This window comes from Cannabis sativa, chromosome X, assembly GCF_029168945.1.
Source record: "Cannabis sativa cultivar Pink pepper isolate KNU-18-1 chromosome X, ASM2916894v1, whole genome shotgun sequence".
Lineage (NCBI taxonomy): Eukaryota > Viridiplantae > Streptophyta > Magnoliopsida > Rosales > Cannabaceae > Cannabis > Cannabis sativa.
Genome location: NC_083610.1, coordinates 80,563,417 through 80,635,505, shown reverse-complemented (window position 1 = coordinate 80,635,505; position 72,089 = coordinate 80,563,417). Strand labels below are relative to the sequence as shown.

The 72,089-nt window shown below is 34.1% G+C and overlaps 3 protein-coding genes and 1 long non-coding RNA gene across 4 annotated transcripts; 2 read left to right on the top strand and 2 right to left on the bottom strand.

Annotated features, from left to right (window-relative positions):
• Positions 1-2,324: 2,324 nt before the first annotated feature.
• LOC133031777 (stromal cell-derived factor 2-like protein) lies at positions 2,325-5,160 on the bottom strand. Its single transcript, XM_061105440.1, has 6 exons — positions 4,749-5,160; positions 4,432-4,572; positions 3,525-3,665; positions 3,336-3,385; positions 3,118-3,247; positions 2,325-2,774 (listed from the first exon to the last, which is right to left on the bottom strand). Exons 1-6 carry the CDS (start codon positions 4,851-4,853, stop codon positions 2,691-2,693), a joined length of 651 nt encoding a protein of 216 aa, XP_060961423.1. The 5' UTR covers positions 4,854-5,160; the 3' UTR covers positions 2,325-2,690.
• An 8,466-nt stretch (positions 5,161-13,626) lies between these two features.
• On the top strand, positions 13,627-22,129 carry LOC115724917 (sister chromatid cohesion protein PDS5 homolog C-like). Its single transcript, XM_061105439.1, has 14 exons — positions 13,627-14,182; positions 14,877-15,080; positions 15,181-15,362; positions 16,201-16,327; positions 16,417-16,614; positions 17,095-17,142; positions 17,606-18,826; positions 18,960-19,070; positions 19,242-19,315; positions 19,569-19,620; positions 19,714-19,800; positions 19,882-19,925; positions 20,823-20,897; positions 20,973-22,129. Exons 1-14 carry the CDS (start codon positions 14,081-14,083, stop codon positions 21,532-21,534), a joined length of 3,087 nt encoding a protein of 1,028 aa, XP_060961422.1. The 5' UTR covers positions 13,627-14,080; the 3' UTR covers positions 21,535-22,129.
• Positions 22,130-51,967: 29,838 nt separating this feature from the next.
• On the bottom strand, positions 51,968-55,639 carry LOC133032394 (uncharacterized). The gene is made up of 5 exons (XM_061106323.1): positions 55,557-55,639; positions 54,888-55,398; positions 53,418-54,560; positions 52,504-53,095; positions 51,968-52,386 (listed from the first exon to the last, which is right to left on the bottom strand). Exons 1-5 carry the CDS (start codon positions 55,637-55,639, stop codon positions 51,968-51,970), a joined length of 2,748 nt encoding a protein of 915 aa, XP_060962306.1.
• Positions 55,640-68,547: 12,908 nt separating this feature from the next.
• Positions 68,548-71,831, top strand: LOC133031683 (uncharacterized). Its single transcript, XR_009684769.1, has 2 exons — positions 68,548-69,518; positions 69,601-71,831. It is a non-coding gene; the product is annotated as an uncharacterized LOC133031683 (long non-coding RNA).
• Positions 71,832-72,089: the final 258 nt, after the last annotated feature.

The window sequence follows — 72,089 nt, the reverse complement described above, 5'->3', positions numbered from 1 at the left end:
TACATCCTTCCCAGGAAGGAACTATTTCTTCTCGGGTCGTTTCTAGAGAGAAACCAGTTAGAGAGACTTTCTAATTGGCTATATACCCTAATTGATTTTAGTATAGGCTAATTAGCAATCCCCCCCACCGAACTTTAACATATACTAAATTATGCCTCCTGAACTTTTTTTGCCGTTAAAAATTCCCCCTGGACTATTGAGATTGTTAAATTTAAGGACTTTTGTCTATTTTCATTCAATTTTATTGTTTCAATGATTGTTTATGTACTAAATCATGCTCCCCAGACTTTGATATCTACCAAATCATTCTCCTCAAACTTTAATATGTACTAAATCATGCCTCCTGAACTTTCATCCATATTAGAATTTTTTTTATTAAAATTAGATAAAAATCCTTAAATCTAACAATCTTAATAGTTCAGGGGGAATTTTTAATGGCCAAAAAATTCAGGGGGCGTGATTTAGTACATGTCAAAGTTTGAGAGGAAAAATTGTTAATTACCCATTAGAATAATAGTTTAGGTCATTTGTAAAAAATGAAAATTCTTATGTAAATTAGTAATATGTGTAAATATTTTTTTTTTTATGTATAAGTGTAAATGTTAGTTAAAATTATATGTTAGAAAGTTCCACATGGGATACGGAGCTATCTTTTTAAAAAGCTATAAGAAGTGATGGCAGAATCTTATAAATATTATGCTCTTGATTAGTAGTCATTGTTAAACGAGATATGAAATGTAATTATATCATTGAAAGTTCAGTGCTAAATAGTTTATATTAAATTTCATGGAATTAATAAAATTGGCTAGATTTGTCGAGATTTTTACCACCACAATCAGTGAATAGATTGCAATAACTCATCTTAAAACAACTTTGTTTTCTTCCTAGACTTGTATGTTCATCGAAATATACAAATGTATTTTTCTTTTTAAAGGAAAAAAATTGCTTACATATAAGGTAAATGTGATGACTTTTCTATATTTTAAATTTTGTCATTATTTCCTTACATATAGAGGAGCTCCAGGCGTATGCACCTAGAAGCTCGCAAGACCCACGAAGCTTTGCTATAATAACGAGTGGCTAGTTTGTTTGATATTTAGGGGATACCCGTCTACTTCGCTTCACCAAGTGGACCCCATGTACTTTAATTGTTTGTTTGCTACTACAAACCCGACCCATAGGCCCATACCTTTCTCGATTGAAGCCATAAGTAGTAGTCGGTGATAGGTGCATAATTTGATTAAAGAATATTCTCACTATTTGTGTGCTCAACCCAATTCACCCGATTGAGAGAGGAAGAGACGATTAGATAGTAAATTGGCATATGTTCAGAAACATGACAATGTCATTTATCTCTCTAGTTATAATCTTTATCGCAGTCTATAATTTTATCAAATTTACAAAGGCACGTCTGAATTTAAATTTAATTAGATACCATAAGTCGTTATCTCCTTCCCATAATACATGTACGATGCATTTGTAATAGTACTATGAAAATTTAATTTTTTAGCACAAAAACAACGATATTTAACGATGTATTTACAATAGTGTGAAAACCTAACTTTTGACGCAAAACAATGCATTTGGGGTGGTTTGCGATAGGTTGCAATAAAATATGGGTTGGTAATACATAAATTTTCACTAGAATGTTCGTTGATGCTATTGTTTTAAATTGTTTAAGTCTCAAACATTGTTATGCTTGTTCGTACACATTTTAAACGTACAGATCTCTAAAAAAAACGAATAAACAAACAAATATTTGAGTGAAAAGTTATATCCCCAATTGCATTATTTTGCATCAAAAATCAAGTTTTTAGATCACTATCGCAATTTTAAGTATTGTTTTGTGTCAAATAAATACCAAAATCAGAAAATATAAGTAAATGTTTTAATTTTTATAGCATCATCCTAAATGCGTTTAAAATTCCGGAAGAGAAAAACTCCCAAAAAAATCTTGTACAGAAGTGTTCAAAATTCATAAATTAGTATTTTAAGTAAATATTACTATCGTTTTAAATTTCGAATCATTAAAACAAAAAAATATTAGAAAAGAAAGAAAAAAAACCTTGATGGGTGTTTGGTGATGTATGTGTTATTTCAGATGAGAAGAACTTTAATAAAAAATGGTCTAGACATTTTTGTTTAAGTGAGAGAAAATGGTAGAGATTATGCAGGGGGGAAATGGGAAAACTTGGTTAGAATGCATATTGTTGTAACAATTAAGTATTAAAGTTGTTATTGGGAATAAATATAGCATATTTCATCAAGTTTTCCAATACAAATGATCAGCTAACATCTAATTAGTGACAATTACTCCCACTTCATAGCTTTAATCTCTCAAAAAATAATTATTAATATTAGTTGATAATGATAAAGGATCCAAGAGTATAGATAAGAGAAACTCTAGGTCATAGAAAATAATGCATATTTGGTACCGTACCGGGATACATCTTACATATCATATCATAAAATGTCGACTTTCCCCGTAAAAAGGGAACGACGTGTCTTTTTTCCTCATATTAGAGAGGGGCGAAACTACATAAAATACTAATTTTAATGAGGTGTCCTCTTTCATTTAGTAGTAAAGCATCTACAACTGTTACGAGACAAGGTACCATCCACCAAAACAAGCCAAAACCCATGTACCTGTTTTGTACAGAGTAGCAAATTCATGGTCACACGATCAAATTCTACTTGGTTTCAGTGACGGGGAGGTAGACGCCTTCCGCTGCCAACCAAACATTGTCTGGACGCTTTTCTGTGACAGAACAAACCTGTACAGATTCATTTAAGTTGTTAGAAGGAAACTTTATATGATATTACTCGAGCACCAAAGTTTGTCTTTAACTTATTAAAAGAAAATGACAAGCATAGACAAAAGTAAATAAGTGTAGAGAGGCTATACACAATAGCATAATATTTCCCAACTAGTGAATCGTATGCATTGGTTCTTAACGAGTGAACCTGCTACTTTCTTGTTTAATAACCAATCAAGGGAGGTACTTTGTGACAATTAAAATGAATCCATTGTCTACTTCTAAACACTAATTTCATTGTTTACTCACACGCAGAATCAATTGAGATAGCTAATGCTATTGTATGTTTTTTTGTTCTTACCTCCTGCTGTCCTCCAGCTATCCGTGTATACTTTTTGTCATGACTATGTAGAAAGGCACCTGTGTCAATGTGCTGAAGGCGAATCCTTTGGTTTTGCTTCCACGTCTTCCCACTTCCTTCGACTAGAAGCCTGTAACATATTACCCACATTTGCCATCAATAACAACAGAGAGATGACTAAACCAAACCTCCCATATATAATTAAGTTTTGGTCTCACCTCCAATGATCACCAGTGTCAGACTCATTCTCCCCACCAAAGCAGCTTACCTGTACCAAGCATGGTGTACATTTCACTTAGTCACCAATTCACAGAAGAAGAATATAGAAGCCAGAAACTATACATGACATCCACTAGTAATTGTGGATGTCATGTATAAACAATAAAAGGTGTGAAACTGAAACATACCTCTTGGTTGCCTGTAATTGGGGATGCGTGCAAATGGCTGTGTAGCCATTTCCTGGTCCGCATGTGTTGCAACCTAATGACTGTGCCACTTTCGATGGAATCACCTTGTTTAGCAGAAGTTTCAGGTATTGGCCTAACAATCTGCAATACATATTTACTGTAATGAGTATATTGTTTTACATGTTCTTTCAAAGCTCCACCTCTTACAGAATACATCATTAAAAACCATCGAGATATAACAATCAGTCCAAAAAAACAATCATGGATAAAAGCGGATGAAAGTAGACTTCTCACAAGACAAAATCAATCAAATTAGAAGTAGAAGGCATGCAGCATGCTCATTAAGAAACTTAATTCATAAAACAGGCATAGATAAAGAGCAGGAAATAAGTCAAAGATAAATTAACACGAATAATGCTTTCTCCAAATCTCAATATAAAATCAGCATTATCTCAAAGTAATCTAGTGTTTAATATCAAACTTCTGAATAATTATTATTTATTTTATTTTAATTTTTTCTCTTAGGCTATATTTGGAAGTTGGATTTTGATGAACAAAGAAAGAGATAAGAAAAATGTAGGGGAAACAAAGTGTGGAGAACAAAAAAATAAATTACTTTTTCAAGTTTGATATGAAATTTTTTGTTGAATTGAGTGTTTTTTTATACAATTTTTCATTCCATACCAAATATGGGAATTTATCATTTTATATTTTTCACATTCTCCCTACCTTTGTCTTTCCTCACCAAAATCAAAACTTCCAACCTAAATGTTGTGTAAAATCATAAGATCAGGTCATCAACTAGACCTTCCTGATAGCAGATATATAATAACCTATAACAACACTAAAACAAACGAGGGAAATTTATAACATAAGTTTAGCACAACCAGAGAAAGAAAGGAAGTACCCAATAGCTATTGGCATCATCAACGTTGGGAAAACCAGTAACCGATTGTTGCCCACTGCCAGAACCATATGGCACGTCATGCGAATGCAAGCGAAACTTGGTCTTCTCATGCATCAGCTTAAGCACCGATCCATAAGTGATCTGATCAAACCAAATCACAAACGCGTAAATCTATGTTTTACCAATTTAACACCAGCACTAATGAGCTTCAGCATTTTTTCTATGTTGCCTCTATTTGATTCTGATTAACAAATTCTATCTCCGTATAAACACAAATTTGAAGTTTTGTCCAAAATTAAAAATAAATAAAAACAAACCTCGACACCCTCAGAAGTGGCCGCAGTAGCCGAGGAAACGTAGTTGTTTTCGAGATCGAGGTTAAGGAAAAGGAAAAGAGCGAGAGCAAAGAAACCAATAGCCATGACGAATAGCAACCCAATGAACCAGTTCTGTTGCCAAAAAGGAAGATCAGACTGAGAAGTCGATCTGGATTCTCTAAGAACGACCCGAGTGGACCCAGCTGAAGGTGGAGAAGAAGATGAAGGGGAAGAAGAAGTCTTTCTTCGAGTCAACCCCGACGATCCTGAGGAGGAAGCCACGGTGAGCGAAACAAGGGAAAAGATCGAATTTTGGTATGGAGCACTGTGAATTTGGGGATCAGAGCTCTAATTAGGGATTTTGATTTTTGATGTGTGGGTTTCGATCTGGTGTGGTTGACCAAATGGGGTTTGTGAAAGGAACAGGAACGGGTTTGAAGGTGTAGAGTAAATGAGTTGACACGTAGGATGACATGGCAGTAACCAATGAAACCATTCCACGTGGAATTTGAATGACGTGGAGTTATTTTAGTGGACTGAAGTAAGTGTGCTTTACAAACTCTTTTTTATAGGAGGTGTTCATCAAACCGCTCAAACTACCCGTACTGCAAAAAAAATGTGATTTGAAATTCTTTACGGTGCGGTCGCGGTTCGAATTTTTCTTAAACCGCGCGGTGCGGTGCGGTTTGCAGTTTTGAATTATTAATATGCTGTTCAAACCGCACCGCACCCGCATATTATAAAAATACCAATTTTTATATTTATTTAGGTTCAATATGTGAATATTCAACTTAAAGTCTACTATTCTTTCAAAAAAAAAAAACTTAAAGTCTACTAATTATTGTATTGTTGACACTTAATTTTTTTTTTTCATATTTATTTTCAAATCTTATGGCATTTTGACAAGTTTTGCTCAAAGTTTGTTGTATTTGTGATAGTTTAATTATTTAGTGATAGTCGAAACCGCATAAACCACAAAAATCGCACCGCACCGCACTATTTTTTGCGGTGCGATTTTTGCGGGTTTTTAATTTCGCGGTGCGGGTGCGGTTTGGGAAATTTGAAAAACCGCATGTGCGGGTTGGTTTGAAAAAATAGTCAAAAACCGCACCACCCGCACCGCGAACACCCCTAGTGGGTAAGCATTATTATTGGACATCAGCAGTGTCTAGCACCTTCTACACGTGTCGCTTTGTGATTAGCTAGCGATACTCTTTCAAAGTTATTACATTTAATTATATGCGACTCAATACTTAGTTGGACTATAGTGATATTGACACGTAAAAGAGAGCTAGACACTACTAGTGCCTTTTAACATTTCTCATAGTGGGTGACTGACTAACCAAGTCTTCTCCTAAGTCCAGTCCTATGATTATCATGGCCAAATAAATACAGTGAGAAAAATGTGACTATAAAGATCTGTAATAACAGATTGAAACTTAGTATTAGTTTACGGGACACGACTTAAATAAGTTTAGTCTCCCTCTAAAGCTTTGCTGCAATCCTTTGTAATTTACTTTGTCAATCTGACTTTTGAGCACCATCAAACAGCGAACTCTCTTTAACTTTTGATGTGTATACGCTTACTTCCTTTAGAGTAAGGCTTGAATAAGTATTCTCTCGAAAACTTTTCTCTTGTTCAATGAAACTCCTCAACTTATTTTAGGAACGGTGTAAGAATAATAAAACTAGGGTTGTTCAAAAAAAATTTACAAACCGCCTAACTCGAATAAACTGCCCAAACCAAACCGAAAAAACGATAAAAAAATACAACCCGAATAACTTTATGAAAAATTCAAACCGCCCAATGAATATATTAGACATGTTAAATATTATTCTAACCGCCCAAATAACCTGAATAAATCGAATAAACGATTTACATACTTTTTTACTAAAATTATCAATAATATAATATAAAAATTACGTTTAATAGTTAACTATTTTACATTAAAAGTTTATATTTTATAGTATTTAATTTAAAATTTTGATTATATTTAAATATTGAAGTTAAAATTTAAAATTTAAATGTGACTATATTTTTTTTATTATTATTTGTAAAATATTAATTAATACTTTAATGTTTATTCAATTTATTTTATTAACATTAATTTAAATTATAATCATTTTAATCTTGAAAAGTATATGTTATACATTTATTTTTTAAAATTAATTATTTGAATACCAAAAACTTACAATAATGAAAAAAATAAAAAATAAAAATCGGTTTAAACGGGTTAACCTGAGCAAACCGACAAAAATCATTGGGTGGGTTACATTTTTTTTATTTTTTTATTGGACGGGTTACAATTACATATTTACAACCCGACATTTATATTGGGTTGATAAAATACATTATAACCCGACCAAACCGACCGATGTACACCCCTAAATAAAATAAAGACTAAAACCTAGTAGAACACTCTATGTTTTCACATAACAAACTCTCTTCACACAAAGATGAAAATACAAAATTATATGACTAGAAGAGATAAGAACATGTGTATGCTCTCTAGATCCTATTTATAGAATATTGAAACCCTAGAGACAGCCACAAACACGTTTTTACAACTGTACAAAACTTTTCGAAAATAATCCTGATTTGCAAGGACAAAATTACACGTTGCAGTGACAGATCAGGCCGAATCGGGAAACTTTCTAAATAAATCCAATATCATAATTTGTACTTTAATTCATGGATATAAAAATATGATATGATATATTCATAGTAAAACCGAAAATAGTAACTAACAAAAGGAAAAGTCAGTTCTTTCAAAAATAAACCAATTAATTAGGGTGGCGTTTGGTAACACTTTTTTAATCAGTTTTTTATTTTTAAAAGTAGAAAAGTGAAAATATTTTTCAAAAACATGTTCTATAAAACTGTTTTTACTTTTCAATTTTATAATTAGAAATCAAAATTTTAAAAACAAAAAAAATCACTTTCAATATTTTTTTAAACAGTTTTTTTTTTCTTAATCAATTTTTTGGATTACGACCAGACCCGGACCCAAATCCCCTTCCCACGGCCCTGGCGCTGAACTCGGCTTTTGACTTGAACCCGAATCCAACCTCAGACCTAGACCCGACTTAAATAAAATCAAAAAATAAAAATAAAAATAAACTTTACAGAACACACTTTTGTTTTCTGTTTTTAAAATTGAAAAACAAAAGTGGTTATAGAACGCATTTTTGTTTTTCAAAAATAAATTTTTTAAAAACAAAAATTTTACTTTTATTTTGTGATTAAAAAATTAAAAAACAAAAGTGTTACCAAACATCACCTAGACTTTTCATAAACAAAATTCTTTCTCTGTGAAAACTTTTCTAAAAGAAAAAAGGTAGTTGTATAACTAAATATACACACAATAAAATATCATTTAATTCACATTAAATATTCACAAATAAATTAAATAATTTTTTGACAATAAAATTGCCAAAAAAAAAACTTTACAATCTTCTTCTTTGGTTCTTTAAATAATCAAAATATGTTTAATTTTCAAAAATCTGTAAAAAAAAAAAAAGTTAGCAAGATCACAAAAATAAACTTGCTCTAAAAAGCACATCACTAACAATAAATAAAATGTTAACTTTTAACAGAATTTCAACACATAAACCAAGCTCAACTTTCCACTAGAAAACAAGTCCAAAGTTGAGTATACAATTAAAAAAAAAAAAAACATTACTCTCCCTTTTTGTTTATCGACAAGAGCAAAAAAAAACAAAGAAAGTGCGACAAGACATCAAGAAAACATAAGAAAAAGAAAAAGAATGAGAACACTAATCTTAAGGCTCATAAAATTGAATCAAATTGGATAATTTCTTGGACATCTCTTGTTGAACATCCTCCATAGCAGCCAACTGACTACTCATCAAAACTACTTCCTGCTTGACTTCGTACACATATGCAAGAGCATAGCTTGAGCTTGCAGCAGTAGCCGAGGGACTTGCACCAATAGACGCTTTTGGGTGCTTGGGAAAGACTCCATCAAAGTACTCCGATGGTTAACAAATTGTACTAGTCAAAGGAGGCTTTAGAGTCTCATTGGACTGGCAACATTTTTCTGAGAGGAAATAACCTTATAGATTAGATTTGGGAAAATAAGCTTATGAGTGGGTTTCTTACCTCGGTGAAATAAAGTAATTTGCTCCATGATGAATGAAGACAAATTAATGGAAACACCCATGGTGGTTCGATAAAGAAGAAAGGCCAAATCTTGAGACATCATTGTCTTGTTGGAGTTGGAAAACCAATTGCTAAGGATAGACTGCATTAGAGAAGCATGACCGTAAGTGAGATGAGTGATGCGAACACTATGACTAGCAGGCCATTGAACTTGTTCATCAGTTTCAGAGAGAGAAAAAATCACGATAAGAAGAAACAGTTTCACTCTCAACACCTTTCGACAATTGTAATATTTCAACTATATCATCTTTAGTAAAATAAAACCAATACCCTCGAAATAAAATAGAAAAGACACGTGAAAGTAAAAAAGATGAACACTTTCAATGTGATTTTAAAATTAAAATTTAAAAAGATAAATGTAATGACCGCTTTAGTAATTTTGATTAGTAAAAGCAAATAGCACTAATTTCTGTTATTTTTATAATTATTTATGAATTTTATTATTTGTGACCCCATTATTATTAGTGAGTATTAGAGGTATAATTTCTCAAGTCCGGAGATTTTATTAAACTCTAGGGGTATTATTTGTCCTGTATGTGAATTATGCAATTTTTATAATTTTGCTCGACGACAACGAAAAATGCGATGAATGGCTAGTTTGATCACATGGGTAAGTTTAGAACCTTATTTCTTAGTGGGAAATATTTTAGAGAAAATAAAATATCGAGGTTAAACGGGGTTATGGAAATTGACTAATTTATCCTTAGTTTTGAGAAACACCTAGGTTATGACTTAGAGGGCATTTAAGTCATTTTCTTTAGTGAAGGATAGGTGGCTGCCCTAGGAAAGTGACACCTAGCAAGCTAATTTCAGCAAGGGAAATGGATTTTCCGTAATCTTCATTTCATTTAGTGAATTAAAAGAAAATACCAAAAAAATCAAGAGAAGCTCTCTCTTTCATTCTCGCTTCTTGCAGCTGGTTTTGATGTTTGTTTTAGGTTTTGTGCAAGTTTGAGCATAGAAACCTTAACTTTGATCTCTAATGGCATATTTTTATTCAGTGGGTTTTTCTGTGGTTTATTGGTTGGATTATGTTGTGTATACCCTAATTAGGTACTCTGGAAGGTTTGGTTGCATTTGGTGGAGGATTGAGCAAGAAATGAAAAATTTGGTGTGAGCTGGTGCAAACCGGGTAATCGGTTTTGGCAAGATCCCCAAATGTTTCGTTTTCTTGATTTTTGTCCATTTCAGTGTCGTGGTTGGGTGCTTCCCTATTTCCAGAGTTTGTGTAACCCCTACGATTGTGGGTTCGGGTTTCCCGGGATTAGGGTTTTAATCATGCAACTTACTTGGTTCCATAATGTGATTAGGGCATCCATCTAGCGTGAGACTTTCCGTTCAGGTCGGCCAGCACACTTGAATTCGGAAAGAAGGTAAGAACTGTGTATGATATGTGATATCGATATTTGAGTGTATGTATATGTTATGTGTACATGCATGCTTAAAGTGTTAGTTGCACTACCAGCACTTGTACAATTATGGTATAGAATGCATTGATATAGTGAATCTTATTTGAGAGTACATTACAGTGATACCAGCACAAGTACAAGAAAGTACTGAGTGTGTGTGGTATATCACTCAGTGGTACTCAGGGTATTAAGCAAACCCTACCAACACTCGTACAGTGAGGTACGTAGTGTATGTGGTATAGTGGCTATACCCTAGTATTGAGCGTTCTTACTCATCTATTGAGCCTTGTAAATAGGTGTATGGGCGCCTAAATACAAGTCAGAAATTATATGATATGTTATATGCTTTTCTTACTGAGTCTGTCGACTCACAGTTTTGCTTTCATGTGTAGGTAAAGGAAAAGCGAAAGCTGAACAGGAATGAATCTGAGCTGGATGAGGTTGTACATGTCAAAGCAGAGCGACCTGGAGTGTTCGATCTCGGGACATCTGGGGTTATATTATGTCAAAGCAGCTGGATAATATGTATTTTGGAATATTAAGTTTAAAAAGTTTGAAAACGGGATCCCTGAACTTGTAAATAGTTTTGTATATTATAAAGTTTATTAATTAATATAAAAATTTTAATTTGACACGTTTTTCAAAAAAAATTATTTGATTAGCAAAGACAACACTATAATTGACAAAGCACTGTAACGTGCCTTAGCATTAGAGCGTTACAATACATAAAAGTGTAGAAAAACAAAATAAAAAGACCAAGCTGCGTGACAAAGTAGATAACCAACTTTTAGTATGCAACCATCTTTATAAAGATGTTATGGATGGATTATAGATCATAGATTTCTATCAAAATCTCTTACAAAAACATATATAGACCAAACCACTATTAAAATTAAATTTTTAAGAAGAATGTAATAAGTTTAAGTATTTTAAAAGAAAAATAAATAGAATTTTTACATCTTGAACTTTTTTTTTTTTTTTGATGAAAAGCGTACTTATATAATAATGAAACGTAGTCAGACCTCGCGGTCATTATAAAATAGGTGTCCTGGGATAAAGGAAATCGGGATACAACTGAACCTCTGGTGGGTAAACACTCACTTAGCCACATTATGGGTAATAAAATTACAGTTCCTACTAATTTTAGAAAAATACAACTAACAAAATAAGGAGAGGATTTAATACAAAATGAGACATAGTTCTCAATCTCTCATCGGGTAACTTCCCTATTGAGAGCATTAATCACTACCCTCGAATTACTCTCGACAATAATAAACTTAAGACCATGTTGCTTCGCGACATCCAAAGCAAGATAGCAAGCCGCTGCTTCTCCACATAAAGCATCAGCAAATTCCAGCTTAGAATTATGGATACAGATCACCCTACCCAGATGATCCCTTGCTACGACTGCAGAACACATGCTGTCTAACCCCACTTTAACATCACAATTTAGCTTCAACCAATCCTGATGGGGAGGGCACCAGGCATCCAACGAACGTGGAAGTACACAAGGGAACAAAGAAGCATGGTGAACAGCAAAAGAAGAACAAATATTGTCAATACACATAATAACATCAACTAGACCATTCTTATGTACCTTTCCGTTTCGAGTCTGCCAGATAGTGTCCACGGTTAGCGAGGCATAAAGGAACACCTCATCGGCATTAATGCCTTTATTTTTAAGGTCCTAAATGAATTTGACCCAATCCCATAATCAAATTCCAACACCACATCTTGAACTCTGACCCTTATAAAGTTATGCTCTCTGAATTTTTCTATGGTACAAATATTTTCCTTGAATTAGGTAAATTGTTGCAAATATCCCCCTTCAGTTACATTTTACTCAATTTTTTAAAACAATTTGTTTATGTATCTATGAGTTACATGTATAATTGTATTCAAATAGTCTATTTAATAACTTTAAGCTACTTGAAATCTAATTTATTGATATTAAACATACAAATTGTAGCTCTAAGAATCCACAAACATACTTTCATAATTCATCATTAAACTGTTATTTGTGCATTTTTTTTTGGAGAATTATCCTATCTATTATTTTTTATTTTATTTTTCAAATTTACTGTTTGGGTTGCTTCAGTAGTTTCCATATGTGAGTTGCTATGTGGATTTTGGTTGAGATTTAAGTTGCTTTGTTGATCGCTATATGGATTTATGTAAAATGCGAAAAAAAACTACTTTAAAGTACAAAAATAAAAAGGCCCTTTATTTTTTATTTAAACTTATTACACAGTTACACTAGATAGGAGAATGCAACTACATACAAATGGATGTTTACAATAATTTTTAGAATTCAAGGAGAACTTTAGCAATTGAGAAAAATTAAGGGGTAAAACTCTACCATTGTCAATAGTTTTAAAAATAAATAAATATTTGAATAAGTTAAAAAATATCTTTTTTTTTATTTATTAATCAAAAATATTTTTATATTGGATTTCATTAAAATATACTTATTTTTTGAGTGGATTGCCGAATATAATTTCACTCTCTACTTAAGTCTAGCACATAATTTACATCAATTTAAGTATAATTTAGACATTATCTATAAAAATAAGTATATTTTAAAAAATATAAAAATAAATTTAAATTTAAATAGATAAAATAAATTGAGTATACAATATATAATTTCTCATTGATTACATTTTGGTGATGTTAAGCCCAACATGGGTGGGTTTTGTGGTGGGAGTCCCGTTTTACTTCTCTTTTAAACAGTCAAAGTCCGGGCTTTCTTGCTCTTCGTGGTTTCGGGCTTGGGCTTGGGCTTGGGCTTGGGCTTGGTGGTGGGCTTGATGATTTGGGCTGGGAGAGGAATTCGGCCTTTTCCTGGTCTAGGAGATGGTGGGGCTGGTGGTGACAATGGTGGTAGTAGTGTTAAAGAAATTGGTAACACGTGGCAGTTTGAGAATGGTGATCATCATGGTGGAGCTGCCTTTGTTGGTGGTGATTTCTGTTCTTGGGCTGAACCAGCTATTTCAACTCCTGGAAGAAATGGTCTCAAATGAATCTTTTTCCTTTTGTAAAATTCAGTTCGAAAGAAAGGTAGCACAAACTTTGAAAAAAATAAAAAAAAAGAATATAGCCAAGTTATGAGTGAATTTCCATTTTTACCAAAATATCCCAACATGAAAAGGAAAAAAATAAAATAAAAAAAGCAGTGGGCAGCATTAAATCTAACGGTCCCAACCAACTCCACGTGGGACCCAGGAGTGAAAATCAGTGGCGGACTCGAAAGCTTAAATTGAAATTTAATTCATTGAACCCGCGAAATCCGAGCTCATCTTTACTGGATTCGCTTCTCTTTTTGATACACCCCACAAAATACAAGTTACAGATTACCAAAAAGAGTTAACCAAAGTGTTCGGAGAAAATTAAGTAAAAAACCCATTAAAAGGTTTTTTATTTATTTTTAAAGCAAGAAAAAAGTGTTTATTTTTTTATTAGCCTTTAGTGGTTATTATTTTTATTTTTTTGGACTTTAAACTTATTAATTTTCTGGAAAAAAATAGTTCGAAATCGAAACACTATCGGTTTATCTGTCTTACTCTCTTTCTCTCTCTAAAAGGAAACCCTAACTTTCTCCATCGTAGATTTTTTCTTAAATCTTCTTTCTTCCCACGATTCGTGGGTTTCTAGGGGTTTCAAGGCTGTCAATGGTCTGAATTTTGTGTCTGAGGTCTGAGATTGATAAGGATCTGTAGTTGGAGAGACGAAACAGAGCTATAATGGCTTCGTCTGATAAAGATCTTGAAGTACAACTGCTGGAATCTGGGAATAGGCTTGTGGAACCTCCGTCATCCGTTGATGAACTCCTTCCTCTTCTCGACGTAAGCCCCAATTTTTTTTTTCTCAATGAATTTTGAAGTGCGATGAAGTTTGTTTTGCTGTGTTTTCAGCTTTGTTGATGCGTTTTTCCATGGAAAAGTGTTTGTTTTTTGAGCAATTGTTTGCTTGGTCACTGTGAATGAAAGCCTCTGACTATGAGCTTTGGATAGGGTTTTTATTTATTTATTTTTTAAAATGTTTTTTGTTCGATCTGTTCTAACTATTGATTGTTTTAGCGTTGTGTTACACACTGTTTAACTTGTTTTATCTTCTCGTGTTCTTAGTTTTATTACTCTTCGTTGTTCTACGGCTTCATAATTAGTTAGGGTTTATACATGCACTTGCTAAAGCATAAGTATTAACGCCTTTTATTTTGCTTCATCGTATCGAAATCTATAGCACTGTAAATTGCTGTCCTTTCCTTTAATGCATCTCATTTTTGCCAGTTTTTCTCCTCCTCCGTCACTTAACCGCAAGTACAAAGTTGGTGTCTTGGCGGAATGTTTTCATCAATTATTTAACCAATTAAATACTATTACATGCCAAATTGATGTTCTTGGGATTGAATCTAATAGAATAATTCCCCCCCCCCCCCCCCCCCCCCCCCCCCCCTAAAATTATATAATTTTGTTTGCTTTTTGTGTTTTTGCGTCCAATACCACTCTTATGCCTTCTCTTATTTTTGGTTTATGACAGAGAGTTGAGAATTGTCTATCAAAGGTGGAGCAGTCTCCCTCTGAATCAATGCAAAGTGCACTTTCTCCGTCATTGAAAGCATTGGTTGATGAAACACTTTTAGGACATACAAATGTTGATGTTAAAGTTGCAGTTGCATCTTGCATCAGTGAGATAACAAGAATTACTGCACCTGATGCGCCTTATGATGATGACCAGATGAAGGTACTTAAAATATAAGTACATGTTTTTAGATTTTGTTTAAGGCCTGCCAAATAGTCATTTATTTTTTGGGTTTGACTTTTGTTTATTTTTGTGTATGCAGGAGGTCTTTCGGCTTATTGTATCATCATTTGAAAATCTGTGTGACAAGTCAAGCCGATCATACACAAAAAGAACCTCAATTCTTGAGACTGTTGCAAAGGTCAGGTCTTGTGTGGTGATGTTGGATCTTGAATGTGATGCCTTGATCCTGGAAATGTTCCAGCATTTTCTAAAGGCAATTAGGTACAGACGTGTCTTCTGTTGTTTAATCCTTTATTTGTTGTTGTTGTAGTGCTTTTTTTTTCTACTCTTTGTTGACTTGGAACGGTGAATATATTTGACATTTTAATTGCTTAAGCAACACATGCAGTATTAAATTGCTTGCATTTTTGTTTGTCGCCAAATGTGTATGTATCTTATTGTGTGACTTTCTTTTCCTCTTTTCTGTTGAATTTTGAATTTTTTATGAGATACCTATATTTGTTAGTTCAGCATGGAAGATGGCCTGTTATGATACCTTGAAATCAAGAGTACTTTGGTCATTGTGGATGTCTTTTATTTTCTTGCACAAAGTTACAGAGTTTCTTTACTTTCATATCTCAGAAAAAATATAGCTAGTATCTTTTTAGTATTCCTCATGCTGTTTTTTATGCTTGCAATGGATCTTTAGTGGAGATGTCATTATTTCTGCGGGGTCAGGTACCTGCTTGCCTATATTTTTGGGAGAGGGGGTGGCGTGGATTGGGGAGGGGTCAGTTATGGGTATAGTTTTCTATGCGTTATAGATCTCTAAGGTGGTCAGGAGATCAAGCCCTTCCTTGACTCCACTCTGATATACATGACTTATGTATATATTTAATCCAAAAGGTTACAAACCCTTAACTCTTATCACTGTACATGTACTGCTGCCTACTTGTCTCGCAAATCATCATCTTCTTCCTAGTACACAATCTCCGTTTCTTTATTGTATTTAGGTTTCTGCATTCATAATTCATGTCTTGATATTATTGATTTTTATTTCCTGTTGAGAAACCGTGGTTGCATATCCTTTGACTGATGTTTCCTTCTCAAAAATCTCCAGGGACTATCATCCAGAGAATGTTTTTCAATCCATGGAGACAATAATGACCCTTGTCTTAGAAGAAAGTGAAGATATTCCAATGGAGCTTCTCACCCCTATATTAGAATGCGTGAAAATTGGCAACAAAGTAATTTACTGTCCGAATTACAGATTACATTTTTTTTGATCTTCTCATTTTCTTTTTTCTAATAATCTGTTACCATAATATCTTTTTAGGATGTTTTGCCCATTGCTCGGAAATTGGGAGAGAGAGTTCTTGAAATATGTGCTCCGAAGGTTAAGCCTTACTTGGTACAGGCTGTAAAGGACCTGGGTATTTCATTAGATGACTATAGTAAAGTTTTATCTACCATATGCCAAGATGCTGATGGTGATGTTGAGCAGAATGAAGTCCAAGCTTCTGATGAGAATATGGTACTTATCTTGGTATTAAGAAGTGTGAATTTATTGCTTATTTTGTGAAAAAATGTATTAATTGACTGCTTTCTACTCAAACCATTTTGTACCTGAGCTTGCTTTGTTCTTCACACTTTTGTTTAAGTTGCATTTTTATATGATAATTTGTATTTTCATTGCCCTTTCGATTTCTTGTCTTCTGCCTATAGCTTTTCTCCATGTGGTATGTTTTGTGATTAAACGTTACAATGACAAGAATGAAAGTTGACTGCTTGTGATTAATTCCTAATGTCTTGTGGTTGTTACCCGTTCATCTTATCCTTTTATGGAAATTGTTTAGAATTCTTTGTGTTTGATTTTACTTTCTTTTGTTCAGCAAGGTTTTATTTGATGAATGCATGTTGTCATATTATCATACTTTCTCGCACTATCTTACTCCATTAATTTTCCGAATTGTTTAGTTCTGTTATTGTCACTTAATTATACGCATGTTTTCAGGCTGTTGAGAGCAGGCCAACGAAGCCACCCTTGGATAACGGATCCCAGGCATGCCATCTTTCTACTTTAATTAATTTAGGAATAATTACATAAGGCACCATTTTTTGTAAAATATTTACATTTTTACGTTTAAAGAATGTTTTTATTACATTTTTACGGTTTTTCAAAAAATAACACAAAAACAACATAAAATCAACAAGAAAACTGCATAAAAGTAACATGAAAATAACATCAAAATAACATACAGATAATAAAAAATCAACAACAAATTAACAAGATTACAACAGAAAAAGACCTGATTTTTTGTAAATAAAATCAAAAAAATCGTAAAAATGTTTAAAATTCCGTGAAACTGTATTTTTGTAATTTTTTTTAATTGTTTTTATGTTTTTGTGAAATAATCCCTTTAATTTATATGATATAAATTTTACTGATTTCTCTTTGTTGAGTATCTACTGAAGCTTTGAGATTAACTTAAAATAAGTCTTACCCAACTTAGTTTCTTATACAGGAGGATAAAGCGGGAACAACAGAAGCAGCATCATTAGAACAAGCTGTAATTTCTGTGGATAGATCTCCTCAGTCTGCATTGAGTAATGGTATCACCCAGACTGCGGGAGATGACTCTTTGACTGATTCTAGCTCCCTGAAGAAGCAAGAGGATGATCAGCAAATCGAGAGTACCAAGGATTTGGATGCACCAAACAATGTTGACACTGATACTTCGAACACTGAGAAGGCAGCAGATACAGAAGAGAAGCTAGAGCAGAGCAATAAGAAAGTTGGGAGAGATACTAGTTCGTCTGCAAAATCTACTCCTTCAGAAAGTCCTCATGTTTTGAACGAGAAGGAAAGTGCTGATAATGAGAAGAAAAGTGCAGAAAATGAGAAGAAAAATGCAGATAACGAGAAGAAAAGTGCAGATCGTGAAAAGAAAAGTTCAGAAAACGAGAAGAAAAGTGCAGATAATGAGAAGAGAAGTTCAGAAAATGATAAGAAAAGTGCAGATAATGAGGAGAAAAGTGCAGAAAATGAGAATCAAAATGCAGAAAGTGAGAACCTAAGTGCAGAAAATGAGAAGGAAAGTACAGACAATAGGAAGGAAAGTGCGGACAATGCAAAGGAAAGTGCTGACAATGAGAAGGAAACAGAGAAACTTCCAGACCAGGAAGAACAGAGTGAGGATCTTCGCGATTCACCACATCAGGGTCCAGTTGATGAGACTGCAGTGCTTTCAGAAAATGATAAGGTGTCTGATGTTAAGCTTTCATCACCCAAGGCATTGGAGAGTGAATCTGCCAATGTTGCTACTACATCTCCAAGTGTGAAACTTACTGATGAAAGTCGTTCCAAAAAGTCTGGGCGACAGAAGAAGAAGGATAATTCAGATAAGGAAGCTGCTCCATCTGCCGATGATACCTCCAAAAAGGTAGCTGATGGGACAAGTGATTCTGAGGTAAAGACAAACAGGCGTTCCGGGAAAAAGGTGCCAGCTGCTACTTCTAATGAGAATAAAGCTTTAGCAGAGGCTAATGTATCCAAGAAGGAAAGTGGAAATACAAGTGACTCAGAGACAAAGCCTTTGAGGCAGTTAGCTAAGAAAGTAGATGGAGGCAGTAAAAAGGAAGAAGGATCCTCAGCAAAGCATGCGGAGGATAAGAAGAAGAGGGTTCGGGGAAAAGCTCTTTCTGAGAAGGATGGAAAAAAAGCTTCTATTAAAGATGATAGCAAAGTACGTTATTATTAGCTTTAGACACTTTGCATCTGTTCTAAGTGATGATGCTATTTCTGTTTTATTATATTATTTATTTTGTATTTCTAACAATATAATTCATAACTTGCTTTTGCTGTAATGAATTGTGTAGGATACTATTGCTTCACCAAAGTCATTGGGGAAATCAACAAAAGATGAACAGAAGATTGAGGAGACCACGAAGACAAATTCTAAGAGAAAACGTACTCCAGGCAAAGCAAAGGTATGTTTTAGTACTTTTATATTTTATTTATCTGTATAATTTTCTGATATCATAAACAAAGAACTAGTATTATAGTATTAGGTTTCAAATGCAGACTTCAGAATGCCATGTATTTGTCCATCGAGACTTGTAGGTTTTCCAACATCTTTTTTGTTGTTTGGTCCCTATCAGGAGTCCGGCAATAAAGGTTATGATGAGGATTGGGTTGGTATGAAGGTTAGAGTTTGGTGGCCGGATGATCAATTGTAAGTATTGGTGATATAATGTATTGCTAAGGAATTCTCAGTTTCAACAACTTTGTTTCCACATACATTTGTGGTTTTTCTAAACACTTAAATTTGAAATTTCTTGTCTAAATCAACAATTGTTTTATTATTATTTAATAAAAGATACAAATATTCATTGTATGTGATTAATAGGCTTATTCCTGTTACAACCTCAAATCTGCCCAGACAAGGGATTTTCTTATTATCATTTCTTTTTTTAAATAATGTACAGGTACTATAAGGGTTATATTGCATCTTTTGATCCCGTAGCAAAGAAGCATAAGGTGAGATGCGTGTATTAAATTATTCCTGAGGTTGTTTTTTTTTGATGTGTGTTACTCTTTAGTTGCTGAAGCAACTTGATTAAATTTTTATAGGTTATGTATTATGATGGTGATGAGGAAGTATTAAATCTCAAGGAAGAAAAGTGGAATTTCATCGAAGGTGATTCTGTGTCCAATGAGGTAAGTGACTTCCTGTTTTGTATATCCTATTCTTATAGTATCCTTGCTGTTAAGATCCATGAAGCTTCATTCTCTTTCCAGGAAGGTAAAGCTGAACAAGCAAGTCCTGATGCTTCCAATGAAATGTAAGTTGTTATTAATGTAGTTTTTCAGCTCTGATTTTACCATTATTACTGTTATCTGTGTATGTTCCTCCGCGGTCGCTTCAAATCGCCACAATGTTCCCTCTTTTCTTATGAAAATGCTTTTAAAAGTCAAGAGACATTGTGATTAGAAGAGTTATTAAACTGTTATGATCTGAAATTGACGTTTAGCATTTGTACAGTTGTTGCATTTGATAATAAGATTGCCTATACTATTACTTTTTAAGGCTTGATTTTTTTGACATTCAGATAGTTAGCTACATTAAACAACATAACTGTGGAAAATACATCCAGATCGTTGTAAAGGAACCCCATTTCCAAAACAAAGACGTGTTAGAATTTTCCTGTTCAGGCTTGATTGTTGCTTTGGTTTACTCTTTGTTGAATGCAGTGATCAATTAGAATTTTCCTCCAGTCATTCTGAATTTATAATTTTCACTAAGTGTTTGAGATTGCAACGATAGACAGACACATGCTGTTTAGGATGGTTTATATTTCGTTGCCTTGCATTTAACTTTTAATTGACTACACTCTATTTAGAATTAGAAAATTGATGAAATTACCATCTCAATCTCAAGCCTGAAGATTGTCCTTGTCAAAAAGGAGAGATGATCTTCAATCAATAACCATAGTGTCTCTTCCTATCACATGTCTCATCTTTAAAAGCTTGTCAAGTCTTTATTTTCGAGAATATTCTTCTTAACTAGTTTTTGCCATCATTTCCTTCAGCTGTCTTTACTTGTTTATGCTCTAAGAGGCTTCAAGCTTAATATTACAATTTAATTTCAATTAAAATGTTTATTTTAATAGGGAAATTTTACTGATATTCCCTTGGATTATATAATTTTCCTCATTGATTTCTTTTGTCAACATAAGCAGTCCCCTAAAGAAGAAAGTGAAGACAAATGCGGATGAGCCTTCTAAACGTAAAAAGATCGAGTCTTCACCCAAAAAGTAGGTGTATATGTTACCCAGTTTTTCTTTGATTTCGTTTATTTTGTTGCTAACATCCTTCATTATATTGTCCAGGGGTGGAGGTGCTTCATCCAGCAAATCCAAGGTCACGCCAAAATCTGGACGTGGCAATAAAGCTGATGGCAAATCCAAAGATGATTCCAAATCTGTTGGCAAGTCGGATGCGGTGGGTGGTGGCAAATCTAAGGATCATACACCAAAAAGTGCTAGTACCAAATCAGCCAATGTTGCATCAAAATCATCAACCAAGTCTAAGAATCATGATTCTCAGACACCAAAGACTACCAAATCCAAGGACGAAAGCAGCACGCCGTCCACCAAGTCCAAGCAAGAAATTCAGAAATCTGGAAAGTCAAAGTTGGCGACACCCAAAACAGCTACTGTTTCCAAGGAGAAAACCAGTCAAAGTGGTGGGAAGTCCAGTGCCAATGGTACTGGGAAAGTGAAGTCTGGTTCATCGAAGATAAAAGAGGTTGATGATGATGGTAAGGAGAGCTCCTCTGATTCAGGTAAACCAGCAGAGATTACTAAAGGCAAGTCCCCGAATCCTTCCAAGGCTCAGGAAGGTGAGGCCAAGACAGGTAAGAAGCGACGAAGAAGTGGCACGAAAGGTTAAACATTTTCTTCTGTTCATTTCCTCTTAAAAAAAGGGGTTGTTTAGCTCTGCAAATTGATAGTAGACACGTTGGAGCTGCCGTTGTTAATTCACAGTTAGTCGGTAGTTTATGTAGTTGTAGGATTGAGGTGGAGTTCATTTGCGTTCATGTTTTTTTTTTATATATATAAATTATTATTTTAGATGGGATTAATGTTTATTTGGGGAGGAAGGCAGCAGAATCTCTTATGGGTTGGCTTGGTTCTTGTTATAAAACCTGAATGCGTTATATAAGATAATGTCAGAATCAGAGTGATCTTCAGATGACTGCCAAGATTCACTAACCTTATTGATGATGAGTTACCATTAATGTGGACATAATGTAGTGATTTATGTTTATTATTTAGTAGCAGTAGAAGATCATCATCATGATGCCATGGAAGATGAAGTGAAGGTTTTTACCTTATTTCTAAGTCGTGTAAAGGGTTTAGAATTAAACTTAGCTCTATGATTGATTAATTATTGTGAGTAGTGTTTTTTTGCTTTGAGATAAACTAGGGGTTTCAACTAGACAAGACAATGTAAAAATATAAAAAAAGAGGTGACTTTGATTTGATGTTTGAATTTTAATAAGTTCATGTATTTTTATTCGAAAGGGCACTAAGGGGGTGTTGGTATATGAAGTGTTCAAAATAATCTGTTAATTAGAATAATAAAGTGGAGAACATGATTAATTGGATTATATTTTTTTGGATAAATAAAGGAATATAATAAAATGTTGTGAAAAGTTACAATTTATGGTATTAAGATTGTGAATTTTTACAATTCACTTTTATTTGGAAGCATTTAAGATTACTCCAATAGAAGTTAATCTTATTATCAAGAATAAGGAAACTTCTACCAAATATGCTCATGTAAAAGGTTTATATCATACCAAACCGTCCCTAATAGTCTTCAAGATCATACGGATACAATATTGTTGTATAGAAAACTCTTCATGCACAATAAAAAAAGTCAGATTATTTGTTTCATTAAAATGTTTAATTTTTGAACATTTATTGAGTGATTTGTCAGACACTACAAATGTTAAAGAACTTTTTATTGAAAACACTGAAGCTGTACATCTTATGGATGGAATGACAACCATTGAGTATGATAAATTAAAGGATGCGAGATTTTATTTTGAATATTATGAATGTTCAATCCAAGTTGAAAAATTATAATATTTCTCTTCCTCACTCTCACTTTATTTATCGTGCTCTTCATGCGCATCCTGCCTTTTTTTAGCTTTATCAAGATAATCTATAACATTTATAATAAAGCATGAAGCGTTAATGACCTAATTTCTTAGTTTATAGTTAAGGAAAGTAATTTGTAAAAGAAGAATAAATCCTCACTATGTTTCTCAACTCAAACCCGACAAATGATAAATTATGAAAAGAAGCAAGCACAACAAGGGGCTAAAGGATATCAAGAAGTCAAGTGAGAGGGAGTTAAAACTTAAAGTGTGCAGTTATGTTGGAGTTGACGCTACTTATGTTAGCACATTTATTCTTGAATTACAGTTTTTAGTTAAGATTGCCTTGATCAATACCTTTTATGTTCCTACTTTTAAGAGGACTTTACTTTCGCTTCTGTTTTTAGTTAAACAAGAATATTCTTTTCCAATCATAATGTTGAGATTATGTTTGACTCCCGAATTATTGGAAATTGTTTTTATTCTAATAGTATTTACAAGTTGTCATTGGCTCCCTTAGTTTCCTCTTTAAATGTTGTGAATAATGTGGGTAAGAGATCTTATATTAAAAAAATATCCTTATTGTTATAGCACAAAAGATTGGGTCATATTTCCAAAGAAAGAGTTGATTGATTACTTCGAGCTAAAATTCTTTCTCATCTTGATGATTCTGGTTGGGATACTTCTGCTGATTGTATTCGTGGAAAATTAGCTAAAATAAGAAAGAAGACTGTTATCCGTAGTCTATCTTTATTAGAAATTATCCACACTGAAATTCGTGGACTTTATTCCACTACGTTATGCAAAACTAAGTATTTATAATTCTCATAGATAATTTTTTCAATATGGATTCACCTACTTGATTAAAGAAAAATCTGATGCTCTTGATAAACTTAAAATCTTTCGAAATGAGGTTAAGAAACAATTAGGAAGAGTCATCAAAATTTTCATTCAGATCATGGAGGAGAATATTATGGTCGTTATATAGCATCTGGACAACATATGGGGCCTTTTGTTGAGTAGTTACAAGAAAATGGTATAACTGCTCAATACACTATGCCTAGTTCACTTGAGCAAAATGACATTGCGAAAATGAAAATCACAATCTCATGGACATGGTTAGAAGCATAATGAGTAGCTCAAATATGCTAGAGTTCATATGGGGTGAAGCACTCACGAAAATCTAGTTTGAATCATCTTCATGTATAAAGTTGTCCCACTTAAGTAAGGATTTATGATCCTAATTTAAAAAAGTTAGATCCAAGAACAGTTCGTTGTTATTTTATTGATTATCCAATGCACTCAAAAGGCTATCACTTTTACTGTCCTACTCGTGGTATGCGAATAGTTGAATCTCAAACTGCTAAATTTTTAGAATTTGGTGATGATGAGGGCCTATTATTGATGAGGGGCCTATTGTTGAAGAATGTCTCATTGTTGATGAGGGTTCTGTTATAGGAGAAATTCCAGTTGTGGAAGATGTCATTCAAAATGATGATTAACAAATAGAGGCTACTCCAGAAGTACTTCCTCTAAGGAGATCTTAGAGACAAAAGAAGTCAACAAGGTGTGATGATAATTTTATTTACCTTGGAGAATGAGAATATGATAATTTTATTTACATTGGAGAATGATAATATGATGAAGTACTTATAATGAATCACTTAATAGTCCACATTCTTCAAAATATATAGATAGAAGCTATTGTGATGAGATTGAGTCAATGAAAATAAATGATGTATGTGAGTTAGTTCTATTACCTGATGGTTTTAAACCAATAGGTTGAAAGTGGATTTTAAGAACTCAAAAGGATAAAAATGAGACATATTGAAAGGTATAAAACACGTTTAGTGGCAAAAGACTTTACTCACAGAGAATGTATTGATTACACTGTAACTTTCTCGCCTATTTCTACTAAAGATTCATTCAGAATTATTATGACTTTAATTAAAATTTGTTTTAGAATTGCATTAAATAGATGTTAAAATTATTTTTTTGAATATAGAATTGAGAGAGCAAGTCTATATGTCACAACATGAAGGCTTGAAAATGAAAATGACAATTTGGTTAGCAAATTGAAACGATCTATTTATGGTCTCAAACAGGCATCTCGCCAGTGGTACTTGAAGTTTGATAAGGCTGTGACATCGTTTGGTTCGTCGAGAACAAGTTTGACCAGTGTAATATTATGAAGATTAGTGGAAGTCGTTATATTTTTCTTGTTCTTTATGTGGACGACATTTTACTTGCCAGCAGAAATTTTTCATTTCTAAATGAGACCAAATTTTTTTGTCTACCAACTTTGATATGAAGGATCTTAGAAAGACATCTTTTATTTTAGAGATTGAGATTTATCGTGACAAAAATTGAAAAGTTCTTGGCTTATCTCAAGAAGTTTACATTACTCTTGTGCTCAAGGTTCAACATAAATTTATGTGAGGTTAGTTTTGTTCCTAAAATGGGACAAATTTATTAAGCAACAACGTCCTAAGAACGATTTGGATAGAGAAGTAATGAAGAACATCCCATATGCAAGTGTAGTAGAGAGTTTGATGTATACTCATGTTTGCACTATACTTGACATTGCTTTTATAGTCGATGTTCTTGAGAGTATTTATCTGATCGTGGACTTGATCATTGGGTTGCAGCCAAGAAAATTATGAGATATTTGCAAAAAACGAATAATTTTATGCTTGTGTAAAAGCTTGTCGAAAATCTTCGAGTTGTTGGTTATTCAGATTCAGATTTCAGTGGTTGTGTAGATAATTTAAAGTCAACTTCTCGTTATATTTTCACTTTGGCTAGTGCAACTATTTCTTGAAATAGTGTTAAAATAGAATTTAATATCATCATCTACTATGTATATTGAGTTTGTCGCATGTTATATAGGGCATCTTTGCATGTATTATGCTTAAAGAATTTGATTTTAGAGATACAACTAGTTTACTCTATTTTCTCTCCTATACTAATCTATTGTGATAATAATACTGTTGTTTTCTTTTCAAAGAATAACGAGATCAGTAATGCTTCCAAACATATGAAAATAAAATATCTCACTGTTAGAGACTTGGTTAAGAAATGAGACATTGTGATAGACTATTGTAAGACCAAGTCAATGTTAGCAGATTCTCTAACCAAAGGATTACGTGTCATATTATTTAATAAACATGTTGTTGATATGGGTATTTTATAATCTTTTGTTCTTTTAGGTTAGTGGGAGTTTCTTGTTCTATCATTTGGGATTATATTTATATGTAGTTTTCTTATTAATGTTATGAACTCATTGGTTTAATTTGTGGGCCAATAATTTTTTACTATTGGATGTTTATGCTTTCAATTATATTTTTGAGAATGATTAAATTAAAAGCATGTAGTTCATATCTTATTGTGATTATTATCTTTTAAGTTTAATTGCCTAATGACAATTAATAATATTTTGTTGGCTTAATTTTTTAAGCATATATAGTGACACTAACTTATCTATTAAGTAGTGTATGCCGTATGGTTAATTTCACCGGCTTATTTATTAAGCATCACGATATTAATAAAATTGAGGATTGATAAGAAAATTATGTTATTTTAAATTGATCACATGTTGAACATAATTCCTCAACCTTAACCAGTAAGTCGTCTCTCAGCGGCTTTCATCGTTGACGAACACCTGTGCTAATAAGACAAAGAAGTGGGGAGTCTATGCCTTGAATGAATCAGTAACAACGAATTAGTGGAATGAGAGATCAAGAGACGAATAGGGGGGAATGGCCTATCAATCATTGGTGGCCCTTCCCTTGAACCGGTCACGGAGCTCTCAACTGACTTTAAACCTTGAGACCGAGCCCTGCCTCTCACCTTTCGGTTCATTGCAAGGAAAGACTAAAAAAAAGGCAGCTTTGGGCGGACACAAGCCCTCGGGACTTGACACTTGGACACCGGGAAGCTTGCCCTGGCTTCGTCGTTTAGTGGTAACGAGTGGAGTGCATAAGCCCCTTTAGAGATAGGGGCGAGCAGCAAGCAGCCCCTTGTTTGTATAGGGTTCCAAACCTATCTTACTAATAATAAGAAAGGGTCCGAAGGCTCTTCAAGACCTAACAAGTTGTTGTCTTTTCGGCCGTTGCGCGCTAGGTACGACTGGCACTATGACTCGTTACCTGGAAGTGCCTCGTCATACCGCCCACGGAAGTTCCCTTGGTCTGACCTCGGGGTCACATTAGACTGGCGCTGCTATTACGGCTGACGCTGCTACTTGCACTACTAATAGCTCAAACTCGGATTGGGGGCACGAAACGCAGGTTGCTTGAGAGAACAGGCTTGCTTTAAGGGCTAGGCTTTCTCTCTTTTTTGGCTTGACAATATGACAGAGAATGCTCCAAGAGTTAGCATTACCTTGCTTTTATTCTTCTTTTTTTTTTTATGAAGAGAACACATCAGGTTTGGTCTTGGAACGCCATGCTAACACCATGCTTAGCAAACAATGCTAGGACCGATCTTAAAACATCATGCCATGGGGGCGGGCGGTCACGGCTTCAAAGCCGGCTACATTCTTTCTCCGAGAAGCCTGTTATAGAGCATAGCCAAACCCGCGAGGGAAGGGGGTCGGGGACGTCAAAGCTGTCAAGCAAAGAACCTTTGCTGCAGGAGGGGCAGGGAAAAGAGTCGAGTCGATCAGGCTCGACGACCGGGAGAAGCAAAACGAAATTAGGATTTGGCCGAAAAAGAAGCAACGCTATGGATACCATGACCGATCACCATCGATAAAGAAGAATCTTTCTAAATCACTTCGGGTCAGCAGGGCCTGGTGTAAGAGGCCCGCCATAATTTTGATTATATCAACCTTGCATAGACAGCCACTCGAATATTCGAAGCTTTCGCATAGCTGAGGAGATCAGCAGCACTGTGTCTACGACCAGAACTGTCGAATGTCGAACCACCAATCTTGGTACCCACTGAACAGGCTTGTTTAATGTCGAACCACCAATCCTGGTACCCACCAATCTTCGGGTTCCTTAAACTAAAATCAGTCGTCTCTCAAAACATAGACCAGCTTTGTTCTCTCAAGCACTAGGGCGCTTGAGAGAACCATGTCGAAGGAACTCGGCAAAATGACCCCGTAACTTCGGGAGAAGGGGTGCTCTCCTTTCTTTTGATTAGGAAAGCGGCACATACCAGGGCCAACCTGAGAGCGAGTTCTCAATTTTATTTTTTATTCATTTGTCACATATAGGTAGGTATAGGCGAATAAAAGTTACTTGTTAGAGGAAGGTCTTGAAGAGTATGACTAAACTAATAGTTTAGGGTAGGGGGCGCTAACGAGCAAGAAAAGGCCCCAACCTATAGATAGGCTAAGGCGCCTTTACTAATATTCTAATAGTTGGCGAGGCGCTTCTTTCTCAAAGTCAAGTTTCTCGCTTGTTACTTTAGAAAGAGGGGCGCTAACGCGACCTTCCTTCAGCTGGCTCCGCCACTTATCTACCGCATCGAGGCGAACATCTCGGCTTGGTTGGAAAGCTTTTATATAGCAATAAACCGGAAGGCTCAGGTCTTTCTGAGGCCAGGTGATCAGTATGGAGCCGAAGGCGAAGGTTTCTAGCAGGCCCCCTTCTCTTGCTTTCCCTTTAAGTGACAAGGGGGGCTGAGCCGCTCCAAGCTGAAAGCGATAGCGAATCCCGAACTTGCCCACGCTCATCCAAACCGGCCTCAAAAAGCGATCGGAAAGCGAAGCCCTTCCTTCCAATCCAAGCCGGCGAAGCCGTCCCTATATCTAACCACCGCTCGCCCCGATCACATATTGGCACGTTCATGATGCATCATGATCAAAAGGCCGTAAAAAGACCTGTCCCCCGGTTCTCTTCATCGTTACGAAAGGTAATGAAAGGAGACCTCGCGATTTTCATGTCAATGTGCATTGCATTCAAGGGGGTCTCTCAACACCTTAACAACCCTTAGCTACAGTTAACAACAACCTTAGTTTACTTGCAGTACGAGCGTGAGATGCGGGTACTAACTCATCGGAGTTGGACTACTTCTCTTATGATTCGATGGATGACCCTGCGCAGAGGCACCTTATTTAGGAATTTCTTTTTTTTTTTTTGTAAAGAAGCCAACAAAGCCTAAGCTCAGTCCGGAGAATACCCGTCAGAGATCCGTGGTCAGACGAAGATCAACGCGGGCGGGTGCCACCACGGCCGTCTTCTCTGTGTGCTATCACGTAACGGGTGAGGGAACCTCTTTTTTTTTTTTTACTAAAACCTGGTCAAGTAAAATACCTCTCTTCGTCAAAGATGAATTGCAAGGGATGACCCTTTCTAGATGCCCGATAGAGGTTGGACAGATTCCTTTTACCAGAAGGAAATAAGGGATTCGCTAATGGCAAGAGAGAAATTGCAATACGAACAACCGCGCTGGTCGTAATAGATCGACTTTCATGCTAGTTCTTGCTCCAGCATGAAAGTTCCATTTCAGGGAAGGACGACGTACCATGATACTTTCAGTTTTGTCGAGCCCAGCTTTGGTCTCTGGTTTGATGGTTGCACGTGCTAAAAATCCGGTACATTCCGTTTTGTAAACACATTCCAGTCTTTCGCGACACTTCAGGTTTACTTATTTTGTTAGGTCTCGACTTCTTCGCTATGATCTTCCCAGTAGTTCATATAGGCGCTATAGCCGTTTCATTCCTTTTCGTTGTTATGATGTTCCATATTCAAATAGCGGAGATTCACGAAGAAGTATTGCGCTATTTACCAGCCTGGGGTGGGGGTACCTATTATTCGTCGGCGGTCTGGCGCACCCCTACTCACTTAAAGGATAATGCTTAATTACGAAGGAAATTCATTCTTAATCTAGAGAGTTCCCCTTCGTTAAGCGCTTCGAGCCAGGAGTAGACATCATCATCATCTGTAGACAAATCCAGATCCTGTTTCATCATTAGCTTAGCTAAAGTGGAATAGTATGACTGGCTTTCCGGAAAATGAGACGAAACCCGCTTGACCCCAATTCATTTTGTTCAGAAGGAATTTCTAGAGCCGGGGGAACGCTCGAACTTGATGCGCGAGTCCTTTTTCAAGCCCATCTCGAATACGATGGGTGAACAGGCTACATCTGAACAAGTTCTTCTATCAATCTCCTGGCCCTTGCAACACTCCTTGTTCCGTAAACCGGTCGCTGGTTGATCTGATCGGACCCCGGACACGCGAGAGCCCAGCCCGGGAGGAATGCATGGTTCCCTGGCGCTTCATGGGACGGGCGTTCGCAGTTCCCCTCCCTCTAATCTAACCCCACCTCGCCCAAGTGGTTCGTGCATAGCCCCGGCCCCCAACCCACTCAAAAACCTCCTTATCCAATCGCAACCGCAAAACCCAACGCAAGCTCCGCCCAGACCCGCTTATAACAACGCAGCGCCTCCGGCCAATTATGATCCTCAGTAGCAACAAGGTGCTCCTAAGCGACCCTGGACATCCGCCCCTACCCCCGCACAGGTTGAAGTCTCTATCTACGATCAGATCTTTTCTGAACCCCCCTATGACCGCTATCAAAGATAAGCTTTTTCCTATACAACCTATAGTATAAAGAAAGTCTATTGTTGTGTTTTGGAATTAGGGGCTTCAAAGCTTCAACAAGTAGAAGCTTCCTGGCAAAGCTTCAAACAAAGAGGTTGGGATGTTCACTTCATTGATTTGACTTCACTTTACTTAAGATTAAAGATAGGGGCCGGGCGGGCAGTAGCACAAGGCCCCTACAGAGGAAAAGCTTTATCCCAGCGAATAGAAGATGCTCAGCTCCGCACAACATAGGGATTAGCACGCTTTCGGGAAGAACATAGAATAGTAAAGGATCCAGCATGCAGAACACGACGATCATTAGAAATTCACGAATTAGAGATGCTGTAATATACTCTTTCCCATAACTTCTCATACCAGAGCCCCATTAGATTAATTATCCCAGGCCTTAAAGAAGGTATTGATTAGTGAGGCTAACGCACCGCATTCTTTTCTACCTAATACGGATTCATAATGAAGAGAAATATCTTTAGACATAGCCATGACAGTCTTACCATAGATCAATGGCATGAAGAGAGATTTAATTAATTTCCGAGTTAGGCTCCTTAGAAATACCCGGGAATCCCCCTTCTAGTTCTTCGAGCTCAACAGGTCATGCTTCTTTCTCAGTTGCGCGATTCCTAACTATTAGACCCTAGATCAGAGGATGTAGGTGAGTCTGATTGTTCTGACTCCGGAACAGGGGAAGAAAGGGAGGAAGGAATTCTATTCTTTACAGCCCTTTCCAGACCTTATGTAATTTCCTTCGGTTGGGTTAGCTTTTTGGTAGGAAAGGCGGTAGTAGAGTTGTTAGAGGTCCTTCGCGTCACTCTACTGTTTATTTTCCAGGCAGGCGCTTTTAGCCCTGCTCTAACTCCTCCGATTTCCCTTTGCTTTCTTTATTACAACTCGCACCGACACGAATCCAGGGCTGAGGAGCAAAATATGAAGGGGGGCTAAGGGCGTAGCAAACCAAACAAAAGCCGTGCTACTATAAGGCCTCTAAACTCCTCCCTCAGGACACTGTTGCGTTGCCCATGGGGACGGGGTAGCCCCGACTTCCATAGGTCCTTGGTTCGACCTCCTAATGAGAATTGAGGTTCTTGCGCGGGCGTCTCACCCCTAAGACTTGCTTGCTCTGTTGGAAGAAGGACTACTGGTAGTGGTTCGTCTTATCTTATTAGTAGCGGTCAGTGGGAAGAAGACTAGCTCTGGCTTTCAAGCGTGAACCAGGTCTTGGATTGCTCTGGTATTTGAGACTTCGTCTCCCTTTGACGCTTCCGCTGCTGTGCTTTTCCTTCAACTGCATACCTACTTAGAGGTTTAAGTCCTATAAAGTCTCAAATTCAAGCTTATACAGGGCCTATACAGGAAGAGTTCAATGATCGGATTCTTTTGTCGGCACAGCCTCTTTGATAGGATTCACCAAGCGAGTTGAATAAAAAAGCGAAAGATTTTTAGCAGGGAATCGTTTCTGCTATTGCCCTTAAGTAGTTGATAATGGGGACTACTATGACTACAAGGGTATCCTCCTTTTAAACAGTCTATTCTTATACTAGGGATTTTTGGTTACAAGAGCAGGTTGGTTATAAGCTAGTAAGTCAGCCAGTGAGATCAAGAGCCCTATCAAGTAAAGGCCATAACTCTTCTGACATGGAAATCAATCTCTAATTTTCCTCATCTGTGACCAATCTAGGAATAACTCCCATCAGCTTGACCCGTAATCTAGGATTGTCCAACTTGTACAGATTATGAAAATAGGCAACCGGCATCCACTAGAAAAGAGAGAATCCACTTCAGATAACCACGCCTCCGCTAGGCAGCGTGTGAAATGGCCGAGAGCGGACCTTTTTGGATATATAATCCAAGTCGAGAGTGGAGTTACGGGAACAGCCGTCTGATGGAAAACTACTTTCACGTTCGGTTCAGAGAGCACTTTTTTCGTTGAGAATTCCTCGTTCCCTTTCGTGTGAATTCTCCAGCGACGAATTAAAAACTTGCGGGGCCCTATCTATTCCATCTCTCGAGCCCCGAAGAAAACCCCCTCCCCTTCGGACTCCATATCTCTTTTGACTCTATATATGTGGGCACCTGATATCTATGAGGGTTCACCCACCCCGCTTGTGGTTCATGGTCATTTCTCTTCTCAGTAAATGGTCTATCTTCTATAATAGAAAGAAAGAGTTTCCTTTACTCGCTTCGATGGGGCGGTAGCACGGGCTAGCTCAATTGGGTTATATAGGGCAAAAGCGCCTGCCGAATCAACGTGATAGGGGGAGAGGAAAGAAAACTATGCGTTCAAGCGAAAAACAACCCCAATTGCCGATTGCTTCGATCCAGAATAAGGCGAAGAAGAGGCTAAAAGAATTCTTTCAACACTTGCATAGACAGCCACTCGAATATTCGAAGCTTTCGCATAGCTGAGGAGATCAGCAGCACTGTGTCTACGACCAGAACTGTCGAATGTCGAACCACCAATCTTGGTACCCACTGAACAGACTTGTTTAAAGCTATTATTACCAAAGATTCATCACAAAATACAAAAGTATTAAATCGACATGATTATATCAGGCGAACCAAGCAACAAGATTCCGTCAACTCTATTAGAGCAAAAAGATGAAATCTTTCCAACTGCCCCAATGGAAAGCTTTGAAATCGCAGTGAATTCACTTCGAGGAACCCGAAGGCCTTTCTTCAACATTTTCTCCTCAACCTGGGAATTTTTCTTTCTCTGCGCTTCTTTATCTATCAGTACGGCATAGTGTACTTTAATATCTGAATTCGTGTATTTAAGTAGAAGAATAGTCAACTAGGGCTTGTCGAGATATGAATGAAATGGTGCTCCACAAGGGCGTCTTCGAAGTCATTTTCAAAGCAATAAGAAAGTCTTTGAATGATTCTCAAGGACTCTAGTTCATCCATTGATTAGATTTTAACCATCTAACTAAATAAGAAAACTACCGAGCTCCACGATAGATAAGCGCCTATCATCTCTATGCGAATTCTGACCTTAGCTTTTCGTCTTTGATTAGTATTAGCGAAAGCTCGCTCGACTTAATAATAGCTGTCTTACTCGACTTGCTCCGCTCTGTCGATCGATGGTAGTATAAGAGATCTGTAACCCCCCGAAATTATTTACATAATGGTTCCTGCTTCCTACCCATAGTTAGCATGTATCTCCCCGGGTCATACTTGAGTATCACATCGTAGACCCCCACCCCAACTCTATCTTCCTTATCAGTGAACCGGAAATAGTGCATAGGTACTCTTCAATGCAGCGGGGCCGAGACGACGTGACATACTAGAGGCTCGCTCAGAACGGCTGCTATACCATACCTTTTGACTCAACTCTACTCTAGTAGTCACTAGACTCACTATAGTAGTCCGTCCGGCTGCTCTTGCTGAAATCATTACTCTTCATTCTCCCGTGCTCTAGCAATTGCCCTCCCTAGACCACTACCATGTAGTTAGGTAGGGACAATCAATCCGTAGTGACGGGAATCTAGGAATGAATGAGGATCCCTATCAATATAAAAATGAAGAATATATAATTAGAGTTTTATCCCTTTCTCTCACTCAATAGATGTTTCTGGTCTGATACGGTACAGTCCAATACGAGACGATAGAGAAGGGCGGTGGACATAAATGGCCTTGTTGTACCTCACTCTCGTCTTCAATGGGGTCTGCTCTTTTTTTTTTGGGAGAGTATGCCAATATGATCCTAATGAGGTGCGGACCTTTGCATCTGACATTCGTTGGGCTTCCCTCTTCGGGAGCCTGCGTCCCGGCGTTTTTGTGCAATAAACCCCTCCCCCAGGGACAGGACAAGGGTGAAATAGCAGGTTCGATATGACCAGGAGATCCTTTTGGAGAAAGATAGGTAAAAAAGGAATTTTTATATTGCGGTTTACCCTTTCTATAAGAGAACGGTTCAACTGGTTAGGCGGTCAGGCGCATTTTGTGAAGTGTTCTCCAGCCCCTGTCACCTGAGAAAAAGTCAACAGGAAACCGTGATAGGTTTGAAGATTCAATTTAATCAGCAGCCAAGGCGAAGAGAGAGTCCTACCATCACGAGGGATTCGAGATAGAAAGAGATAGCAAGCCGGAAGGACGACGGGAGATGATCGTTCGGATAGGAGATGTGGACGAGTTTTAGCCTAGCTCCCAGAATAAGGTACCGGGACCTCATTGAGCACAAGATTTGAGCGGTTAATGGAGAGCACCAAATTCATGCGTTGGCTTTGGGGCGAGGATCAAGGAGGCCGGATTTAGCACTGACTGACACTATTTAGGAAAGCAAGGACTAATTCTACGGCTCCTTCACCCAGGGAACGAATGGGGGCTTCGCTACCTAAAGATGAAGTCATAATATTACTATAGCTTCCTTGTCTAAGGTGTTACATCAAATACTGGAAGGGCTCACAGTAATTCCAGGTATACGGATCTGATCTTGTCTGTTGAAAATCGTCCGATCAACAATCGGAGTTCTCCCTTACAACTCCTTCTGGGTGTCTACTAGTGTCCTAGGCACCTTAATAGCTTATTCAAACAAAAGAAATTAATTGATAGAGGAAGATGAATGTGCAATTCCATTTCAATTTAATGGTTGTACTGCTACTGCTTCCTTTAGCAGCTCAAGAGAAATCATAAAGAGAAGACTTACCCCCCTTTATCCTCAGCTCCTCGTTTAGAAACCACATACATCTAATCCTAGCCTATCTGTTCTTGCTTCCTCTAACCCTGCCCGCTATCCCAACTACAAAGAGAAAGAAGACGGCTACTCTCTAATTAGTTAATAGACGGAATCTTCCAAAGGCTATCCAAGAATTAGAGGACTGATTTTAAGGTATTAAGGTCTATCGAGCCTCAAATCAAGTAAGTCTAATGCTCCTTTGGACAGACGGAGATCCTATTCCTAGGACATTGGATGAGCATCAGAGCCATCGAGGAGTGGCAAGCACCTACCAAGGTGAGTGAGCTAAGATCATTTTTAGGGCTCGGGAACTATTACCGAAGATTCATCGTAAGTTACTCGAAGAGGGCTGAGATTGAGAAATAGATGGATTTCCGGAGATAAGTTGGAAGCGTAGCATTAGCAAGCGATTGTTGAGAGAAATTTTGTTGAAGACAAGACCAAACGTCACGAGAGGTTTGTTTGAAGACCAACGACTTGAGCAAGATACTTCAAAAGCACTAAGACAGTCGGAAGCGCCCCAAGCATGATCTGAAATCATACCATTAGGCTTCCTTCCAGTTGTTGCTCCGGTTCCTTCCTCCTGCAATGAGGCGCTGGCGCTGAGGTCTGTAAGCCTAACCAGAAAACGAGAAAGGGAACCTAATGTTCCACCCATTGACTGGTTTACTACTGGATTGAATGGAATGAGACCCCATTTCTTTAGCAAAAAAAAATTGTCTAAGTAAAGTTTGAACCAGAGAAGCCGAGGTCAAAGAAGTTGCATTGGGCCATAGTCTCCTTTTTCTCATTTGAAGCAAGCCCGAGGGAAAAGAAAGGTTCCACTATGGGAGCTGGACTCCAAAAAGTCAACGAATTCTTTCAGCCACGTCCTTTGCGACGACTCGTTCAGCTCACTAAACCCAGCAGGATTTTCGACTTCATTCACCGGTGCCGTCTACTTCGACGCTGCTTGATCTACTGCTCCGCTCGGGCTTCCGGACTCGACAGACACTGGTCACTAATGTTTGGGACCTATCTGCCTGACTGGAAATCCAAGCTCCCTCCGATGAATGATTGTTTGTTCTTGCTTGATTACCGGAGGACCGACGCAGGAAGGCGTTGTCACTGCGACTTGGTGCCTACTATGCTCTTCACGGAAAGGAGTGAAACGAGCAAGGAGAGAGTCAACCTTAATGTCAGTGATAATAGTAAAGGAAGAGACAGAATCTCATCTGCTTGGCTGGTCGACGTGATAATACAAATAGGGGCGTGCCGCATTCTTGGTTTAAGTCTACTAGAACATATTCCATTCTGTTGACGGGCCTGTCGAGCCACTCTTTCTTTCCTTTTCTCATTCAATTAGAGTCTCCCGTATGCAAAGCTTGGACATACAGATCCGGGTCAACTGCGGGGTGATTTGCTCTCCCTTTAACTTAACCCTTGCTCCTTCCGCCTTGGAGAACCGCTTGATTGAGGCTCGAGAGACCTTGCAACTAAGAGATGGGTAAAGCCATTTTGTGAAGAGAGAGGGCAACTCTACCACGGAGTCTCTCGCCGCATTAGTAGCCCCATAGATAAAGGAAGTTGCTGAAGTCCCTACAATAGTTCTTAGGGGACCCGATCACCTACTTCTGCCGGCACTAAAGGGGAGAGCTGAAAAAGCCCTTTCCCCTTTTCATAATAATAAGGCTTCATAGCTCCAACCTAGACAAGGTAGTTTACTTGCTTACTTGTTAGAGTAAGGTCTTGAAGAGCCTTACTAAGCGCTGGTTCTATCCCGACCAAGCAACCAAAGCCGGGGCTACTTAGTAAAGTTCACCAATATGACAGAGAAAAAGGAGACTACTTAGTAGCCTGTTCATACATGACATGGCCAAGCAACTACTACTGGAAGCTATCAACTCGATTCTCTCTATTGAACTTTTACCTCTGTTTGCTGGGTTCCCGTGTAGTCCTCCTCATATAGGGGGCTCAATCAGAGCTGGTAGAAGCCCTCGCGGCAGGGAAGTAGAACTCACCTTTCATAAAGTAACGAAATCTGGTAGGAGTGGATACAGCCAAGGCGAAGAGAGAGTCCTACCATCACGAGGGATTCGAGATAGAAAGAGATAGCAAGCCGGAAGGACGACGGGAGATGATCGTTCGGACAGGAGATGTGGACGAGTTTTAGCCTAGCTCCCAGAATAAGGTACCGGGACCTCATTGAGCACAAGATTTGAGCGGTTAATGGAGAGCACCAAATTCATGCGTTGGCTTTGGGGCGAGGATGAAGGAGAACATGGGTACATGATATTGAATGTCATCCAGGTCAAGGCGCAAAGATGGCTCAAGCCGCAGGAACTTTTGCTAAAATAATGAAGGCCCCCTACACTCTCTCTTAGGCTTGGGCGGCTACCTTCGGGTGTTGAAAAACTCATGGATTCCCGATGCCGAGCTACTATTGGTATAGTTTCCAATCCCAACCATGGTGCACGTAAGCTTCGAAAAGCTGGACAAAGCCGGATTCTAGTAGACCCTCGATGGGCAATTGCCCCGCCGCTGGTGCTGGATGATAAATTTCTGCTTGTTCTTCCGCATGAGGAATGGCTGGCAGAGCATGAGGATTGAGTGGCAGGGCTGGTTGCTACGGTTGCTTGCAAGACAATTGCAATAAGCCGCTTAACTGATTTAGTTTAGGCCAGGATATTGAATATCTGGGATAAAAACCAGGCTGCGACCCATCTTTGCAAAGCAAGAGCGAGGACAAGCTAGGGCGTGTGGTCGACGCGTTGGGAGTACCTATTGATGGAAGAGGGGCTCTAAGCGATCACGAGCGAAGACGTGTCGAAGTGAAAGCCCCTGGGATTATTGAACGTAAATATGTGCACGAGCCTATGCAAACAGGGTTAAAAGCGGTAGATAGCCTGGTTCCTATAGGCCGTGGTCATGAGTTGAATCAAAATGAACATATAAAGATGGCGCTCGCGTCATTCGCTGGCCAGTCGGGAGGATAGTACATTCCAACTCACATGCTTCCCAAACCAAGACTCGGGGGCAACAGCGCGACTGCTTGATCTGGATCATCCGGAACTACATCTAAATCCTGACTATGGCGACTAGGACTCTCTTTGGATCACGATTTCAAAATGCCTGGATCGCTCTTCCGGGCCGGGTCGAGCCTTTCAATAGTGCATCGTATGTAGTTGTAGCGAGCATAGCCTGTAATCTTGTAAGAGCTTTCTTTATCAATATTAATAAATTCCCCAGGTTCCATCTTCTTAATTCTGGAGCTGTCCTGTCCAGATTTATGGAAAGTCTCGGGCTAGAAGGCATCGGGGAATGATTGTGCCAAGCTTTTCTGACCACGTCCACAAGGGTGCCTTAACCAAAATTCATGGAACCAGAAAGGGTCGAGGACCAGGGGCGAAGCGAGATAAGTAAAGGATTTGGATCTGATTTTGCTCTAGCGAGATGATTCACCGTAGTCTCACTAAAACTCTCCAATTTCCATTAGCAAGAGGGGCCGCTCTAAAACAAAAAAAAAAAATTGTCTAAGTAAAGTTTGAACCAGAGAAGCCGAGGTCAAAGAAGTTGCATTGGGCCATAGTCTCCTTTTTCTCATTTGAAGCAAGCGAGGGAAAAGTACGCGAACCTCCGCACTTTTCAGATGTAGCCTGTTCATACATGACATGGTCTACTAAGTAGCCTCCTCCGTCAGCTCTGCGGCTCTGTACTCAGGTTTAAACCCCCGTTTCCATAATAGAAGAGTTCCTCAAACTTTCGGAACGGTGGCTATGGGGCTGAGAAGGGCCCGCTTCCCCCGAGCAATGGCGCGTCTAGGGTGGAAGAGCTAGCCGGCCAGTGGTCTTCCTTCCGCTGTTCGGGAAGAAGACCGCTTCCTAAATGTTGACCACTGATGAGCAGATGTCCTGCTCTCAGGACTCTTTCATCTGGCAATAGACACCATAGGATAGGGTAGAAGACGAACAGGCGGGCCTTCCAACCAAGTGTGTGAGGTCGGATATATCGGTTGAGGTTACCTGGGAACTGAACTCTATCTCTCATTCTTTGATAGGACAGTGGCAACAAGCTCTTCATCACGAGACTGATCGGATCTGCCGTAGACACCCGAGAGACCTCCACAAGGCAGGCAGGCTAAAAGAGTAAGAGGACAACAAGCAACGAGTTCTTCATTCTCCTAGGCCAGGAAAAAGGCTAGAGGCTAACTCAAGTTGTTAAGATAGCGTAGCAGAGACCAATTCGCCTAATTTTAGAAAAGGCTTGAGAGACCACCGAAGGAGGCAGTAGGAATGAAGGAGGCGGGAAGCTACCGCTTCTGGAATGCAAGCTTATCCTTGACTTTTTTTTAGAGCTATTGAAATAATAAAAAAAGGTTTATGGATGAAGTAATCGGAGTGACAAATGGTTACGGTTGCGGAAACCGGAGAAAGTCGCCCCCCTCTTCCCGGTCAAGATAGATGGGAAGGAGCCCTATCAAGTAAAGGCCATAACCAGCCTTCTTATTTATGTACGTACACCTTTGTTTCAGGCTCTTCAAGACCTTCCTCCTGCTAATCCGGCCATTTTCGAACCTGTCTTTCCCACCCGGAGGACTTCTCCCACCATCAAGCAATCCTTGCACAAGAGCTGGTTCATGTTTTGCATAAATCAAAGGCCAAGGATGGATATGTGGCAGTTAAGGTGGATATGCGACAAGCATATGATATCAGATAGAATGGGTTTTCATTGAGGAAACCTTAAAGAAGCTGGGGTTTTATTCTACCGGATTATGGAGTGTGTGAAAATTCCAACTTTTTCTAACATTATTAATGGCCATCTCATCCGTATTCCGATAGAAGGTTGAAGTGAAGTTTCATAAAGCCTCCTTAGTTAGTCTAAGCCGCGCTGAAGCTTTCACGAGGAGGATTAAAAAGACAAGTGTTAACCCTTGGCGTGGGTGGACAAATTCCATCGTCGTAAGGCGTAAGGGGGAGGCCTTGGTCAATCAATGGCAGTGAGTTGATTTTCCAAGGGAGGGGGAGTGGGAAGTGGGCCCCCTCACATAAGGTTTTTTCATTGTAGCCGGAGGACGAGATTAGTTGACAACAGTAAAAAGATGGGAGCCTAATTCCAATACAATAGGGGTCTATCAGTGCAAGTCAGCTGAACACCGCGATTGATGAGTGGGTAGGTGGGTTAGGTGCACCTCTCGCCCAGTGGGAAGGTTTGAGTCTCCCCCGCTGAATGAAGAAGTAGTGGGACCCCCTTCCCGCATATGCGCCTTTCTTTCTCTTCTTTCTTTTTTGGAATTATTTATCCGGAGAATCCTTCTAAAAAAATATCTCTGGCCGTCGGCTGTAGAATTTATTAATAGCATTCAAGGTTAAACATGACTCCTAGAGAATTACCAAAATACGAAGTTCTCTCGTTCTCTTCTGCTCAACTGTTCGAGCGCAATACAGTGGTGGTTGGTTTCGATTCGACAATGGTAGAATGCCTGGTCGAAGGTCCAGTACAGTAGGTAGCAGGCGTGTTCGTTTTGGCTCCCATTGGATTTAGGAGAAGGGAGGGCCTTGTTAACACCATGGTTTTGTAGATGCGTTACCCACGTCGGGGATAGGTACGTTTGTCACTCGACTGAGCATACGAGGATACTCAATGTGAACATACCCTCTCCCTAACTAAGAATGGCGCATCTTTCTTTCCCCTTGGACGGCAAACTCTATTCCGCCTTCACCACACGTTGCTAAGCGCTTGGTGAGTCGGGTTATCCATGTACTGCCCAGGATCGCGGACCTTTCGTACACGGATTTTAGGGCATTTAGCTAGCCTATATCTCAGCTCTAGCTTCCGTACTCTTTTTCCTATTTCTCTCTCGATATCCTTCTTTCATCCTCGCCATCTTCCCAACGAAATTCAGGGTAGTTAGCTGCCGGTTCCAAGTGAGCTTCACGTAAGCGTAGGTGCTATACGGGCCCACTGTGGCAAGGTGATAAATTATTCCCACCTGGAGGCGCGCACCGCCCCCCTAAGACTAGGTAGCCAGACTTTCTCCCCAGCCTGGATCGGGGATAGATTACTGATTTTGCGTTGCCTCCACCGAGGTGTCATGGGGTTTAGGAATTCTTACATTATATCTTTCCGAAAAGTAACTTTACAGCCCGGATCACTATGGCCGACTTTCGTCTCTGTTCGACCAGTCGGTCTCACAGTCAGGCAGGCTTATACCATTACGCTCACGAGCAGAATCTTAGCTTGAGCCTACCTTCGCACACCTCCGTTACTCTTTAGGAGGCATCCGCCCCAGTCTCCTTGTGATGCAGCGGAACCGTGGCAATTAGGATTTCAAGACGCAGCAACACCTATGATGCAAGGAATAATAGACTTACATCACGATATCTTTTTCTTCCTCATTCTGATTTTGGTTTTCGTATCACGGATCTTGGTTCGCGCTTTATGGCATTTCCACTATCAAAAAAATCCAATCCCGCTCTTAGTTGCAAGTTGCTTTGATTTGGGAATAAGCTGGAAGTAAAAAAAAAGTAGTATGGGTTGAAGTGAAGGGCGCTAGTAAGTAATAATAAGTAGAGCGGAACACTGTTGGCTGAACAAAAGACGTATGACTTGAGAAAGTAAGATCGGAGATCTGTTGTCGGGAAAAGGACCTCATGTCAGTTCAATCTTCTCATGAACCTGAATCATTTGCTGAAGCCTTCAATCATTCTTGCTGGAGAGATGCTATGCAGGAAGAAATCAATGCCCAGGAAAAAAAAAAGGGGATCAGTTTATTTATTTTCTCTATTGACAAAAACGTAACAACAATCCAGATAACCTATTTTATTGGGCTTGCTTGGCTTTCTCTTAGCTTCCCTTCACTTGTCCCATATACTTAGAGCAAGAGGGTTCGGGTGAGCCAGGAGAAGCGTGTCGTTCGTAATGAAAAGAAAGAGACCACTACTTCGCCTCTTTGTTGGACCGCCGGCGCGAACACAGTGGTCTCTGACCAAGACCAGGAACCAATTCTAATTTGGATCTTGACATGTCGGTGGTTTTTAACCGTAGGCATCTTGCCAGGAAGTTGGTGGGCTCATCATGAATTAGGTCGGGGATGAAACGATTCAGATTCCACACTATGCTGTGGGCTGGGGAGAGAGCTGCTCTGCGAAGCTGGGCGTTCAGTGTTCTTATGGAGGAACCCTACTAGAAAGAGAGGCTTTTGGTGAGGAGCATTGTTTTGAGGGAGGGAAAGCGTGGTTGACAAGCCACTTCGAGGAGGCGACTGGAGTGCTTTCATCAAATGATGCATGTGGGCTGGGCCATTCCCATCCCAAGGGGTGGCCCGATTCGGCCTGGCCGGGTCGGGAAGAGATTCACATGGAGACTATTGCTTTCCGGGAATAGAATTCTTTCTATGTTAGCTAGCGGGGGCGGGCTTTCCTATGGTAGTCCCGCTGCGGCCTCTGACCCTCCGTCCCGTCTCATCTTGATTTGGCTATACTTGTATGTAGCCAGCCATGTTAGCTAGTTTATGATCGAAGACCACGGACTTTAGGAATGGAGTCAGTGCAAAGCGGAAGATGTTCGTCTTCCAACTCCCTATCTGAGGTTGAAACCAAAGGATTTAAAGGCCAGGTTGATCAGTGAATGAAGAAGGCTCATGCCCGTCCATCTCTTGCATTTGGGGTTTCCAGAGGCAAGCAAAAGACTAAAAGCAAGGGATGTAAGGAACCTTCTTGGAGACCTGCTTTATTTAATCTAAAATCAGTCGTCTCTCAAAAGATTGATTCTTGGATAGCCCTTACCACACTACGTACTAGACTTATTGACCATGTCGATTTAATACTTTTGTATTTTGTGATTATGAATGTTTTTTGTTGATTTAAAAATAATATGATTATCACAATTCAATATCAAATGTTAAATTAGATTGGTATGTTAAGATGCTATCAAAAAACTATCATTTTTAAAGCAGTCGCAAATATTTCCTATTGTTCAACCCATGAGTCGTTTTCAAATAAAATTATTTTGATATATAATATATATGTTTTAAAATTAATGTAGCCTAAGTGGGAGAATGATAGACTTTTATTTGGACTTACATTAATTTTTATTGGTTTTATTATAACTTGGGTTGATTGGATAGTTCTTTATTGTGTTAGCGCATATTGTTGGTGATTAATAGTTAATGAGCTTAACATCTCTGTGTGTGTAAAGTCTAGTTGAAGTAGAAGAGTGTGAACTTTTCTAGTTAACTAAAGCCTTTGATGAGTAGGCCTAGTCTAACTAGGGTTATGTAGCTAAGTCCACTCCTTAACTCTATAAATACACAGTCTAATCACAATTATATACTTTTGATGATCAGATAAATAAAATTGCTTCTGATTTAGAGATCTAGAGAGAAAGATTAAGTTAATAGCATTGCACTATCAAATTGAAGTAATTACTATAGATCAATTTAGTACACATACCTAATTATTATATATTATTATTGTATTCTATATTATATACAAATTATCTTCCATTTATTATCAATTTTTCTAACAACCAAACCAAAATTATAGTAATTATATATATGTACTATATGTATTATATAGATATAATTATTTTGATAGTTGTATGTCAAATATTATGCTCATCAACATAATGTTAAGATAATATTAAGTGTAAGATACAAATACTTAGTTTTTATATTAAGTTATATATTTTTCTTTTTAAATGTCATACTAAATTATGTTATATATAATTTAATTAAATAAATAATATTTATTTTATAGAGAAATATGTTTAATATAAAAGGCTATGAAATTATAAAAAAAAATTATAGTAATTTGAAAAAGAAAATTAAATTAAAATGTTATTTACAAAAAATAAAATTAAATACAAAATATTAGTAAAATATATTAAAAGTAATGAGCTAATTTTTTATTTTGTGTTGCTATTAATTATAAAGATAATAAATATATAAGCTAAAATAAAAGGTTACAACACAAGTATATTAAGGCTACTATATATGATAAAATACTAATCTCACTTTGTACTTATTATTATTTGGGTTACAAACTAATCCACCTTTTAATAGTAGAAAATCTTTAACTTTTAATTAAATTTATTTTAATAATATCAGCTCAAAGAAAAATTTATTTTAACTAAATTTTAAAAAAATAATACTATTTGAATTAACTAAAATTAAATAATAAATTTATTAAAGAGCAAGGCTAGAACTCTAATTACAATATTAATTATGTATAATAAATTCGAATTAAAATATTGGTTTAAATAATTCATATCATAAAAATAAATTCAAAAAAAATTTAAATAAAATAATATTAATATTTACATATTTATAAAATAAATAATACTAAAAAATATCTATTGAATTTAATGAAATGTATATTTTTTATTTTAAAGATATATTATTCCTAAGAGATATTGTCCGATAATATATTTTGTCTTGTTATCTTAATAAGTTATAATAGGTGTTGGGTTGTGCACATTTATTGTGTCGTTATAATATTGTTTGTGTGTTATTTTTCTTTCATTTTCATTTTCTTTTAAGTTAATCATTTTTAATATTCAATTTTCAAAAAATATTAGGTTGGGCGTATATTAAGAGAATTTTCATTTATTATTATTATTATTTTGATTATGTATAATAAAATTAAATTAAAATATTAATTTTATATAATTTCTTAATCTTTCTTAATATTCAATTTTTGCAAAATATTTGGTTGGCCGCATTAAGAGAATTTTTATTTATTATTATTATTATTATTTGATTATGTATAAAGAAATCAAATTAAATATTAGCTTTATATAATTCAAATTATAAAGATAAATTTAAAAAATTTAAATAAAATAATATTAATATTTACATACTTATAAAATGCACAGTACTAACAACATCCGTTAAATTTAATAAAATTTTCTTGTATTTTTAAAGTATATTCTATTAAACTAATGAAAATAATTAAATTACTACTTTTTATATATAAATATATTTTAAAATAAATTAACTTCTTCTATTTGTATATAAAAATATTAAAATTCTATAAATTCAATGAACTTAACTCAATTTTTCTATTTTAGAAAGTAGGATTGAGTTTTACAATAAATAAATATGAATGATTCATAGTTTTTCCAAACTATAATTATTAAGTTGGGTGACTAAAATACTAAAATATTTTTATTAGTCCAACTAACTAACCCATATGCAATCATAGCCATATGAAACTAAAAATAAGCGTTTCTAACTTCTTCTTTTCCTTTTTGAAGAATGGTTTGATTGATTTTAGGTAATATATTTTGATGATGAACATAATAAACGATTTGGTAAGTTTACAATTACTTGGCTCATTTGATTTTGTTTAGAGAGCAAAAAAGAAAAAGAACTAAATTTGTGATTAGTTACTTTACTCTTCCGTTCTTTAATTTTGAACATAATTTTTCAAAGACAACACTTTGTCCTCTATGCTAATTATGATCATATTACCTTTTCTTTTCTTTCTTTCTAAGCACTATAAATATATATATATATATATATATATATATATATATAAACATATAAATATAAGAAATCGGTGTGGAGATCATCAATCACCATTATAGAGAGATTATACATAAAAGTAAAAATAAGAACTATTTTATATATGCACATGTATTATGTATATGACCCTCTACTCTAAAGATAAAAACTATTAGTTGGGTTAGTAATAATGATGTTATTATATTAATGTCATTCATAATATATAAATATAAAATTCAAAACTTATGTGATATAATTGCTGCAATCCCCACATGCAGCATCGACTTGTCCCCCACTTAGGTAGTTTATCAAATTTTTAGTGGCTTAGCTTACTATACATTTATATATTTATATATATATTAGTGTATTGGTTGGGTGCGTTGTAGTTGAAATTTGAAAATTCAAAGTCCCTTTATATATATATAGATATATATAAATATTATATAATGCGTTGGGGAAAATTCCAAAGCCCCTTTTGGATGGATGAACAATGGTTGTTCTCAATTTATTGTTATTATTATTATTATTATTATTGTTATCATCTAAGCTAAGATCATATCCCTTCCTCTTTCCTTTGTGGGTCTATTTTTTCTCCACAATAATTAAACATTTCTTGGTCAAATGTTACTGCAAATTGCAAAAATGCAAATTTCATTTCAATTAAATCTTACAAAAGCAGGGGCCAAGAAGAAGGGTTGAACATATACATGGTTCATCTACCAAAAGTCGTCCTTTTATTTTACTACATTTACGCAAACCAATTGGTGACTCACAGTCGCACAATCATTATTGTGGAATTTTAATTAGATTAATTAAAATTTAGTTTTGACATGTACTAAATTGTACTTCTAGGGTTCGTTTGGAACGCCGTATTAGGTCGTATTGTATTGTATTGTATTATATTGAATTGTATTTTATGCAATATTTTTATGTAAAACTATATGTGATATTAACTTTTATGGACACCTAAACATATAATATTTTAGTATAAATTAAAGTTTAACATAATATTATACAAAAATATGATATATAATCCAATTCAATATAATACAATACGACCTAATACGGTGTTCCAAACGAAACACTAAATTTTTTATTAGGCCATTTGAAATATATTTCTTGAACTATAGATGTTGTTTGATTTAAAGACTTCTGTCAAGAGTTCTATTCAAACTAATAAATATCTAAACGATTGTTTATGCATTAAATCATATCTCCTAAACTTTGTTATTTACTAAATTGTATCCACTAAACTTTGACATGATTCAAATCTTGCCCCTTAAATTTCGTCCATGTCAAACGTCCAATAGTAAAATTAAACAGATCATTTGGATAGAAGTCTTTAAATCAATCAATCTCAATAATACTTTGAAGAAAATTTTAATGGTTTGAAAAGTTTTGGTGGTACGATTTAATACATCTCAAAGTTTAGAGTGGAAAAAACCTAGTTAGACTTTCAAATTCAATTATTATTATTATTATTATTATTATATAAAAGAATAATTAGTAATTTTACATATTAAACTTTCGACAATATTGACTCTGCTCCCTAAATACGTCTTGTTAAAAATTCTTCTTGAACTCTTATATTTACAGAATTTTGGTTCTTTTGTTAGATTTCGTCTCATTATTCTGTTTAAATGTTGTGTCTTTGTAAATTAGTAATTTTACCCCTTAAATTTTAATAACTATCAAATCGTATCCCCTTAAAATAAAAATAAGAAAGATTCAATTCAACATTTTTTAGTAAATCACTAAATCTTATAAAAAAATTATTTTGAATGATTAAGAAAATTAAGAAAGAAATTAAAATTTTACAACTAATTAAGCGATTTAAAAAATTATTTATTTTTTATTGAAACATACATTTAGATATAAAAAAATATATTAAAAAGTCATTTTTTTTGTAAAAAATAAATTTTACGGGAACAAGTTTGAGTTTATTTTTTTTCTCCAAAAATCTAGATTTTTTTTTTTAAGTAAACATAGCCTTTTTTTTTAATTTAATTTCAATTTTTTTTTCAAAATATTTTATATTTTTATTGAATTTTTAATTATTTTTTAAGATATGAGTTTATAATTATAAATAAGCTTGATTTTTTCTTAAAAAAAATCTTAATTTGTTTGAATTATTATTGGATTTTCAAGAATTTTGGTTAGATTTTTTAAGAAATGTGTTTATAAATAAAATAAAGTTTGAAAATATTTTTTTAGGAATAATTTAGGGTTTTTAAGTAAATTTAATATTTTTTAATTAGTTTACATTTTTATCAGTTTTTTATTAATTTTTTTTAGAATTAATAGAAAATTATAATTTTTAAAATTATTTTTTTAATAAAAGAGGTCAAAATTCCGTATTGGTTAGAGTTTAGGGATAAATTGATAAATGCCTTTTTTTTTGGTCAGTTAACCACAAATGCCTGCATATTAAAATTAAATCTATTCAAATTTATCCACTTTTATAAGGTTACTATCCAATTTACCCTTACATATGTTACCTTAATTAATAACTGGTGGGTATTCATATTATTGGGGAGGCACGTTAATTATATGAAACAGGAGGGGCATAATTGAAATAATAATTAGAAAAGAGGGCATAAATTAATGAGTTTTAAAAAAGAGGTAAAAATGAGATGAATTACCTTAAAAAGGGTATACCATCTAAGTTCCTCTAAAATTTAAGGGTAAAAATGCATTAATATTTTCAAAAGAAAAAAAAGGTAAAAATATTAATTTTTAACAATAAAAGAAATAGAACTTAATTGAAGTCACATAATTATGTAATGTTATATTCTAGGAAAATTTTTCAATAATGTAATGTTATATTTTAGAGGGTATAATCAGATAATCTCGAAAATTCAGAGACAAATATACTAATTAAATATACTTTTCTGTGGTGAACATGTGTTAATATAGCTGTCATGATTATGTTGTTAACAATTATAGAGTTAATGGAGCATGTTTAAGCTAATTATTTGAAGCCCCACCACCACTAAATACCATTTTTGGTTAATTATATACTTGATGATGATTAAACAGCTTTCGTAAATCTTTTTTATCGATCAAACTCATGATCATGATGAATTTGACGTAAATGAAGAAAATTTAAGTTTATATATATTATAAATATATCTCAGTGTCAAGTTAAATTCCAATCACCTAATTGATCAAAAGAGTTTATGTTATAGATAGAGACCCTAACTTGTTATGAGTTAAATTTCAATAGTATCAATATATTTGGTAAGATTATTGTAAGTCTTATCATAAGTTTTTTATGGGTAGGGAAACTTTTTTAACTATTAATTTAAGATCATGTGGTTCTACTTGTATACAATTAAAATTTTATATATATTATAATAATATTTAGGAATATTGGTGGTAAAACTACATAAATTCTATGATTAGCTAGTGACATTTAATCATATAATTGATTTTTTGGTGGTAAAATTTTCCAAACCTCACTTCTGTTAGCTATTTAGCCATTCCATTCAAAAAGCACTGTTAAGTGCCACAGTGAACAAGCCACAATATATACAAGGGTACACGTGACATATTTTTAGTAGGGATATTGGCAGCAAAACTAATTGAACTCTATGATTAGTGACACTTAACCACATAATTTGATTTTTTGGTGGTAAGACTCTCCAAACCTCACTTCTGCTATTTACCCATTCCGTTCAAAAGGCTCTATTAAGTACTCCGAGACTTGAACCATTAGATCTCCCCTTCCCCCATTCCTTCTTAAATCATGACAAATCCAGGGACGAACTAGCAAACCCTTCAACTGCTGTGGTATCAGCGAAGAGTTGCGGGAGAGAGAGAATCAAATCCGATGAGGTCGAGGCGAGAAAGAGAAACTTCAAAGAAGGGTCAGGTCTCGGAGCTTAGAGGGATGCTGAAGGGTTGGGTTTGTAAGGCCGAGAAATCAGTTTTGGGGTTCGTTTAGATTGAAGGTGGCCGGAGGTGACTTGTCAGAGCTGTGTGAGAAGGAGAACAAAAGAAAGAGGGAGTGCGGTTGGAAATTAGGGTTACATGGAGAAAATTTAAAAGAAATAGCAGTGGAAAATAGAAAAAAGATTTTTTTTTTATTTTTTTTTAAATATTTAATCAATTAAAATTATGTGGACTACTAAAACTTTTCCATGTGTACATTTGTATATGTTGTAGCATGTCTAGCATGACACTTAAAAGAATATTTTGGACGGAAGGGGTAAAGAGCTAAGGTTTGGAGGGTTTTACCACCAAAAAATCAGTTTATGTGGTTTGTTTTGCCACAATATCCCCTGGTAAAAATTTGCCACGTGTACCTTTGTGTACACAGTGGCATGTCTACCGTGACACTTAACAGAGCCTTTTGAATTAAAGGGGTAAATAGTTAACAGAAGTGAGATTTGGAAAATTTTACCACCAAAAAATCAGTTTATGTAGTTAAGTGTCACTAATCATAGAGTTAATTTATGTAGTTTTGCCGCCAACATCTCTAATATTTAATTATATATTTATTTTTAAAAAATAAAAATAATATTACTAATTAAAAATTTATTATTTTTTAATTTAAATTATTATTATTATTACTTTTTTCAAAATTATTTTGAATAATTTTTATATACGGGTATTCTCTTTATCCTTTCAAATGAGAAGATTTTAGTTGTCCCTTTAGTTTCATTTCTGTCTACTTTTTTCATTCAAAAAATAACCCACAAGTACTTCGATCTTTCCAAATATATAAGTAGTTTGGGGGCCTATAGCAAAAAATTAAAATTAAACCTTTTATTTTTTATTTTTTTAAATTATCAATCAATACTTTATAAATTCAGTTTTCCAAAAAAAAAAAAAAAAACACTTCATTAATTTAGAATAGGTAAAGATTTTAAAATCATGTTTTTTTTGAACAATGAACAAAATTTTATTGAAAAAAATCAGCATTGAGTACATCGAAAATAAAGAAGGAAAATCTTTCATCCAAATTAGCTCACCATCCAGCCTAAGTGCGTGCACAGCTAATTCATGAGTAGCCTTATTGGCCGACCGATGAACATGAATCAAGGACGTCTCAAGAAAATTAGACAGTAGACTAAAAATATCATCTAAAAGAGAACCAAGGTCATTACAAATAGATGATCTTTTAGTGAAAACAGAGATCACATCTAGACAATCAGATTCAATAGAATGAAGAAGAAAACCTATTCCAAACGACCAATCCAATGTCACCATAAAATCATATATTGAGACCACAAGTTTTTATTTTTTTTTTTTTTTTAAGTGTATGTTTGGTTTTATAAACATTTATTATGTGTATATTTTCAAAAAAAAAAATATTATAATGTATATTTATATGACGATAAAAATAAACCCGACCTTATGTAATGGTCTAAACTGTCTGATGTTTAAACTGGTCCTATATATAATGTGTGCAGATGTAGCATCATCAAGCACTGAGATTTGACATAGATTTATATATCCCTATACTTATATATAAAGATGGCCAGGTGCAAAGTATAATCCTATAGTCTTTCTCATTAATTATTATTATTCATAAAACAAATATCTTAAGTCAACAAAACTAAATATATAATATGGGTGTTGTTATTGAGTATCAGTTATACTTAATACTTTTCACAGATAGTGTCCTATAATTAGTTAGTCATATTCTTTAAAAATTATTTTTTTTAAGTTATATAAGACCTAATACTTAATTATACTAATTGCAGTATGATACTGAAGAAAATATTAAGTAATTACATTTTAACAATTCTCATATATTATTATTATTATTATTATTATTATTATTATTATTATTATTATTATTTGATCCTTCTTTGACTTTTAGTGATTGATATTTGGGATATTGGGATGTATCATTCATTTGTTATTGGCATCCATTACACTTTATATATAAAGTTAATAGTTTACACAAAAATATACATTTAAGGCTGTGATGAGTCTGACGATGTAAGCACAGAAATAATATATTGAATATATTTATATAAAGAAGATTGTCATTGAGCACTAATAGTACTTAGTATTTTTAGACATGTTGTCTTACAATTAGTTAGTAATACTCTCTAAAAGTTATTATATTAAACTATATATATGAGAGTACTCGATACTTAATTAAACTAATATCAATAATAACATATAAGAAAAGGGTGCTAGACACCTCTAGTATACCTTTTAGCATTTCTCTTATATAAAATATGGTGTACGGATGGAGTCTTGTTTCCCCACTAACGCTTAGCAGCAAGCCATTACTACAATATATATTCTTTTTTTTTTTTTGATGAAAGGCGTTTATATCATAGATGCATAAATAGTTAGACCTCGCGGTCATTACAAAAAAAGGTTTCCGGGACAGAGTCAACTGGAAGAGACCCAAAAGTCTGATGGGAGAACGCCTACCTAGCCACATTATGAGCGGCAAAGTTACAAGATCTACTAATAAAGGAAAAACAACAACTACTAAAAGAGTGGGAAGACTTAGTGCAAAAGGAGATGTAGTTATCAATTGCCTAACGAGACTCCTTCCCATTGATGGCGTTGATAACCACACTCGAGTCACTCTCCACTATTACATACTTAGAGCCGATATCCAGAGCAACTGTCACCGCCAAAGAGCAGGCCGCCGCTTCACCACACAGAACATCCGAGTAATTCTCCCGAGCAGTTTGAACTCTAATTACTCTGCTAAAATGGTCCCTTGCCACAACCGCAATGCACATACTATCCAAATCCACTTTGACATCACAATTCAGCTTAATCCAATCCTGAGGAGGAGGGGACCAAGTTTCCTTTAAAGGTGGGGAAGGACTATGGAACAAGGTATCATACATATCTGCATAAGAATTACAAATATTATCAATGCATTTGTTAAAATCAACAGGATAATTATTATGAACCTTCTCGTTGCGCACCCTCCAAATAGTATCCACTACAATAGAAGCATATAGGAATATATCATCAACACAAGCTCCTTTATGTTTTAGATCCCAGATGAACTTAACCCAGTCCTAGACTCGAATTCCTGTATCACACACCAGATAAATACCCCAAAGAGACGAACGCCAGAAATGGAGAGCCACCTCACAGGAAAGAAACAGATGTTCGATGGATTCACCACCCCTTCCACAAAGGGGACAGCTTTGATCTTCTAAATGAAATCTAGTGCCGAGCACAGCTCTAACCGGGAGGGCACTAGACAGGATACACCACCATAAGACCTTATGTCGCTCCAGAATTTTGCTATTCCAGAGCTTGTTCCAAAGCTTTGGGGCGACATCACAAAGGGGAGCTCTTTCCAAGGCTTGAGCAAGGTAGGCAGACTTGCACGAGAATTGCCCATGACTCTCCAGAGTCCAAATCCATCTATCAACCCCGACACCAGAGGGTTGCCCTCCTTTGAGGATGGCTGAAACCGTTTCATTGTCAAAACAGTAATTCAGCTTTTGGGAATCCCATTGGCCATTGTCAAGAACAAGATCAGCCACATGGTTGAGGTTGGGGGGGGGGGGCCCTCTAGGTTTCGGACATAAACCTTTATAGTGAGGAATCCAGGGGTCCTGCCATATACTTGTAGTCTCTCCATTTGCTATTAGTTTGCAAGCCCTTTTCCTCAAGATAGAGTTAGCTTTCACAACATTCTTCCAGAACCAAGAATAAGAGTTTTTGTACCTGCACGTGAGAAAATCTTTGCCCCTAAGGTACTTGGCTTCCAGCACTTTGCAGCATAAAGATTGGCTTCCGTTTAATATGTTTCACCCCCATTTTGATAAGAAAGCCAGGTTCATTTCTTTAGTTTTCCTGAAACCCAACCCGCCTAAAGATTTCGGAAGGTAGAGTTTATCCCAAGCCTTCAGATGAATGCCGTGGTTTCCTTTCTCAAAGCCCCACCAGAAGTCTCGAACCAAACCATCAATCCGGTTGACCATTCGAGAAGATAGTTTAGTGGTTTGCATAGCATACATTGGACAGGCCCACAGATTTTATAAGAGTTGCACGCCCTGCCTTTGACAAAGTTTTAGCCCTCCAACCTTGAAGCTTTGCTGTAAGATTGTCTAAGATAAAGTTGAAGTCAGCGTCCTTTTGCCTAGATCTAAAAAGAGGCAGACCCAAATACTTAATGCACCCCTCTGGATAGTCAATGCCCAAAGCTTCCTTGATATCACGCCGCATTTCCATTGGGGTATTCTTGCTAAAGAAAATGGTTGTCTTAAGCTTGTTTACCTGCTGACCCGACCAAGAACAAAATTTTTCTAGGCAACTCCAGAAACCATTTGCCTCGATTAGATTAGCTCTGCCCACCAAAATTAAATCATCAGCAAAGAAAATATGGGAAAGCACCGGGCCACCCCTACTAAGTTTTATACCCTTGATGAGATCCCGGTCAAGGGATTGGGATATCAACCTTGAAAGAACTTCAGCGGCCCAAATGAAAAGATAAGGGGAGAGAGGGTCTCCTTGGCGAAGCCCACAAGAGGGGTTAATGTTCCCCACCTGACCCCTATTGAGACAGACATTGAGGGTCGTGGTTGAAATACACTGCGAAATTCTACGACGGAATTTCGAGGGGATGCCAGAGCACTCCAGGACATGATCAATAAACCTCCAACTCAACCTGTCATAAGCTTTGACAAGATCAATTTTGATAGCAAAAAATCCCTCCTTACCCTTCTTCCGATTAAAGGAATGGATGACTTCTTGGATAATCACATTATTGTCATGGATATTCCGCCCTGGGACAAAAGCAGCTTGCGTAGGGCAAATAATCGAAGGAAGAATAGGTTTTAACCTATTTGCTATGATCTTAGCTATAACCCTGTACACCACGTTACACAAAGAAATCGGCCTGAAGTGGTTTGTGCGTTTGGGATTTTGGACTTTCGGGATGAGCACAATATTAGTAGCATTACTCCCTCTATGCATCCTGCCACTGACGAAGAAATCATGAACTGCTGCACAGAAATCATCACCCACGGACTCCCAATAATGTTTATAAAACAAAACTGACATCCCATCCGGACCCGGAGCTTTAAGGTTGTTCATAGCGAACAGAGTTTTTTTGATTTCATCAGAACTCGGAGAGCAGATAAGAGCCTCCAACTCCTCCTGAGGGATTCACTCTTGAAACAGCTGGGAGCAATTGTAATCCTGACAAGTCACAGCCTCCGTAAAAATACCCTTAAAATAGTCCAAGAATTCTCGCCCTACGGCTTCCCGGCCAGAGATCCAGACATTATCCTTGTTTATGATACTCTCAATGGCATTTCGTCGACCCCTAATGGTCGCCGAGAGGAAGAAGAACTTAGAGCACTTATCCCCATCTTTGAGCCAAGAAATTCTGGCCCTTTGTTTCCAATAAATTGCCTTTCTTTCTAACGACTCATTCAACTCCCGGCGAATAACACGTTCTTATTTCCAGTCACGGGACCCAACCGGAAGACTCTGTAGAGAGTTAAGCTTATTCTCAAGCTCCTTTATGGTCACATCAAGTTTTCCGAATTGTGTTCTACTCCAGTTCAAGAGGGCCACCCTGGTGGCCCCAACCTTTCTGAAGATACTAGCTGGGGCCCAATTGTGACTCACTGAATTCCAGGCATTGTTCACAACCAGATTGCTTCTAACATCACGGGTCCATCCTTCCTCAAATTTGAAACTTCTTTTAACCTTGGCAACCTGACCATCCGTCAGAAGGCAGAGAGGCCTATGATCAGAATTGCAGGTTTGGGACGAGCAGAGGATGGCCCTAGGAAATAAATTGAGCCAAGCTCCATTCACTAAACCTTTATCCAATGCAGATTTCACATGATGCCTCCCGGACCTATGGTTATCCCAAGTCAGGTTATCCCCTTGGATAGGCAAATTGATTAGACCTTTGGCGTCCAACAGGTTAGATATTATCGGGATGAAAGGGTCCCGACCCGAGGATCCTTCTCTTTCAGAGGCACTAAGAACAAAGTTAGTATCACCCAGTATCAGCCAGGACCCCCCAAATTTATCTCCCAGGTTCAGAAACTCAGACCAGAACTTATTCTTTGCATGCAGGTAGGGAGGCCCGTAAACACACGATAGGAGCCACGGATGAGAGGGGGGATCAGAATATACTATCCCCGAGATATGGTTGCACGAGCTAGAGATACACTCAAAACTAAACCCTTCTTTCCATGCCAGAATAATACCACCCGCATTTCCAATAGAGGGGACACAAATATTAAAATAAAAGTGTAGGGACTTTAGAGTACGTACCAGAGAATTGGCGTTCACTTTAAGCTCGGTCAGAAAAACAAAATCCGGTGAGCGCGACCAGAGCAGGGACTTCAGTTCCCGAACTGTAGAGGTCCGCCTAACGGCCTCATGCGGGTTCCTGAGCTAAGCCTCTCATGGCTCCTGTGGAGGAGATTCAGCATTCTCCTCCACAGGGGTATGAGAGTAAGCAGACCCACTTGACACAGCATCATCGATCATAAACGAACCAACCAGGGGGTTCTTCAAGATACCAGACCGGCTCGGGGAATTGGAACTATCCTCAGAAGGATCATCAACTACAACTTCAGCATCATTCACATCACGCCTCGAGTCCCAGGGAAAGTCACGCACAACACCAGGATACTTGCGGTGAATTTTATGAGGCCTAGAGCAAAGAGAAGCCGAGGATTCAAATTTTCTTTTTTTGAAAGGAGTCGTCCTCTCATTGACTTCAGAAGAAACCGGAACTCCAATATCACCTCCGATCCTCCGAATCTCATATAAGTCAAGCTTCCCAAAATGTTTAAGGTCATTCATTAAATCCTCTTGAGCTTTGAAAAATTGAGCCAAAGCAACATCTTCATTAGGGAGAACCAAAGACTCACGGTTAATAGTGGCATTGTGAGAGGGAAGTCCATCTTGACCAACGCCCACTTGGTCTTCAAGAGCCGGCCCAAAAGAGGGAGAGAGAAGATTAGGCCTACAATATATTCTGATCATATATATTAGGCTCATTTGTATCGTAGGTTCTTAAACTATACAAATTTTAGCAAGTTGGTCTTCAAATTTTATTTTTTGACAAATTAGTCTCAAATCTATATAAGTTTTAGCAAGTTGGTCCCCAAACTTTATATTTTGGTAAATTAATCCCTAAACTTTTATTTCTTTAGCAACATTAAGTTCTCATTATTAGATATTGATATTTTTATTATTTATTTTACTTACTTTAATTTATATTTTTGTGTTAAATTCAAATAATTTGATTTTTTTAATTTTAATACTTTGAGAAAAATAATTATATTAATATTTTGATCTATTATATTAATATTAATATTTTAATACTTTAATTTGTTATATTCATATACATTAATAATAAGAAAAAAAAAGATAAATACTAGCGGACACACATAATAGCTAGAGAGAATTTTAGCCCCTCTCATTTTTATATTTTAACATTTATAGTTTCTTTTATTGTTGATTTATGAATATGTGGTATAGTATAATTTTCATAAGAAAAAGAACAATTGAAAATGATTAAATAATAATATTATTATTTTATAAACAATAAAAGTAAATTATATTTTAAAATTTGTTTTTAACTTATGTTTCGCGGCGAACCTATGAAAATTTACCATTGTTGATGCAAATTTTAAATAATCAATAAATATATAATTAAAAAATTATTAAAATCATAATACCACATATTCATAAATCAACAATAAAATATACTATAAATGCTAAAATATAAAAATGTGAGAAGCTAAAATTCTCTCTAGTTATTATATGTGTCCGCTAGTATTTATTTATTTTTTCTTATTATTAATGTATATGAATATAATAAATTAAAGTATTAAAATATTAATATTAATATAATAAATCAAAAATATTCATTTAATTATTTTTCTCAAAGTATTAAAATTAAAAAAATAAAATTATTTGAATTTAACAGAAAAACATAAATTAAAGTAAGTAAAATAGATAATAAAATTATCAATATCTAATAGTGGGAACTTAATGTTGCTAAAGAAATAAAAGTTTGGGGATCAATTTACAAAAATATAAAGTTTGGGGACTAACTTGTCAAAACTTATATAGTTTGAAGACTAGTTTGTCAAAAAATAAATTTTAAAGACCAACTTGCCAAAACATGTATAATTTAGGGACCTGCGGTACAAATAAACTTATATATTAACATATATTATGAAGACATCGAGTGTGTATATATAATATAGATGAAAAGAAAAAAAAATATTATTTTTTTTGGAAATGTAACCTAACTTCCATTGATAAGCAAGAAAATCCAAGTTACAATTACAATATAACCAATTTGAAAATAGGCCATTCTAAATGATCTATCTATCTAAGCCTAATAATTTCCTAGTCAAGTTGTGTGCTGACACATTATCATTTCAGGAAATGTGATTTAGGGAAACATTAGGAAATAAAAACAAAGAGATTTGCACAATTTGAACAAGATTTGAGAGAGAAGATATGTCCTTCCACTTATTCTTGATCTTGTTAACCAAAATTTGACAATCCAATTCCACTATCTCTAATGGGAAGTTCACAGTTATGCACCAAGAAAATGCGATATGCAAAGCCATAGCTTCGGCGTAGGGGTTGAGGCCCTTGCGTAATGAGAAACCCGCAATATTGTAATTTTTTCTTATTAAGTTTGATACTTAAATTTATTGAAAAAGAGCAATATATTCTTGTAAACTACATAATAATAACATTATTGATCTCTCAAATTTGTATAATTTATATAATCATCAATGTGTGTCGATAATTATATATAAAAAGGAAATTTGTACAAGATTTTTATGTTCTCTATATGATCTATACAATAATTGTAGGAATTTTATAATTTAAAAAATATATATGATATATATATAAATATATAGAGGTAAAAGTATGTACATACGTAATATTAAGAATCATATAATTCTATTTTAAAATTAATTGGTGGTGACGGAGTAATCTATATTCTTATATATGATTTAATACTCTACCATTTATTTCATGTAAAACACAATACGTATGTATAATTGAATTATAATTGAATTTAAAATCATTCTATCTATATATAATATTTGGTTAAACTACGTAACATTCCTCCTTTATTTCTTTTTGGTTTGATCAAATTAACATTTAAATATCTTGATTATTTTTTATAAAATAAAGGTATATGAGTTTTTTTCTTTTAGAAAATGGTGGAAATATAAAAGAAAATAATAACTACATATTACGTGGATAGAATATGAGTAATGAAAAAAATTATTCTATGTATGATGCTTTATGATAATTAAAAATATAACAAAAAATTACTATCATCAAATTAAAAAAGAATGGTTATAAAATGAGAGCAAAAATATTGCCCCACCAAAAAGAGTTCCCTATATATATTACTTTGATCTATAGTTTTATGATTATTATTATATATTAGGGGATAAGAGATAAAATTAAATAAATAACCTTTAATAAAAGGGATAATTTAAAAAAAAAAACAAAAATAACAAAGAAATTATAAAAATGCAGTCTCTAAAGAATTTTTAATATTTTTTTACAGGTTTTTATATTTTATTTATATAAAATATAATTTTTAATTTATTTTTATGCTGTATTTTATTATTTTGGTATTATCTTCTTATTATTTTTATTTAATTTTTTTATATTTTTATAGAATACTATAAAAATATAAAAAATAATAAAGGAAAAACTATAAATGTAAGAATGTAAATTTTTGGGTGATTCTACAATACACCCTTTAAAAGGGATGTACTGATACACCCTTAACTTGTTTCGTCATCCAGAAAAAAAAATTTGGCTAATTTTTTTTCATATTCATGTACGTTATAGCTATTTAAGATATCCTATAAATTTTTAAAAAATTCGGAATAATTTACAATATAGAAAAAAATGTTCAAACAGTCCATTTTACACACGTATAAAATAAAATAGTCACCCGTGCAACACACTATTTGAACAAAGTTTTCGGTATGTTAAAATTTTTTAAATTTATTAAAATTTTGCAGGATGTCTTAAATAATTATAACGTACATGCCCATGAGAAAAAATTTGACTAAAAAATTATTTCGGATACTAAAACAGATATGTGTGCATCAATATATCTATTTTAAGAGGGTGATTGTAGAATTTTCCTAAATTTTTGTATGTAATTATTCTTTACTAAAATAATAATTTGACTGACAAAATAAAGGTATAGTTTTTGTAAAGGACCAATACTAGATCGATACATCAACGTAGGCTTCCCCAAAAAATTTATACACATCAACGTCACACATGAAAACGACTCTATACCCAACCCTTAAATTTTTTTATGTAATTAATACCCACATATCTATCTATATCTCTTCAAATAATTCCCATACAATTTTTTTAACAATTAAATATTAGGAAATTATAGTAAATAATTTCAAATTATAACACTTTGTAGAAAAATAACTTTTTTACAATATTTATTATTTAAATTATAAATTTTTTTCATATTTTTTTTAGAATTATAAAAAAATTACTTAAAAATTATGGTATATCTATATTAATTTTGCTAATTTTTTTTTTATTTTAAAATTATATCAATTTTTTAAATTTTTATGGGTTGTTAGTATATAGAATTTGTTGTACATTATATTTTTATTTTGTTGTATACTATATTATTTTTTTTTGATGATATTTATTCTTTATTTTACTATGTATAATAATAATATATAATTTTGTTAGCATAATACAAACATTTTAATGTATATATAATTTTATTAGCATACTATACATATATTTAATTATTATTTTTATATATTTTAATTATGATATATTATTTATTAGAAATAATATTCAATTAATTTTTATTTTATTATATACAATGGTAGTATATAATTTTATTGTCATGGTATATATATTTTAATTGTAGTATATAATTTGGTTAGTATAGTATACATATATATATATTAGTAATATATATATATATTTATTATTATTATTATATATATTTTGATGAATGGTATATGCATTTTTTGTTATACAGTATATCATTTTTTTTTAAAATAATATTTAAGAACTATTTTTTATTGTATTTTTGTTGACAAGACATATAATTTTATTAGTATATACTATATATTTTAATTTTTATTTGTTATTATATATATTGTTTACTGAAATTTTTTAAAAAAACTAATTATAAATAATCAAAAGAGAAATAGTATGAAAGACACAAATAATTTTTAGGTTGTTGGAACGTTAACTAATTTTAATTTATAAGTCAATGTTATATTATACAACTCCTTAACTTAAAAAGCCTTTGAAAATACAATAAATATCTCATTGCCTTAGCAAATATTGCATATAATTATAACTTTCGTAAAGTACAATATTATGTATGACAAATATGCTATGATCTTTTTTTTTTTTTTTTTTTTTTTTGAGAAAAAGCGTTTAAATCATATAATTAAATAGTTAGACCTCGCGGTCGTTACACAACATATTGTTAGGTAAATCCGAAATCGGGATAGACCCAAATACCTGATGAGCAAACGCCCATCTAGCCACATTATGTGCGGCGAAGTTACAAGATCTACTGACATGAACAAAATTACAACTAATAAAAAAGGGAGAGTTCTTAGTACAAAAAGAGATGTAATTTTCAAGAGCCCAGCGAGAGACCTTCCCATTGAAAGCATTGATCACCACACTCGAGTCATTCTCCACAATCACAAATTTAGAACCAATATCTAAGGCTACGGAGACAGCTAAGCAACAGGCCGCAGCTTCTCCGCAAAGAACATCCGAGAAATCTTCCCTAGCCGTCTGAACTCTAATGACTCTGACAAATATGCTATGATCAGTGTTTAAAGAATTGGTCCATATAATTATTTTAGTAAAGTACAATATTATATATGGCAAATATTATGGATAAATACAAATATGTGTATATGATTTTTTGAGTAAACAAAAGCCAGTTGTCTCTTTGTGAATGGATATTTATTTATTGAAAATTGCAATGCAACTAATAAAAAGAAAACAAAAACTCCAAAATAATAGGCAGTTGACAAATCAGCTCTAGATCAAGAAATTAAGGTGGCGTTTGGTTGGAGGTAATGAAATAGAATGGAATGGAAAGGAAATAATTTTCATTTCATTCCTTTGTTTGGTTGCATTTTAAAGTATTGGAATGGCATTCCAATGGAATGCTCTTTCCACCATTTTGGTGGAATGGCTATTCCATTTTAAAAAAGAAGGAATGATCATTCCAATGTAACAAGAAAAAAAAATTAATTATTTTTTTATCAATTTTTTTTATCCATTTTAAATTTTATTCCATTCCATTCCTATTCTCATTCCCATTTCCATTCCTATTCCTATATTTTTATTCCTCCCAACCAAACGCCTAAATTCAAATATTGATTTAGAAAGCATTTTGGTATTACTTATTTAACAATTAAAATACACTATCTTAGTGTAAGATACTGACAATTTGTCACATGGGGTGACAGTTTCCCACTTGCCAAGAATATTCCTATGGAAAATGGATGAGAAGAAGTCATGTGGCTGGCCATATGGAAATTTAAATAGGCATATCATATGGTCAAAAATTTAAAGTTACATTAGAACATTTATTTACGAATAAATTTGAGATCAAGTAAAATATTATACTTTAATTAAGAAATTAAAATTAAATAGAATTACATTAAGAAAAAAATTTAAAATATTAAAAAATATTAATATAACAATAATAACAATAAATAATCTTCAATATTATATCATAATAAAATTATTTTTGAAAAAATATAATATTTATACATATATTACAATTTAAAATAAAATTATTAATTCTACAGAATAAATTTATAAACTATATGTATATATATATTTTTTTTGAATAAAAATCATAAGATCTATTAATTAATAAATTCGTTCAAAATAATAGAACGCACTTCAGAGGAACAGTCCTCCAACTGAAGCACACGACCTGTAAAGAAACAAGAGTCTCTTGCCAAGCAATGAGTCAACTTATTTATTGCAGATCGTTTTACAAAACACAAATTGTGAAGGCATAAAATACCAGTTTAAATCGCATGGACACACACCTATTTGTTTCCAACATAACTCTATCCCACGAATGAGTTGCAATCCAACTCAATACTTCTTTAATGCTTATTATCACTACAAAAGATCTTACTTTTAGTCACAACAAAACTTGTGACTAAAAGTACAAAATTTGTGACTAACTAATTATTAATTATCATTCCTATGTTGTGACTAAAAGGTCCGTGGCTAAAGGTATTAGTCACAAAAATTACAATTTGTTGTGACTAAATATGGTTTTAGTATTGTGACTAAAAGTAAATTAGTGACAACTTGTGTCTAAATATTATGTTTTAGTCACAAGTAATTTTTTGTTGTGACCAAAAGTCACATTTAGTCACAAAAAATTTATGTTGTGACTAAAAAGTTGTCACTAAAAGTAACTGTTTTTTGTAGTGTATCTCAACAATTTCGGGTTGAACACATCCAATCTTCCCCTTCTTGAATGCTTCTACCATAACACCATGATAATTCTGAGCTACACAACCCATGCCAAAAGACAAGACTCGAATAGAAAAAACTAAAAGGAAAAGACTAAAAAACTATGTCAAAAGACAAGACTAAAGAACCATGTCAAAAGACAAGACTAATGGAAAAACTAAATTAATTTTAACACATAAATACGATCACATCATTAAGATTAATTAAGGAATGAAATCCATATAATTCTAACATCATAAAAACATTAATTGGAATTAAACTAAAATAGTAAATTAATAAATGAAAAATAAAAATCTGAAACGAAGGACGTCGTTGAACCGAACCGAACCACTCTCAGACGACTGCTCTTGAACCCTTCACAGAAGAAGACGTTGATGTGGGAATGAGAAAATTTTTGACATCAATCAAGAAAATTTTTCTCCTTCGATAATGATCTAGGGTTTTTTTAGTTGATGATTATTGTATATATATAAAACTTGATAATTAATTATACTAATAATAATAGTATGACGCTGAAAAACTGTTAGTATTAATAATGTTTTTTGATAATTATATATATATTATTAAGATATAATTATTCTTATATAAATATATATTTATTAATACGAGATTGAAAAATATATAACTAATTATAATTTTTAAGTTATTCTTATTTATAACTAGTTTAAGATTTGATTTTTTTTATAATAAATTAAAAGTTATTCTTAAATAAAATATTTTTAAATAGAGGTTTTACTGTATTTATTAATAATTAATAATAATCTTATTTTATTAAATTGTCTTTTATTTTTTTTTTTATTTTTTTGTAATATACATGTTTATAAATTATAGCTTTTTAGATAGAGTACTATCCCCATGTATATGTAATAATGATATTGTAAAGAAAATTATAAATGAAAAATATAGATTATATATTGTGAAGTTATATATAGTTTCCTGAGTAATTAGCGGCTAAACCCTCCCAACTCTTATTTTACTTGCAATTAACCATCCAAATTTAAATTTTGGTGGGAAAACCTACCAAACTCATATTCTGTTTGCATTTTTAAGGTGCCGTCCTATAATCTCTGTTAATTTGTCATTTTGTCTACGTGGCTAGTGACACATCACCACTAATTCCAACGTGGCTGCCAATGTAAATGGTACATATTTACACAAATGTACAATTGATTTAATTAATTTATATTATTTTAAATTTAAAAATAAATTAAAACTAAAAAACATTTCTATTAACTCTTAATAATAATAATAAAACTTAATTTATCTTTCTCTCTCCTCTCTCTCTCTCTCTCTCTCTCTCTCTCTCTCTCTCTCTCTCTCTCTCTCTCTCTCTCTCTCTTCTTTCCTTGTTTCTGTCGACACCAGACCACCAGACCACCATAACCACCATACCCATTACCACCACAATACCACATTCCTCCCAACACCACCATTTTTGCCACCACCCACCACCACTACACCTCTAATCACAAAATAAAACCCAAATAATAATTACAAACTCTTATTTTTTCAACATTAATCGAACGCAGCGCACCAAAACTTAGATCTCAGATTTGAGATCTCCACAACCCCGAACACAGAGAGAAACATGAAAAACTACAGATCTGAGCATAAGCCGCCATGTACGACCTGCACATTCCAGGGAGACTCCAAACGGCAACAAGGAAGAGGAGGAATCAGTGTCGCACTTGCCCAGATTTGTTCATCTCAGAACCAATGTGTGCCCGAATCCGAGTGCCTAGATCACCGAACTCCAACCGCAATGAAACAATAACCCACCCATTGAAGAGCCAAGATCCAAAGTTGGGGAGCCCAATCCCACCGTGTCACACCGCGATCTGAAACCCCGGTGGAGTTATGTCTGAACCCGATTTCTCTTCACAATGGACCCAAATAAACGTCAACCCAGATTTCTCTATCCCTAAAGCTAACTCATGCATTAATTCTTGACTTAGAATCAACTCCGAACCAAGAATTGATGCATGAGTCAAGAATTGAGCATGATTGTCTTCCCATCTAGCCACTGTCTTTGAGCATGGCTGCTTGTTGAAGAAGAAGACACGAGAGTGAAAGAGAAAGAGAGACAACTTAAGTTTTTTCTTAGTTTTTTTAATTATTAATTAATTGTTTTTGTTTTAATTTTTTTTATAAGGATTTGATTTTTTTGTAAAGAATAAGAATCTGAAATAATTTTTATTTTTTAAACTTTAGTTTTTATTTTTCAATTTTAGATAATATAAATTAATTAGACCAATCTAAATGCGACACGTGTATATTTGTATACATGTACAATCTATGTTGGCAGCCACGTTAGATTCTAATAGTGATGTGTCACTAGCCACATAAGCAAAATAACAAATTAACAGAATTTGTTAGACGACACCTTAAAAATACAAACAGAATTATAGTTTGGTAGGTTTTCCCACCAAAATTTGAGTTTGGATGGTTAAGTGCAAGTAAAATAAGAGTTGGGATGGTTTAGCCGCCAATTACTCATAGTTTCCTAGATATTCACTGTAAAAAATATTATTTTTATTATTTTATTTTAAAGTTTAAGTTATTACAAGTATATTTAAATTTATTAGTTATTTTATTTAAATCTATTTGGTTTAGAAGATCCTAATTAATGAGATTAACACATTGTAATCGTAACAAGTGGTAGTGTTCCTTTCATTAAGGCATTATAGGATCATTACTTGATCTGAGAAAGAGAGTGAATCTTACTCTCATCTATTTTTCAAATGCCATTACTGTAAATAAATTGTGACTCAAATACTTGGTTGGATTGATATCAGTAATATCAAATGGAGAGTTGAAATAGATAAAGAGGTGTAAACATTCAAAATTGAGAATAGGTGTGTGCATGACAACAATGAATGCTTTTGTATATAGTGCTTAGCTAAATATAGAAATAATTATTTGTTAGGCTAAAAATACATTATCATTATTAACTTTTTTTATGTAATGTGTAATATTATTATATTTTATCAATTAATAAAATATTATTAAAAATTTAATATTTAAATGAAGTAGAGAAAAGAAATAAAAAAAAAAAGGGTTTTTACATTACGTATTGAAATTTTTATTTTTTATTGTGGGGCGGATTTTTTTTTTTTAAAATTAATGTGTTTTTTTCAAAAATATTGTGTATGTTTTATACTGTGTACTGTGTTGAGTTTTTATTGTTGTTCCATAGTTATTTTTTAGTTGCTCCATTATTGTTTTGATTGTTCTGTTTTGTTGTTTTATAAAAAGATAGTATTTTTATAAAAAATTCCGTGTGACAATAAAATTGTAAATTTTTATCCAAAATCTAATAATTTTGTAAAAAATCCCTAAAAAAATTAATGTATGATAATGTGACGTAAAATAGATAGATAAAGTGAGAATTTTGATAAATATTTTAAAAAAATAGAGTTCAAGCTGTTAGAAGTGGTCTACAAACATCCATAGTAGGCAACAGTAATTATTATTAACTATATATAAAAAATAGTAGAAAATTTTATATAATACACAAAAATTTGAATTTTTTTTACAAAAATATGTTAACACAGAATTTTTTTAATTTTTATGCTTTGAACTTTTTTATTTATAAAAACAATAAAAAAAATCAAGAAAATAACATTGAGAAACTAATTAGGACAATTATGTTCATCAACCTATCCTCTCTTTTAATACCTTAATACAATTTACTTACATTCTTATTCTTTTTAATCAATTGACAAGTTGATAAAAGTAGTTTATAATTATCTGGTTAAGACTTATAAACTCAATTTATGTGAAAACTCTATGATAAAATTTAATCACAAAAAAAGTAATAAACATAGCAACTCTTAAAAATCATACAATCAACCTAGATAATTTCATTCTAAATTAAATTGCATAATGACCATAGCATAATCAAATCTTACTTTTCAGATTTTGATTCGAAATCATAAACAATAATTACAAATGACCAATAAATAATTACTAAATTAACATAAATTTCATGCAATTGAATAGAAGATGAAGAAACAATTTGAAACTACCTTAATTCATAATAAAAGAGATTTAAGTGAGTCACACAACATCCCTAAAATTGAATTTAGCTCATAATAGTCATCTTAAACATTTAAAGATTCAATTAAAAACATAAAAGATTTAGATAAAAAAGATAAAACACAAAGTGGAGTCTCCAATGGTGTCCTCCTCTTTTTAGCCGTCACCCTCAGTCCTCAAGACTCAGAAAAATCAAATGGAGCCCCCAAACCTAACCCAAGCTTATTTTATCGAAATTGAAAAGTTGCCAAAAATAGTCAAGCGCCTCAACTCTCTACTCTAGGGAAGGTTGCGACACATGACTTTTTTTTTTTTTTTTATAGAAACATTGATAGTTTTTTATTTTCTTCGAGAGCCACAACTTTCAAAGGAAGGTTGCGACTTTCTAATTTTTCTCAAATTTGCTGTCTGTAACGATTGGAGAGTCATGTCTCTTGAGAGAAGGTCGCAACTCTTGATGCTAAAATTTGAAAGCTTGAATTTTTAATCTTTCGAAATGCACCAAGTCAAGAAATTCAATCTGGACATTCATTTTTGCAAAATTTGATCATTTTTGTCACCAAGAAAGCTGAGAACCATATTTTCACCAAAAAGTGAAACTCTCTTTATCTCAAACTTAAAATTAACATAAAAGTAAAAATAAACATAAACCCGAATAATAAAACATAAAAACATTAAAAATAACTCTAAAACTAGATTGTAAATCAACCTAAAAATAAAACTAAGTACTGGTTGTTTTATAGTTTATTTATAGTTGTCGTAAGTTTATTTTTCTGGTTGTTTTATAATTTATTTATAGCTGATTTATAGTTGTCGTAAGGTTGATTTCTAATTATTTTCTTACTTTTTGCTGAGCAAACACTACAAATTTTTTTACCTTTAGTCACAACAAAATTTGTAATTAAAGATAAAAAAATTGTGGCTAATTATAAATTATCATTATTATGTTGTGACTAAAACATCCGTGACTAAAAGTATTAGTCACAAAAATTACAATTTGTTGTGACTAAATGTGTTTTTAGTCACAATATTTATTGTGACTAAAACTAAATTAGTGACAATTTGTAACTATATATTATTTTTTAGTCACAAGTAACTTTTTGTTATGACTAAAAGTCACATTTAGTCATAAAAAATTTATGTTGCGATTAAAAAATTATCACTAAATGTAACAGTTTTTTGTAGTGAAACAACAAAGTATTTTATTTCAAAACTTTATAATCGGATCTTTATAAATAAAAATTTTGGATTGTAAAATTATAAATAAAACATAAAAAAAATTATACTTTTGAAAATTGGGCATAGAAGGATCATAGTTTTATTGGTTTGTTTAGCCATAGAATGATCATAGGTTGTCTTATAAAAAAATATACCGAAAAAGCTAGTAGGATAGATCTCCTTTTTAATTTCTCAAGTGAGTTATATACGTACGTAGGTAGGTAGGTTGAATTTAAATACTACGTACTCAATCAAACGTAGCTATATATCTAGATTTTGATACCATGAATTGAAAGCTACATGAACAAAGAAACCAATCATATTTTGACAACTCTCCCTACTCTTGACCTATTGTACTGTACTACTTTCAATACCATATACCAACATTCATAAACAACAGCAACCATATATATCTGGTTGTGGGCATCATAAAAAGGACATACCCCATACTGAGAGAGAGAGAGAGAGAGAGAGAGAGAGAGAGAGAGAGAGAGAGAGAGAGAGAGAGAGAGAGAGAGAGAGAGAGAGGAGTATGTTTTCTTTTGTGTGGTGGTGCATGCATGAGAAACGCACACGTGTCACAGATGTACCTATAGACGTGTGTGTTGGGTTGGGACTGACTGCACATTATAGATAAACAGCAATCATGAAAAGAAAGAAGAGAGAAAAAGGAAAAATTAAAATAAAAGATTACATCTTTTTTGTATCTGCATCTATATATATACAAATTTTTTATCTTATTTATTTTGTTGTTGTTCATGATGAGTAAAATGTGCGTGTCCAATTAATATTATTATTAATTTTTATATAATATATATGATATATATACTATACATATAGCAGATAATTATTTTCTCAGAGAGGTTTTTTTGTTGGTAATTTCATAAAAATTACTATATATCCATTATTTATATATAGATATAGTTGTGGTAGATGTAGTATTTTCTCATAAATTATTTGTGTCTAAGTTATATATATATATAATAATAATGGATAGATGATGATCTTGATTGGTGGAAGAAGAATGAACTGACAGAAGAGAGTGAGCACACAGAGGGCTTTTACATAAAGATTATGTTATTGCTTTTGCGTGCTCACTATTCTATCTGTCAGGTCATAATTAATTAATTTCACAATTGATTATTTATATATTCCTCTTTATTAATTCTATCCTCCATCATCATCATCATCATCATCCACTTTTCTTCTTCCATCTTCTTTCCATTATTTTCTCTTGTGTTCTTGTTCGTTATGGTGACGATGATGATCATTCCCATTTAATAAGAGTTTTAGAATAATAAATTGGTAAGTTTTATTGCTTCTTTGCTTTGTATTTACATTAATTAATTAACCAGCTAATTTGTGAATTTATTTAATTATTCTACAGTTGAGAGTTTGATAACTATGCATTAATTTTCCATTTCAATAATATGAAGAGAGGATTATCAATACATTACACTGATCATCCAAAGTTTCTATATACACAAGATAAGTATCTTTCATCTTCTTAATTTTACTTTCTGCTAAATTAATTAAGTACTACTTTTTTTTTATAATAAAAGTTAAGTATTTATTACCTCTTATTACAACTTCTTAGTTAATTTTCACGTTCAAAATCACATGTCAGAATATTTTTTTTCATAGTGATATTCGTTATAGTTACAGTATCATCCTTGTAAATTTTTAAAAAATTCCGAATAGTTTATAGTGCTGAAAATAGAGTTCTTGATATTTCAGTTTACCACGCCTGTACAAAAAAATTTCAAACGTATTTTCAGCATTGTAAATTATTCGAAATTTTTAAAAAATTTATAAGAATGATGTTAAGCATAACGAACACCGTGAGAAAAAATAAATTCTAATATGTGTTTTTGAACGTGGAAATTGACTAAGAGATTGTAATATGAGGTTGACAATAACACTCGTCATATATGTATATACTATTTTTATATGTGTTGATGCTAATTTTATTTGATAAACGTACAATTATATATAAAAAAAATGGAAAATTCGTATAATATAGGTGAATTAATTGTGTTGGTGTTATTATTATATAACAGTAAATACAATCTAGCTAGGTTTATTTATTTACTTAGTAATTAATAAACAAGTACTAGGTGTTTATATTTTTATAATATACAATTCAATGTATTTTTGTGTTATGTATATATACACAGATCTATTATTTGAGTTTTCCGATATATCTCATAATTGGAGTAATTAGTTGTACGGTTTTATATATACACACACAGTATGTAATCTATGCAATATAATTAAGTTTGTATTTTTGAATTATTATTATATATAAGACATGTTTGCTGATATCTCGTAGAAATTAATAATTATCTTTTTTAGAAGATTTAATAATTAATTTTATAATTAGTGATTACATACCCTGCATGAATATATTTATTTATATATATATAAACGGTACAAATATATATTAGACCATTCATTGGTAATCATATATATATATAATAATTTGTGACATAAATACTTAAATTTAATTTCCAGTTGTAAATAAGTACTTAATTTTAATTTTTAGCCGTAATAATACCTAGGTTATAATTCTGAAACTTTTGTAGGTACCTGACGGTTAATTGTTAAGTAAATTGCCACGTGGTAATTCCTAATTGGTCCAAGTTATTAAATTTTTATTTTTTAAAAAATTAATTAAAATATACCAATAAGAAAATGACACATGAATAATAACATAATATTTTAACGGTTAGGTACCTATAAAGTTTTAAAAATATAACAGTATTATATATTATCGCCAAAAATTAAACTTAAGTATTTATTTGTAATTGAGAATTAAACTTAAGTATTTATACAGCAAATTACTTTATATAGTATTGCAAATGGGGTTACTATTGATGGACTATATATTGTATTACACACGTTATTGTAATGAAAACATCTTTTTCTTTTTTTCATTATTATTATTAATTGTTTAAGGACATATATATATGGTGGTGATCAATCTTCCACTTCGTGTACAAAATTTCATTATTAATGAAGTAATTAATTAATTTGTTGGTAATGAAGTAAGAGTATTGATAATATACATATATATATTTATACGATTACATGTGGTAGGATTTAATTTTCTGGGACATTAATTATTAATAATATATAAATGCAATGATGTTATATTTATATATGTTGGGTTTTTGTATTAGTTTGACAGAGAGGTTTCATTTCCACACACTCTGATGTCTGTTATTAATTGAAGCCTCATGCCCTCCTATTTTAAAAAAAAAATATATCTATATATATCCTCTTCACAGTTTTCACCTTTCAATTACTTTCTTTAATTAGACTTTTATTTATTTTATTTTATTTTTAATAAATTTTGAGTCTGCTTGTTCTTTCGTTTTCCCCTATCTTTACACAACTTTTGTCAGACCCATTTTAGATCTCAACTGGAGTTGGATGTTTATGGATTATTAATTACAAATACATTGATTCTTTCCAAGCTTTTGACCTCTTCTTATACTGAATATCTCTATATATCTAGATATGGGAAATAGGCTCAAATGGAGATCTAGTATACTAATTAATATAATAAAAATAATAAATTAAACAACTCCACAAGTTTAGCTTTAGCTACCACTTTTTTCTTTCAAAAAAATAGCTACTTATTTAATGTTTATATCTACAAAAAACCCAAATCAAATCTTTCATTATAATTTTTATTTCTTTTAAATTTCAAATCAATTAATTATTAATGTTTAGATGAATGTGAACCCTACAATGAGTGGGGAAAGACCATTCTCCCCACACCAATGAATTTTTCAAATCAATGATTAGGATTAATATTAATATATATGTTTTTTTTAACTAATTAACGATGTTTGTATATTCCTCCAGAAC

What these genes read in the sequence shown, in the direction of transcription:
- LOC133031777 (XM_061105440.1), bottom strand. Translation starts at nt 4,853, where the DNA reads ATGGCTATTGGTTTCTTTGCTCTCGCTCTTTTCCTTTTCCTTAACCTC. An exon ending in CCACTTCTGAGGGTGTCGAG is followed by an intron (nt 4,573 to 4,748) that starts GTTTGTTTTTAT and finishes TGGTTTGATCAG; the next exon opens with ATCACTTATGGATCGGTGCT. An exon ending in GACACTGGTGATCATTGGAG is followed by an intron (nt 3,248 to 3,335) that starts GTGAGACCAAAA and finishes AATATGTTACAG; the next exon opens with GCTTCTAGTCGAAGGAAGTG.
- LOC115724917 (XM_061105439.1), top strand. Translation starts at nt 14,081, where the DNA reads ATGGCTTCGTCTGATAAAGATCTTGAAGTACAACTGCTGGAATCTGGG. An exon ending in CTATTAAAGATGATAGCAAA is followed by an intron (nt 18,827 to 18,959) that starts GTACGTTATTAT and finishes TGAATTGTGTAG; the next exon opens with GATACTATTGCTTCACCAAA. An exon ending in GTACTCCAGGCAAAGCAAAG is followed by an intron (nt 19,071 to 19,241) that starts GTATGTTTTAGT and finishes GGTCCCTATCAG; the next exon opens with GAGTCCGGCAATAAAGGTTA.
- LOC133032394 (XM_061106323.1), bottom strand. Translation starts at nt 55,639, where the DNA reads ATGCGGGTGGTATTATTCTGGCATGGAAAGAAGGGTTTAGTTTTGAGT. An exon ending in GCAACCATATCTCGGGGATA is followed by an intron (nt 55,399 to 55,556) that starts GTATATTCTGAT and finishes CTTTGTTCTTAG; the next exon opens with TGCCTCTGAAAGAGAAGGAT. An exon ending in ACTCTCTACAGAGTCTTCCG is followed by an intron (nt 54,561 to 54,887) that starts GTTGGGTCCCGT and finishes TGAATCCCTCAG; the next exon opens with GAGGAGTTGGAGGCTCTTAT.